Source organism: Scyliorhinus canicula, chromosome 6, assembly GCF_902713615.1.
Source record: "Scyliorhinus canicula chromosome 6, sScyCan1.1, whole genome shotgun sequence".
NCBI classification, from domain to species: Eukaryota; Metazoa; Chordata; class Chondrichthyes; order Carcharhiniformes; family Scyliorhinidae; genus Scyliorhinus; species Scyliorhinus canicula.
The window spans coordinates 218,796,458-218,867,257 of record NC_052151.1 but is presented as its reverse complement, the minus strand read 5'-3'; the positions used below and the strand labels follow the sequence as shown (position 1 = coordinate 218,867,257).

The 70,800-nt window shown below is 51.6% G+C and overlaps 2 protein-coding genes and 1 long non-coding RNA gene across 6 annotated transcripts; all 3 read left to right on the top strand.

The window, feature by feature from the left end:
- The first annotated feature begins 41,188 nt into the window (after window positions 1-41,188).
- Window positions 41,189-44,479, top strand: LOC119966875. Its single transcript, XR_005460874.1, has 2 exons — window positions 41,189-41,347; window positions 44,053-44,479. It is a non-coding gene; the product is annotated as an uncharacterized LOC119966875 (long non-coding RNA).
- A 664-nt stretch (window positions 44,480-45,143) lies between these two features.
- LOC119968027 (NACHT, LRR and PYD domains-containing protein 6-like) lies at window positions 45,144-52,337 on the top strand. Its single transcript, XM_038801131.1, has 5 exons — window positions 45,144-45,642; window positions 47,442-47,608; window positions 49,596-49,767; window positions 49,852-49,917; window positions 51,571-52,337. Exons 1-5 carry the CDS (start codon window positions 45,144-45,146, stop codon window positions 52,326-52,328), a joined length of 1,662 nt encoding a protein of 553 aa, XP_038657059.1. The 3' UTR covers window positions 52,329-52,337.
- A 73-nt stretch (window positions 52,338-52,410) lies between these two features.
- Window positions 52,411-61,649, top strand: LOC119967879 (NACHT, LRR and PYD domains-containing protein 3-like). 4 transcript variants are annotated; one of them, XM_038800961.1, is made up of 6 exons: window positions 52,411-53,337; window positions 55,370-55,456; window positions 55,551-55,721; window positions 57,456-57,626; window positions 59,546-59,713; window positions 61,301-61,649. In XM_038800961.1, the coding sequence occupies exons 1-6, from the start codon at window positions 52,427-52,429 to the stop codon at window positions 61,425-61,427; spliced, it is 1,635 nt and encodes a 544-aa protein (XP_038656889.1). In that variant the 5' UTR covers window positions 52,411-52,426; the 3' UTR covers window positions 61,428-61,649. The 4 variants fall into 4 exon arrangements, with proteins under 4 accessions (XP_038656889.1, XP_038656890.1, XP_038656891.1 ...); XM_038800962.1 differs by lacking the exon at window positions 55,370-55,456; XM_038800963.1 differs by lacking the exon at window positions 57,456-57,626.
- Window positions 61,650-70,800: the final 9,151 nt, after the last annotated feature.

Below are 70,800 nucleotides of genomic sequence, written 5' to 3'. Positions count from 1 at the left end.
GTTAATTAGCCAAACAAGGCATCCCTTTCCCAAAATCATGTTGATTCTTCCCGATTGTGTGCTATGAATTTCTAAATGCCCTATGGCCTCATCATTTTCCAATCACAGATGTTGGACTACCTGGCCCAGGTTTCCCGTTTTGTGTGTGTCTCTCTCTCTCTCCTCGTTGTGTTACAGTTGCTGTTTTCCAATTGACTGGGATCTTTCCAAATCCAGTAAATGGTGGAAGGTAACAGCCGATACATTTACTCTCTCTGCAGCCACTTATTTTCGACCACAGGGTGTAGAGTTTCACACGTAGCCGACTTGTCGGCCTTTCAGTCCGAGCATTTTAGTCATTCTTAGCTGGTTTCTAAAATGTGTCCAATTCACTGACCTACCACTATTTTCTGAAGCACTGTATACATTTTCTTTCACTTTTATATTACTGTAATTGAAAATACAGAAAAATGTGTCATTTGAAACATGGAAGTCTGGCAATATCTGGTCTGAGAGGGTACAGGGAAAGATCCCACAAAAGGTTAATAGCAGCTGGTAAGAGCAGGATTATAAAATGCAGATTCTTTCTCACAAGCAGGTTTAGCAAACACACAGGTTTTAATAAGCTAAAACAATGGCTCACACCTTCATGGAATGTAACTATCTCAGGAAGCATCTGGATAAGCATGGATGAGAGTTTCAATTGAATTAAGTGACGAATGTTTAAAGCAGGCAGGTCTTTCAAGTCATAACCAAGTTAAATTTTAGCATACAGCTAAAAGCAAAGTTTCACACCTTAATTGAAATGAACTCTCTTAGTAAACAGCTGGAAAGGATGGGCGATGCTCAGTCGAATTTGGTGTCAATTCTGAAGTGTTAAATTCTACGAACATCAAGTCAATTAAAAGAAAATTGGAGACATCCTGTCTACGAGAGACATAATTTAAAGTTAAAATCAAAGGCAAAGTTATGGGCTGGGGACAATTAGAAAATTAAACGATTCGAAATTACAGAAATAAAAGTTAACTATTGAAACCAAAGCAATTTTTATTCAGATCTGAGAGGAGACGTTATGCCCAAAATGAATAATTAGTGGTATTAAAATGTTTACATCAAAGATACTTTTTAACTATCAAAGTGAAACAAGCTCATTTACAATAAAGTCGTTAAAACTTAATAACTCTTCGAAAGAGAATATAAACCTGCAGAAAGGGGACAGCCAGCAGAGCCAGCTCTCACAGCTCGGTACATGGGAAGGATAGGACACAGCAACCGAGTTCACCAGCGAATACATCTCAAGAAGACCAGACTTTAAAGAAGATTGGTTGGCAAGGTGGGCCTGAATGTCCCTTCAACCAACCAGCAGGATCCAGAAGCAAGATCTTTTTACCTTTCTGTTAAGAAAGTGTTTGCAGCTTTTAAAAGAAAACATATAATAATAAAATAACTTAACCTGAAAAAGTGTTTTTTTCCTAAGTCTACTTTACTTACTTAGCAATGCAGGACCCAGGACATCGATGCTACTAAGTGGTAAGTAGATAAAATCTTCGGTGAAGTTATGGGTTATACCGGGGGATAACTTGAAAATATAGTTTGACTTGAATAGCACCCACCGAAGCCTGCATCGGAGTCAGGGAGTGAGAATCCCTGTTCACCATTTAGAATATTGACCCTTTTTTGGTGAGGGGGTATTCTGAGAATAGTGGTGAGTTTTAACTTCATTACCCTTAACTTCCTTCGTGATCCACAGATGGCTCATCTTCCTCAAGGTATTTCTTGCTTAATTATCTTTGTTCAGTGACATGAAATTATGACATTATGATCACTATTGCCTCGAGGCTCCTTTACCAAAAGGTCATTAACGAACAGTGAGGGATGAAGGAGTGAAGACATTGAGCGCTAAGCGATTGAGACATTCAAATTGAAGGGGTGAAGGAACAAATTGTGTCATAAGAACATAAGAACATAAGAACTAGGAGCAGGAGTAGGCCATCTGGCCCCTCGAGCCTGCTCCGCCATTCAATTAGATCATGGCTGATCTTTTGTGGACTCAGCTCCACTTTCCGGCCCGAACACCATAACCCTTAATCCCTTTATTCTTCAAAAAACTATCTAGCTTTACCTTAAAAACATGTAATGAAGGAGCCTCAACTGCTTCACTGGGCAAGGAATTCCATAGATTCACAACCCTTTGGGTGAAGAAGTTCCTCCTAAACTCAGTCCTAAATCTACTTCCCCTTATTTTGAGGCTATGCCCCCTAGTTCTGCTGTCACCCGCCAGTGGAAACAACCTGCCCGCATCTATCCTATCTATTCCCTTCATAATTTTAAATGTTTCTATAAGATCCCCCCTCATCCTTCTAAATTCCAACGAGTACAGTCCCAGTCTACTCAACCTCTCCTCATAATCCAACCCCTTCAGCTCTGGGATTAACCTAGTGAATCTCCTCTGCACACCCTCCAGTGCCAGTACGTCCTTTCTCAAGTAAGGAGACCAAAACTGAACACAATACTACAGGTGTGGCCGCACTAACACCTTATACAATTGCAACATAACCTCCGTAGTCTTAAACTCCATCCCTCTAGCAATGAAGGACAAAATTCCATTTGCCTTCTTAATCACCTGTTGCACTTGTAAACCAACTTTCTGTGACTCATGCACTAGCACACCCAAGTCTCTCTGAACAGTGGCATGCTTTAATATTTTATCGTTTAAATAATAATCCCGTTTGCTGTTATTCCTACCAAAATGGATAACCTCACATTTGTCAACATTGTATTCCATCTGCCAGACCCTAGCCCATTCACTTAACCTATCCAAATCCCTCTGCAGACTTCCAGTATCCTCTGCACTTTTCGCTTTACCACTCATCTTAGTGTGATCTGCAAACTTGGACACATTGCCCTTGGTCCCCAACTCCAAATCATCAATGTAAATTGTGAACAATTGTGGGCCCAACACGGATCCCTGAGGGACACCACTAGCTACTGATTGCCAACCAGAGAAACACCCATTTATCCCAACTCTTTGCTTTCTATTAATTAACCAATCCTCTATCCATGCTACTACTTTACCCTTAATGCCATGCATCTTTATCTTATGCAGCAACCTTTTGTGTGGCACCTTGTCAAAGGCTTTCTGGAAATCCAGATATACCACATCCATCGGCTCCCCGTTATCTACTGCACTGGTAATGTCCTCAAAAAATTCCACTAAATTAGTTAGGCATGACCTGCCTTTAACGAACCCATGCTGCGTCTGCCCAATGGGACAATTTCTATCCAGATGCCTCGCAATTTCTTCCTTGATGATAGATTCCAGCATCTTCCCTATTACCGAAGTTAAACTCACTGGCCTATAATTTCCTGCTTTCTGCCTACCTCCTTTTTTAAACAGTGGCGTCACGTTTGCTAATTTCCAATCCACCGGGACCACCCCAGAGTCTAGTGAATTTCGGTAAATTATCACTAGTGCATCTGCAATTTCCCTAGCCATCTCTTTTAGCACTCTGGGATGCATTCCATCAGGGCCAGGAGACTTGTCTACCTTTAGCCCCATTAGCTTGCCCATCACTCCCTCCTTAGTGATAACAATCCTTTCAAGGTCCTCACCTGTCATAGCCTCATTTCTATCAGTCGCTGGCATGTTATTTGTGTCTTCCACTGTGAAGACCGACCCAAAAAACCTGTTCAGTTCCTCAGCCATTTCCTCATTTCCCATTATTAAAACTCCCTTCTCATCCTCTAAAGGACCAATATTTACCTTAGCCACTCTTTTTTGTCTTATATATTTGTAAAAACTTTTACTGTCTGTTTTTATATTCTGAGCAAGTTTACTCTCATACTCTATCTTACTCTTCTTTATAGCTTTTTTAGTAGCTTTCTGTTGCCCCCTAAAGATTTCCCAGTCCTCTAATCTCCCAGCAATCTTTGCCACTTTATATGCTTTTTCCTTCAATTTGATACTCTCCCTTATTTCCTTAGATATCCACGGTCGATTTTCCCTCTTTCTTCCGTCCTTCCTTTTTGTTGGTATAAACCTTTGCTGAGCACTGTGAAAAATCGCTTGGAAGGTTCTCCACTGTTCCTCAACTGTTCCACCATAAAGTCTTAGCTCCCAGTCTACCTTAGCTAGTTCTTCTCTCATCCCCTTGTAATCTCCTTTGTTTAAACACAAAACACTAGTATGTTCTCAGGAGATTAAAGGCCATCACGTATTCGCAAATCTAAAAGAACCTGCCCTCTATTGACTATAGATTGTATTGCTGTAAGATGTCGCCCCAAATACATTAAATAAACTCATCCTCCACGCTACCTTGGCCAATTTAGTCCATCCAAACTATCTGTTGATTCAAATTGCCGACAATTATTGCTGTCCCTTTCCATTTTTTCTTTTTTTTTTCAGAATCCTACATCTCATATTTGAAAATAGTTGAGGCCTTTCAATCAGGCTCCATTTGTGGCTCCTAAATCTCTGATTCTATCAAATCTGTTCTCTCCTGCCGAACGTCATTTCGGCCAACAAATCTCATCTTGAATGTTGACCTAGTTTCAGCATCGGTCGCTAAACCCCGCCCCCCGCCCCCCCCCCCCCCGGCTGCCATGTCATTTCCATCACCTGACTACTCTAGTGAAGTGCCTCCATGCGCTTGCTCAGGAATCTTCTCACCTCAAAGCTTGCACTCTTTCATTTTTGGGCCCATGTTTTACGTTAAAAAAAACTGTTTCTCTCTCTCTCAGGTTTCCCGTCCATTCGTATTTTAAATGCTCCTCTCCCATCATTGATTCGTCAATGGTCAAACCAGGACAAGCCCCTATTTTGCCAAGTGTTTCCTCAGGACAGGCCCCACGCTGGTGAATCCGTCTGGCACGCATCCTAATAGTTCAGCATTGATCCGATAACATGCAGCAGGTTTGACTAAGGTTGAAATTATATTCATCGATCCGACATGGATTGAATCTGAGGGGGCGGGACTCTCGATTGGCCGATGGTGCTATCGGGGCGGGCAAACAGGTGGAGAACGGCTCCCGACGCCAAAACGCGGGGTGCCGCCGGTTTGACGCTGAATCGCGATGCTTCGCCGTCCGAACAACGGCTTCAAAGCGACGAGCAGCGGGCACAGTTGAAACAACGTTCGCATTCCATTCGTCGGCGCACCCACGATTCGCCGCCCCTGATGGGCCGACTTCCCAACTGCGCAGTCCACGTGTGCCCTCATCGTGAAGCTAACGTGGTGGTTGCTGAGAGAGAGGGAGGGCGCACAGACACTGTCCATCATCGGCAACAGCCATGCCGCTAGCCGGGGGGGCGGGGGGGCTTCTGCCAGGGGGTGGGCTGTGGGCCGTGGGGCGACAGGTACGCAACACCATTACTGCAGCCGGCAAGCGCATACCGCTGACAGCCTGCTTCAACCCTGGCGCCCTGGGTCGTATAGGTGACCTCCCGGGGTGCCCTTTGACCCCAGCCTTCCATCAGCAGTATGGCCACTCGAGCACAACCTGTCCCATCTCTTTGGCCCCTATCATTGTGTCTGTGTGGGGGGGGGGGGTGTATGGTTCCAGCACGGCTGCAGCCTGTCAGCCCAGTCCATCACGGAGCCGGCAATTCCCCCAGCGGTTTCCGTGGATACACGCAGCGAGATAGCGGAATCTGTGCAGGAGTGTCGCAGATTCTTCCGACGTGTAAGTTCATGGATTCCCTGTTGGCATTAATGACTCAGAAATGGAGAATCCAGCCCGATGACTTTAAAAATGGTGAAACCAGGAATATTATCAGCATTTTCTCACTCTTTTCAATTTGAGTTCTGGCCTTTAGTCTCCTGACAAAATGTCCACACAATTTGTAGCTTCACCCCCCCAATCGTCTCCCCCCCGTCACCCCCCATCATCTCCGCCCCTTCACCCCTCGCCATCTCCGCCCCTTCACCCCCCATCGTCTCCGCCCCTTCACCCCCCATCATCTCCACCCCTTCACCCCCCATCGTCTCCACCCCTTCACCCCCCATCGTCTCCACCCCTTCACCCCCCATCGTCTCCGCCCCTTCACCCCCCATCGTCTCCACCCCTTCACCCCCCATCGTCTCCGCCCCTTCACCCCCCATCGTCTCCGCCCCTTCACCCCCCATCGTCTCCGCCCCTTCACCCCCCATCGTCTCCGTCCCTTCACCCCCCATCATCTCCGCCCCTTCACCCCCATCGACTCCGCCCCATCACCCCTCGCCATCTCCGCCCCTTCACCCCCCATCGTCTCCGCCCCTTCACCCCCCATCGTCTCCACCCCTTCACCCCTCGCCATCTCCGCCCCTTCACCCCCCATCGTCTCCGCCCCTTCACCCCTCGCCATCTACGCCCCTTCACCCCCCCATCGTCTCCGCCCCTTCACCCCCCCATCGTCTCCGCCCCTTCACCCCCCATCGTCTCCGCCCCTTCACCTGTCATCGTCACCGCCCCTTCACCCCTCATCATCTCCGCCCCTTCACCCCCCCATCGTCTCCGCCCCTTCACCCCCCATCGTCTCTGCCCCTTCACCTGTCATCGTCTCCGCCCCTTCACCTGTCATCGTCTCCGCCCCTTCACCCCCCATCGTCTCCGCCCCTTCACCCCCATCGTCTCCGCCCCTTCACCCCCCATCGTCTCTGCCCCTTCACCTGTCATCGTCACCGCCCCTTCACCCCTCATCATCTCCGCCCCTTCACCCCCCCATCGTCTCCGCCCCTTCACACCCCATCGTCTCTGCCCCTTCACCTGTCATCGTCACCGCCCCTTCACCCCTCGCCATCTCCGCCCCTTCAACCCCCAATCGTCTCCGCCCCATCACCTGTCATCGTCTCCCCCCTTCACCCCCATCGTCTCCGCCCCTTCACCCCCCAATCGTCTCCGCCCCTTCACCCCTCGCCATCTCCGCCCCTTCACCCCCCATCGTCTCCCCCTTCACCCCCATTGTCTCCGCCCCTTCACCCCCCAATCGTCTTCGCCCCATCACCTGTCATCGTCTCTGCCCCTTCACCCCCCATCGTCTCCGCCCCTTCGCCTGTCATCGTCTCCGCCCCTTCACCCCCCATCATCTCCGCCCCTTCACCCCCCATCGTCTCCACCCCTTCACCCCCATCGTCTCCGCCCCTTCACCCTCACCATCTCCGCCCCTTCACCCCCCATCGTCTCCGCCCCTTCACCCCCCATAGTCTCCGCCCCTTCACCCCCATCGTCTCCGCCCCTTCACCCCCCATCGTCTCTGCCCCTTCACCTGTCATCGTCTCCGCCCCTTCACCCCCCATCGTCTCCGCCCCTTCACCCCCATCGTCTCCGCCCCTTCACAATGTAGCCACCTAAAATGGACGCTGAGCTGCAAAGTAAGCCAAGCGCTAAGACTGCAGGGAAAAAGGCAGTTTAGCCAAAACAGCAGTCTGCAAAGAGAGCATGTTGCATTCTGCAAGTAGCAGAAACCAGTTTGGGCTCAGGTGAGAAGACCTTAGTTAGGTGCAAATGGCAAAACGCTTTGCATGCTAATGAGGCAATCAGACCTGAACACCCACACAATAGAAACATTTGACTCTGAATGGACACATTCGAACCAAGGCCCAGACATCGAGGCACCAGAAACCTCCAAACAAAAGGACATAAGAAACGCCCCCCCCATCACGGAGACCCCCTCGCATTGGGGAATTAAAACAGTATCGATGAGGAATTGACCCAATAGATAACCAAAGGTTAAAGCCCGCCCCAAAAAGGCACGGACATTGGGATCCCTATAAAAGACAGGGACCTTGTGTTGTCCGGTCTGTTTTGTGCTCCGGCTACCTGTGATCCTGAACTTGACTCCTGACTCCAGCCGTTGAGCATCAGCCGCTGAACCGTGAGTAATACACGACGCTCGCTACGCGAACCAGCTACCGATAGACCCTGACGACCAGCATACCCTCTGAAGGTGCAGCCCCAAGATCAGAAGGAAGGCCTTGCTCCCTGACCTTGCCGGTTCCCACTTAGTTAAGTATACTGATCATTTAGTTTAGTCATAGCTTAGTCTCGTAGTGTGTGCATGGGTATTTATTATTTGTCATAATAAATACAATTCGTTTAGAACTCACTAATCGGTGTATCGTTTTATTACTTTGAACTTGACCTTGAGATATATGTGAGTTGTCTATATGGCAACTGGCGACTCCTGAGCTGAAAAATACATAAGACAGAGCCTAGTGGTGTTAAGCACACGGCCTTTAACACAGGCAAGTTAATACACCCCAATAAACGTGTTTTGCGCCCATAGCAAAACGTGCAACAACCCCCCCATCGTTTCCGCCCCTTCACCCCTCGTCATCTCCGCCCCTTCACCCCCCATCATCTCTGCCCCTTCACCTGTCATCGTCTCCGCCCCTTCACCCCCCATCGTCTCCGCCCCTTCACCTGTCATCGTCTCCGCCCCTTCACCCCCCATCGTCTCCGCCCCTTCACCTGTCATCGTCTCCGCCCCTTCACCCCCCATCGTCTCCGCCCCTTCACCCCCCATCGTCTCCAACCCTTCACCCCTCCATCGTCTCCGCCCCTTCACCCCTCCATCGTCTCCGCCCCTTCACCCCTCCATCGTCTCCAACCCTTCACCCCCCATCGTCTCCAACCCTTCACCCCTCCATCGTCTCCGCCCCTTCACCCCCCATCGTCTCCGCCCCTTCACCCCTCGTCACCTCCGCCCCTTCACCCCTCGTCACCTCCGCCCCTTCACCCCTCCATCGTCTCCGCCCCTTCACCCCCCATCGTCTCCGCCCCTTCACCCCCCATCGTCTCCGCCCCTTCACCCCCCATCGTCTCCGCCCCTTTACCCCCCATTGTTTCCGCCTCTTTGCCCCTCATCAGCCCTGCCCGATCACCCCTCATCAGCCCCGCCCCTTCACCCATCAGCCCCGCCCCTTCACCCCTCATCAGCCCCGCACCTTCACCCATCAGCCCCGCCCCTTCACCCCTCATCAGCCCCGCACCTTCACCCATCAGCCCCGCCCCTTCACCCCTCATCAGCCCCGCACCTTCACCCATCAGCCCCGCCCCTTCACCCCTCATCAGCCCCGCACCTTCACCCATCAGCCCCGCCCCTTCACCCCTCATCAGCCCCGCTCCTTCACCCCCCATCGTCTCCGCCCCTTCACCCCCCTTCATCTCCGCCCCTTCACCCCCATCGTCTCCGCCCCTTCACCCCCCATCGTCTCCGCCCCTTCACCGCTCATCGTCTCCGCCCCTTCACCCCCCATCGTCTCTGCCCCTTCACCCCCCATCGTCTCCGCCCCTTCACCCCCCATCGTCTCCGCCCCTTCACCGCTCATCGTCTCCGCCCCTTCACCCCCCATCGTCTCCGCCCCTTCACCCCCCATCGTCTCCGCCCCTTCACCCCTCGTCATCTCCGCCCCTTTACCCCCCATCGTCTCCGCCCCTTTACCCCCCATCATCTCCGCCCCTTCACCCCTTGTCATCTCCGCCCCTTCACCCCCATCATCTCTGCCCCTTCACCTGTCATCGTCTCCGCCCCTTCACCCCCCCATCGTCTCCGCCCCTTTACCCCCCATTGTTTCCGCCCCTTTGCCCCTCATCAGCCCCGCCCCTTCAACCCTCATCAGCCCCGCCCCTTCACCCATCAGCCCCGCCCCTTCACCCATCAGCCCCGCCCCTTCACCCCTCATCAGCCCCGCCCCTTCACCCATCAGCCCCGCCCCTTCACCCATCAGCCCCGCCCCTTCACCCCTCATCAGCCCCGCCCCTTCAACCCTCATCAGCCCCGCCCCTTCACCCATCAGCCCCGCCCCTTCACCCATCAGCCCCGCCCCTTCACCCCTCATCAGCCCCGCCCCTTCACCCATCAGCCCCGCCCCTTCACCCCTCATCAGCCCCGCCCCTTCACCCATCAGCCCCGCCCCTTCACCCCTCATCAGCCCCGCTCCTTCACCCATCAGCCCCGCCCCTTCACCCCTCATCAGCCCCGCCCCTTCACCTCCCATCGTCTCCGCCCCTTCACCCACCATCGTCTCCGCCCCTTCACCCCTCGTCATCTCCGCCCCTTCACCCCCCATCGTCTCCGCCCCTTCACCCCTCGTCATCTCCACCCCTTCACCCCCCATCGTCTCCGCCCCTTCACCCCTCGTCATCTCCGCCCCTTCACCCCTCGTCTCCGCCCCGCCCCTTCACCCCCCATCGTCTCCGCCCCTTCGCGCCTCGTCTCCGCCCCGCCCCTTCACCCCCCATCGTCTCCGCCCCGCCCCTTCACCCCCCATCGTCTCCGCCCCTTCACCCCCCATCGTCTCCGCCCCTTCACCCCCCATCGTCTCCGCCCCGCCCCTTCACCCCCCATCGTCTCCGCCCCGCCCCTTCACCGCTCATCGTCTCCGCCCCTTCACCCCCCATCGTCTCCGCCCCTTCACCCCCCATCGTCTCCGCCCCTTCACCCCTCGTCATCTCCACCCCTTCACCCCCCATTGTCTCCGCCCCTTCACCCCTCGTCATCTCCGCCCCTTCACCCCTCGTCTCCGCCCCGCCCCTTCACCCCCCATCGTCTCCGCCCCTTCGCGCCTCGTCTCCGCCCCGCCCCTTCACCCCCCATCGTCTCCGCCCCGCCCCTTCACCCCCCATCGTCTCCGCCCCTTCACCCCCCATCGTCTCCGCCCCGCCCCTTCACCCCCCATCGTCTCCGCCCCGCCCCTTCACCGCTCATCGTCTCCGCCCCTTCACCCCCCATCGTCTCCGCCCCTTCACCCCCCATCGTCTCCGCCCCTTCACCCCTCGTCATCTCCGCCCCTTCACCCCCCATCGTCTCCGCCCCTTCACCCCTCGTCATCTCCGCCCCTTCACCCCTCGTCTCCGCCCCGCCCCTTCACCCCCCATCGTCTCCGCCCCTTCGCGCCTCGTCTCCGCCCCGCCCCTTCACCCCCCATCGTCTCCGCCCCGCCCCTTCACCCCCCATCGTCTCCGCCCCTTCACCCCCCATCGTCTCCGCCCCTTCACCCCCCATCGTCTCCGCCCCGCCCCTTCACCCCCCATCGTCTCCGCCCCGCCCCTTCACCGCTCATCGTCTCCGCCCCTTCACCCCCCATCGTCTCCGCCCCTTCACCCCTCGTCAGCCCCGCCCCTTCACCCCTCGTCGTCTCCGCCCCTTCACCCCTCGTCAGCCCCGTCCCTTCGCCCCCCCGTCAGCCCCGCCCCTTCACCCCTCGTCAGCCCCGCTCCTTCACCCCTCGTCAGTCCCGCCCCTTCACCCCTCGCCATCTCCGCCCCTTCACCCCTCACCAGCCCCGCCCCTTCACCCCTCATCAGCCCCGCCCCTTCACCCCTCGTCAGCCCCGCCCCTTCACCCCTCGTCAGCCCCGCCCCTTCACCCCTCATCAGCCCCGCCCCTTCACCCCTCATCAGCCCCGCCCCTTCATTCCTCGTCAGCCCCGCCCCTTCACCCCTCATCAGCCCCGCCCCTTCATTCCTCGTCATCTCCGCCCCTTCACCCCTCATCAGCCCCGCCCCTTCACCCCTTTGCCATCTCCGCCCCTTCATCCCTCGTCATCTCTGCCCCTTCACCCCTCGTCAGCCCCGCCCCTTCACCCCTCATCATCTCTGCCCCTTCACCCCTCGTCAGCCCCGCCCCTTCACCCCTCGTCATCTCCGCCCCTTCACCCCTCGTCATCTCCGCCCCTTCACCCCTCGTCATCTCTGCCCCTTCACCCCTCGTCATCTCTGCCCCTTCACCCCTCGTCAGCCCCGCCCCTTCACCCCCCATCGTCTCCGCCCCTTCACCCCTCGTCATCTCCGCCCCTTCACCCCTCGTCTCCGCCCCGCCCCTTCACCCCCCATCGTCTCCGCCCCTTCGCGCCTCGTCTCCGCCCCGCCCCTTCACCCCCCATCGTCTCCGCCCCGCCCCTTCACCCCCCATCGTCTCCGCCCCTTCACCCCCCATCGTCTCCGCCCCTTCACCCCCCATCGTCTCCGCCCCGCCCCTTCACCCCCCATCGTCTCCGCCCCGCCCCTTCACCGCTCATCGTCTCCGCCCCTTCACCCCCCATCGTCTCCGCCCCTTCACCCCCCATCGTCTCCGCCCCTTCACCCCTCGTCATCTCCACCCCTTCACCCCCCATTGTCTCCGCCCCTTCACCCCTCGTCATCTCCGCCCCTTCACCCCTCGTCTCCGCCCCGCCCCTTCACCCCCCATCGTCTCCGCCCCTTCGCGCCTCGTCTCCGCCCCGCCCCTTCACCCCCCCTCGTCTCCGCCCCGCCCCTTCACCCCCCATCGTCTCCGCCCCTTCACCCCCCATCGTCTCCGCCCCGCCCCTTCACCCCCCATCGTCTCCGCCCCGCCCCTTCACCGCTCATCGTCTCCGCCCCTTCACCCCCCATCGTCTCCGCCCCTTCACCCCCCATCGTCTCCGCCCCTTCACCCCTCGTCATCTCCGCCCCTTCACCCCCCATCGTCTCCGCCCCTTCACCCCTCGTCATCTCCGCCCCTTCACCCCTCGTCTCCGCCCCGCCCCTTCACCCCCCATCGTCTCCGCCCCTTCGCCCCTCGTCTCCGCCCCGCCCCTTCACCCCCCATCGTCTCCGCCCCGCCCCTTCACCCCCCATCGTCTCCGCCCCTTCACCCCCCATCGTCTCCGCCCCTTCACCCCCCATCGTCTCCGCCCCGCCCCTTCACCCCCCATCGTCTCCGCCCCCGCCCCTTCACCGCTCATCGTCTCCGCCCCTTCACCCCCCATCGTCTCCGCCCCTTCACCCCTCGTCAGCCCCGCCCCTTCACCCCTCGTCGTCTCCGCCCCTTCACCCCTCGTCAGCCCCGTCCCTTCGCCCCCCCGTCAGCCCCGCCCCTTCACCCCTCGTCAGCCCCGCTCCTTCACCCCTCGTCAGTCCCGCCCCTTCACCCCTCGCCATCTCCGCCCCTTCACCCCTCACCAGCCCCGCCCCTTCACCCCTCATCAGCCCCGCCCCTTCACCCCTCGTCAGCCCCGCCCCTTCACCCCTCGTCAGCCCCGCCCCTTCACCCCTCATCAGCCCCGCCCCTTCACCCCTCATCAGCCCCGCCCCTTCATTCCTCGTCAGCCCCGCCCCTTCACCCCTCATCAGCCCCGCCCCTTCATTCCTCGTCATCTCCGCCCCTTCACCCCTCATCAGCCCCGCCCCTTCACCCCTTTGCCATCTCCGCCCCTTCATCCCTCGTCATCTCTGCCCCTTCACCCCTCGTCAGCCCCGCCCCTTCACCCCTCATCATCTCTGCCCCTTCACCCCTCGTCAGCCCCGCCCCTTCACCCCTCGTCATCTCCGCCCCTTCACCCCTCGTCATCTCCGCCCCTTCACCCCTCGTCATCTCTGCCCCTTCACCCCTCGTCATCTCTGCCCCTTCACCCCTCGTCAGCCCCGCCCCTTCACCCCCCATCGTCTCCGCCCCTTCACCGCTCATCGTCTCCGCCCCTTCACCCCCCATCGTCTCCGCCCCTTCACCCCTCGCCATCCCCGCCCCTTCACCCCTCGTCATCTCCGCCCCTTCACCCCTCGTCATCTCTGCCCCTTCACCCCTCGTCAGCCCCGTCCCTTCACCCCTCATCGTCTCCGCCCCTTCACCCCTCGTCATCTCTGCCCCTTCACCCCTCGTCAGCCCCGCCCCTTCACCCCTCGTCAGCCCCGCCCCTTCACCCCCATTGTCTCCGACCCTGATCATCCCTAATCGCGTCTCCGTCCCTCACTCCTTCGTCATCCTCACCCCTTAACCTCCCTCGGTCATGCCCCGCCCCTTCCACCCCTCGTCAGCCCCGCCCCTTCACCCCCATTGTCTCCGACCCTTCACCCCTCATCAGCCCCGCCCCTTCACCCCTCGTCAGCCCCGCCCCTTCACCCCTCATCATCTCTGCCCCTTCACCCCCATTGTCTCCGCCCCTTCACCCCTCATCAGCCCCGCCCCTTCGTCATCTCTGCCCCTTCACCCCTCGTCATCTCTGCCCTTCACCCCTCTCGTCAGCCCCACCCCTTCAACCCTCGCCATCCTCGCCCCTTCACCCCTCGTCAGCCCCGCCCCTTCACCCCTCCATCGTCTCCGCCCTTCACCACTCGTCAACCCCGCCCCTTCACCCCTCGTCAGCCCCGCCCCTTCACCCCTCGTCAGCCCCACCCCTTCACGCCTCGTCAGCCCCGCCCCTTCACCCCTCGCCATCCCCGCCCCTTCACCCCTCATCAGCCCCGCCCCTTCACCCCTCGTCAGCCCCGCCCCTTCACCCCTCGTCAGCCCCGCCCCTTCACCCCTTGTCATCTCTGCCCCTTCACCCCTTGTCAGCCCCGCCCCTTCACCCCTCGTCATCTCCGCCCCTTCACCCCTCGTCAGCCCCGCCCCTTCACCCCTCGCTATCTCCGCCCCTTCACCCCTCACCAGCCCCGCCCCTTCATTCCTCGTCATCTCTGCCCCTTCACCCCTCGTCAGCCCCGCCCCTTCACCCCTCATCATCTCTGCCCCTTCACCCCCATTGTCTCCGCCCCTTCACCCCTCATCAGCCCCGCCCCTTCACCCCTCGCAGTCCCCGCCCCTTCACCCCTCGTCATCTCCGCCCTTTCACCCCTCGCCATCTCCGCCCCTTCATCCCTCGTCATCTCCGCCCCTTCACCCCTCGTCAGCCCCGCCCCTTCACCCCTCGTCATCTCCGCCCCTTCACCCCTTTGCCATCTCCGCCCCTTCACCCCATGTCATCTCCGCCCCTTCACCCCTCGTCAGCCCCGCCCCTTCACCCATCGTCAGCCCCGCCCCTTCACCCCCATTGTCTCCGACCCTTCACCCCTAATCGTCTCCGTCCCTTCACTCCTCGTCATCCTCGCCCCTTCACCCCTCGTCAGCCCCACCCGTTCACGCCTCGTCAGCCCCGCCCCTTCACCCCTCGTCATCTCCGCCCCTTCACCCCTCATCAGCCCCGCCCCTTCACCCCTCGTCAGCCCCGCCCCTTCACCCCCCATCATCTCCGCCCCTTCACCCCTCGTCAGCCCCGCCCCTTCACCCCGCATCGTCTCCTCCCCTTCACCCCTCGCCATCTCCGCCCCTTCACCCCTCGTCAACCCCGCCCCTTCACCCCTCGTCAGCCCCGCCCCTTCACCCCTCGTCATCTCCGCCCCTTCGCCCCTCGTCAGCCCCGCCCCTTCACCCCTCGTCATCTCCGCCCCTTCACCCCTCATCAGCCCCGCCCCTTCACCCCTCGTCAGCCCCGCCCCTTCACCCCTCGTCAGCCCCGCCCCTTCACCCCCCATCATCTCCGCCCCTTCACCCCTCGTCAGCCCCGCCCCTTCACCCCGCATCATCTCCTCCCCTTCACCCCTCGCCATCTCCGCCCCTTCACCCCTCGTCAACCCCGCCCCTTCACCCCTCGTCAGCCCCGCCCCTTCACCCCTCGTCATCTCCGCCCCTTCGCCCCTCATCAGCCCCGCCCCGTCACCCCTCGTCAGCCCCGCCCCTTCACCCCTCGCCATCTCCGCCCCTTCACCCCTCGTCAGCCCCGCCCCTTCACCCCCCATCGTCTCCGCCCCTTCACCCCTCGTCAGCCCCGCCCCTTCACCCCTCGTCATCTCTGCCCCTTCGCCCCTCGTCAGCCCCGCTCCTTCACCCCTCGTCAGCCCCGCCCCTTCACCCCTTGTCAGCCCCGCCCCTTCGCCCCTCGTCAGCCCCGCCCCTTCGCCCCTCGCCATCTCCGCCCCTTCAACCCTCTGCAGCCCTGCCCCTTCACCCCTCGTCAGCCCCGCCCCTTCACCCCTCGTCAGCCCCGCCACTTCGACCCTCGTCAGCCCCGCCCCTTCACAAAGTTTAGTCTACAAATTCAGTGAACATTTTATAAACACACACAGTGAGCATTTTATCAATTACAAACATAAATACCCCACACAGCTATATTTAACCCTTAATAACATCCCTTTACTGTTTCACTCAAGCAACAACATCCATAAATCAGACAATCTCTTTTACCACAAAACAGGAAGTTTGAATTCCTTCCAGAACCAAATCATTACTTTGAAGTTATCAAGTGATCTGGAGACACCTTTTTAGCACGCAGAGAGAGAGAGGGTCTCCAAGATCCTTGGAGCCTGAATACACCTTCCAGCTCTCTAAACCGAAAGTAAAACACAGAGCCACAAACAGCTTCCAGCTGAAAACGAAAGCAAAAACCAGAGCCACAGCGCAGCTCCGCCCTCACAATGACATCACTGCAGCCACTTCAGAAGAAATGAAATGAAATGAAAACCGCTTATTGTCACGAGTAGGCTTCAATGAAGTTACTGTGAAAAGCCCCTAGTCGCCACATTCCGGCACCTGTCCGGGGAGGCTGGTACGGGAATCGAACCGTGCTGCTGGCCTGCTTTAAAAGCCAGCGATTTAGCCGAGTGAGCTAAACCAGCCCCAAACAGCTCTTAAAGCGACACTCAAATGGCACTAAAGCTGAAGGTTAGAAACCAAGAGAGCAACATTCGGACGTAAAAAGCCTTTGCGATGGTTGTTGAGAATGACAGGAAGGGAGTTTAAATTAGAACATAGAAGAACATAGAACAGTACAGCACAGAACAGGCCCTTCGGCCCTCGATGTTGTGCCGAGCAATGATCACCCTACTTAAACCCACGTAACCCGTATACCCGTAACCCAACAATCCCCCCATTAACCTTACACTACGGGCAATTTAGCATGGCCAATCCACCTAACCCGCACATCTTTGGACTGTGGGAGGAAACCGGAGCACCCGGAGGAAACCCACGCACACACGGGGAGGACGTGCAGACTCCGCACAGACAGTGACCCAGCCGGGAATCGAACCTGGGACCCTGGAGCTGTGAAGCATTGATGCTAACCACCATGCTACCGTGTGGCCCCGCTGGGGTACGATTGCAATCTGACGTTCTTTGCAATCTGAACCAGGCAAAGGACAAGCGAAATGGAAACGGGTGACGACTCGGACAGGATGCCGGCTGAATGTTGTTACTCCCTTCGCAGACTTAAATCAGAAGTTATGTATTTTGCAACAGGAAGCCTGAGAATAGGAATGAAGTTACTAGTTTCCTTACAGTTTCACAGTCCGTAGCTCATAGATTTTGAAAAGCGAAAGGTCAATTGTATGAAAAATTGACCAAATTCAATCTGAATCAGTTATCTGTCTTCAACGGTTAGCCCTGCTGCCTCACAGCGCCTCGGCTCATTTTACATAGAACACACATACAGTGCAGAAGGAGGCCATTCGGCCCATCGAGTCTGCACCGACCCACTTGAGCCCTCGCTTCCACCCTATCCCCAGAACCCAATAAACCCCTCCTAAACGTTTTTGGACACTAAGGGGCAATTTAGCACGGCCAATCCACCTCACCCTGCACGCCTTCTGGACTGTGGGAGGAAACCGGAGCACCCGGAGGAAACCCACGCACACGCGGGGGGGGGGGGAACGTGCAGACTCCGCAGAGACAGTGACCCGAGCTGGGAATCGAACCTGGGACCCCGGAGCTGTGAAGCCACAGTGCTAGCCGCTGTGCTACCGTGCTGGCCTTGGGTTACTGTGCGGAGTTTTAAAAATATATATTTTTTGGTAAAAATTTATTTCATTCACAACAAACAGAACATCAATATCAATCACAGAACCATAGTTACACAGCATACTGGAACGTCAAAAGCACACGGAGAAAACAAAACCAACATAACCTATTATATAATGTTTTCACGACGCTACTAACTACCCTCCCCCTCTCCCCTTAGCAACCGATGACCATTAAAGTAGGAATTGAATGGCCGCGACCTCAGGTAGAATCCTTCCACTAATCCCCCCCACGGTGCACTTGACCTTTTCCAGGTATAGGAAACTTCATCAGGTCACCCAACCAGGCCCAGGCTCTGGGCAGAGCAAAGGATCACCACCCCAGCAGAACCCTCCTCCGGGCTATCAGCGAAGCAAAGGACAGAACGTCCGCCTTCACCCTGTCTGCAGTTCCCGGCGGGTCCAGCACCCAGCTAATGGCCAATATCGGACACGGCCCCAGCTCCATAATTGAGAATCGCTGACACGGTGTTGAAGAAAGACAGCCAAAGAACCATCCGAGGAGGGGACCAGAATATGTAGGTGCCGTGACCAGGCCTCAGAGGCACCGCCCACGTTTATCCTCCGCTCCGTGGCTAAAAAAAATAATTTTATTAATAATAATAATGATTATTTCCGAGTATTTTTACCCAAGGGACCTCCCCATTGGACAGAAAGCAATCCTGGAGTCTACCCAATGTACATGTGAAAAGACAGAGAGCCCTGTACTCCCTGGGCCCAGGAACCTCCACGGATCTGCCCCCCCCACCCGTCTGCCCCCCCCCCCCACCCCCCCCCGCTCTATAAAGGCCCAAAGTGCCTCCGCCACTCACCACACAGTCAACGAGTTAGGGTCAGGACAGGCCCATTTTAGGGTCCAGCAAATCAAGCCTCCTCGAGAATCAGTTGATTTCAATCCAGATCCGGGATGGATCCCAACAGATTTTTTTTTTTTTTTAACGAAGGCCCACGTCGCCCCCAGTAGGAGAAATAGACATTCCCAGCCCCAATGACAAGCTGACCCCCACGTATTTCCCACAATGCTCCTCGAGGCCGATAGAGGGAGCCGTTTATCGATTGGGACTGCAGCTCAGGTCCTTCCAGCGCAGAGGATGAACACCTTGTCTCACCCAAACCACCCCCCCCCCCCTTCACAACTCTGGTCTGATCCCCAACCCAAAGGTGAGTCTCCTGCAAGACCATCAGCAGTTTAGATTCTTCAGCTGAGGGAAAACTCTCGACCTCTTCACCGGGCCCGTCAATCCCTTTCCATTCCGGGTGACCAACCGAATTGGGAAGACTCCGTCTCTCCTCTCTCCTCCTCTCCCCCCTCCTTGGCCGGTTGGTCAATTCTATTTCTACAGCAGCACCGCCAATGATTAACGCCTCCCCCCCCCCCCCCCCCCCCCGCAATCACTGGGGGGCGATCCCATGCCTCAAGGATCATGGGGTAATGAATTGTCCCCAGCCAATAGGATGCAGGCAGGTTATGACATCAGCAAACTAACCCCTCCCCCCCCCCCCATTTCCCACCAGATTCCCCTTCCTGTATACAAATCGAAACCAAGCCCCCTCCTCCCCCCAGGTTCAGACCCAGACGCTGACAGATCGAATCAGACAAAACTGGTTGGGTGGTTGGGTGGGCTACCCCCCCCTTCCCCCCCCACCCCCCCACCCCCCCTTCCCCCCCACCCCCCCCACCCCCCCACCCCCACCCTACCTCACTCCCGTTCACCTGCTTTATTTATTACCGGGGGAGCAGTCCCTCTCAGGACAAAACAACAAAACAAAAACCCGACATTATTGCCCACCTCGCGGATAAAACATATTTCAGAATGCAGAGGGGGCTGGTTTAGCTCACTGGGCTAAATCGCTGGCTATGAAAGCAGGCCAAGGCAGGCCAGCAGCACGGTTCGATTCAGGTACCAGCCTGTTCCCAGACTAAACTTCCAACGGGGGCCATTCACCCCACCCCCTCTCAATATGGAGACGTGGGGCCCGATTCTCCGCCACCACAATGGGTGGGAGAATAGCGGGAGGTCCGCTCCCGCACCCCCGGCTATTCTCCCACCCTCCCCCCCCCCAAAATGCCATGTCCGGTTTTGCGACACGCCGCTCGGAGAAACGCGGGCCGCCGTTTTTCACGGCGGCCCGCGATTCTCCGGCCCGGATGGGCCGAGCGGCCTGCCGTTCCCAACCTGTTCACGACGGCGGCAACCACTCCTGGTTGCTGCCGTTGTGAACATGGCGCGCCAGGTAAGTGTGGGGCCTGAGGGGGGGCGGATTGGGGATTGAGCACCACGACCGTGCTTGGGAGGGGACGGGCCCGCGATCGGTGCCCACCGATCGTCGGGCCGGCCTCTCAAGGGGACGCACTCTTTCCCCTCCGCCGCCCCGCAAGATCAAGCCGTCACGTCTTGCGGGGCGGCTGAGGGGAAAGGCGGCCTCCGCGCATGCGTGGGTTTGAGCTGCCCAACCCGGACATAGAACATAGAACATAGAACATTACAGCGCAGTACGGGCCCTTCGGCCCTCGATGTTGCGCCGACCTGTGAAACCATCTGAAGCCTATCTGACCTACACTATTCCATTTTCATCCATATGTCTATCCAGTCACCACTTAAATGCCGTTAAAGTTGGCGAGTCTACTACTATTGTAGGCAGGGCGTTCCACACCCCTACTACTCTCTGAGTAAAGAAACTGCCTCTGACATCTGTCCTATATCTACCACACCTCAAATTAAAGCTATGTCCCCTCGTGTTGGTCATCACCATCCGAGGATAGAGACTCTCACTGTCCACCCTATCTAACCCTCTGACTATCTTATATGTCTCTATTAAGTCACCTCTCAGCCTTCTCCTCTCTAACGAAAACAACCTCAAGTCCCTGAGCCTTTCCTCGTAAGGCCTTCCCTCCGGCTGACGTCATTAGGCACCGCAGCGGCGTCATTCTTGACGCGCCGGGCCTTGAAGCCAGGGACAAGGCCCGGCGGCCGTGTTTCCCGGTACGGCCCTCCTACCCCCCCACCCCGGGGAGGGGAGAATAGGGGGCCGGGAGAGGCTTCCGACGTCGTCGTGAACCTCTCCGGGTTTCACGACGGCCTCAGGCCTTACGGAGAATTCCGCCCCTCACGCTTGACAATGAAAATCCCCCATTATTCCCATAAACAGGAAAACAGATTTATCAGCAAATATCAAAAACTATCTGTAGGGTATCAGAAAACCCACCCCAACCCACAGAAAACAGGTCTGATCCAACACAGTTAACCGGGCTCGAGCCCATGCTTTACAATAAACGCGTTCGCCTCCTCCGGTGTCTCAAAATAAAAGTCTTTGCCCACATATGAAATGAAAATCGCTTATCGTCACGAGTAGGCTTCAAATGAAGTTACTGTGAAAAGCCCCTAGTCGCCACATTCCGGCGCCTGTTCGGGGAGGCTGGTACGGGAATTGAACCGTGCTGCTGGCCTGCTTTCAAAGCCAGCGGTTTAGCCCAGTGAGCTAAACCAGGTTTGCCGGGGAAACCACGCTGAATGGAACTCCAGCCCGGCTCGAGTTGGCGTTGTGCGTTGGCGCACGGTGAAGTCGCTGGGCACGCACGCGCACTGTAATTATCAAGTTTAAACTTCAGAGAGGCCGATTTACTCTGGATGGGAGCCAACTCCCTTCCAGTGATCTCATTGTCAAAGACTTGGCCGACATGCGTGAGAGTTAGCTGTGTGCTTATGGTGGAAACATTCTGCTGGTTACAGCCATTGAGGGGCCATGTTGCTCTGCCTTCGCCGTCAGTGAGAACAGGAAACGGGATTCCCGCCGGCGAGACCCCGGGAGCTGACATTCCTCGCCCTTCACTGGGCACCCAGAGAGGTTCCTGCATTGAAACACATTTGAATGGATTAGCATATCATGAAAGAGTCCCATTAAAGGAACAGAACTTTGTCGATGTGGTTCGTAACCACGGCAGCACGGTAGCACAAGTGGTTAGCACTGTGGCTTCACAGCGCCAGGGTCACAGGTTCGATTCCCGGCTTGGGTCACTGCCTGTGCGGAGTCTGCACGTTCTCCCCGTGCCTGCGTGGGTTTCCTCCGGGTGCTCCGGTTTCCTCCCGCAGTCCAAAGACGTGCAGGTTAGGTGGATTGGCCGTGCTAAATTGCCCCTTAGTGACCAAAAAGGGTTAGGTGGGGTTACGGAGGTGGGATTGGTTTAAGTAGGGTGCTCTTTCCAAGGGCCGGTACAGACCCGATGGGCCAAAGGGCCACCTTCTGCACTGTAAATTCTATGACAACAGCTTTCGGTCGAAGGGAAACAGCCAAGGTGTCACCATCGCCCTGCCGGAGAGGGGGGGGGGGGGCATGTCTGCAAACTGCCTCTTGACTAAGGTTCCCGTACGTGTGGTGGTGGGAGAGAGAGTGTCGAGGTGTTAAAAGGGAGGAATGTTGGCTATGATGGGGAGGGAGGGGGGCGAAAACTGAGGTGGGGAACTTACAGTGACGGTGGAGGAGCGGGCATTGTTGGGTGGTGGGGAGGGTGGCGTCAATACCGCTACGGTGGTTGTTGAGCGGGGGGCGGACGAAGAGCTCCCGATACCGTTGTTGGGGGTAGTGGGGAGGGTGGGATGAGACTTTAATGTCAATTCTGATTGGGGCGCCCTTTAAAGATGGCACCCCGATCTCTACGGAAGCAACCCTTGCCAACCTAATCAGTCCCACCCTGCCAGGGGACTGGCATGAATCACGCCCCCCCCTTGCTTGGTCAGAATGCCAGGAAATCTAGTCTGAAAACTCAGTGGTGCATCTGGAGAGAGGCTGCCCCGTTTTCTCGGAGAGCCTGGCGCGCTGACAAATCTATGGGATCGCTCCACTCACGGACTCAGTTTTACTGCCCAAAACGAGGCCCTGGGGCCAATCATGTCTGCATTGGCCATCCAGCACCAATCTAGTCTCATCCCGTGTTCCAGTACTCCCAGATGAGGCAGCGCAACTCAACTGAGCAACACAAATAGCCCACACAATCACCCCCTGGCCCAACCTGTCCAACGCCAAAACCCAATCTTCAGCGATCACCAGCCTTGCCCAGGAGAGGCTGCACAGGGACTGATGAGGATGGGGGCGGGGGGGAAAGGTGGGCCCAGGTACGGTCCTCTTTCAGATGGTCGGCGCCCACTCGATGGGCTGAATGGCCTCATTCTGCACTGTAGGGGTTCCATGCCACCTAGAAGGGTAAGGACAGCAGATACATGGGAGCACAGCCAATTGCAAATTCCTCTCTCGGTCACTCACCGTCGTCACTTGAAATGAAAATGGCCTATTGTCACGAGTAGGCTTCAATGAAGTTACTGTGAAAAGCCCCTAGTCGCCACATTCCAGCGCCTGTTCGGGGAGGCTGGTACGGGAATCGAACCGTGCTGCTGGCCTGCCTTGGTCTGCCAGCGATTTAGCTCAGTGAGCTAAACCAGCCCCGAGTGAGCTAAACCAGCCCATATCGGCCAATCCTTCATTGCCACTGGGTCAAAATCCTGGAACATCCCTCCCTAACAGCACTGCGGGTGCACCTACACCTCAGGGACTACAGCAGTTCAAGGTAGTCGGCAACCCCCTAATCACCGCGGGCAACGAGTGATGGGCAATAAATGCAGGACATCCTGTGAATGAATAAGAAAAAACGGTTGTGGTTCAATCACGGCGAATCAGAATTAATGACAGAATTTTGGTGCCTGGGCAGCAGTAAAGCTTAAAGTGCTCAGACATTTTGTGAGCAAGGTTGTGAAGTAGATCAAGAGCTGGATAATGGTGGGGTGAATGATCACGAGAGAGAGGGCAATCGCGGCTCAAAGGGCCAAATACCGAAGAGTAGGAATGTGGGTGACACGTCTTGCAGAAGGGTCCAGTAAATGGAGGGATGTTGTGAGATGTGCAGTAGGAGCTACTGACGGGTTGGGGTTCAGGATGATAGTCAAGGAGAAAAGGCCACGTTCTGAGAGGGTGGGGTGAAGGATCGGGGAGTAGGAACATGCAGCGTAAGTGACTGACTTGTGAAGTGACTGTTCACGAGCTGATGGAACAGGAGGCAGGCCTGATGGTAGTAGGCCCGAAAGCCAGGGAGTGGGAATCGGGGCCAGATCGAATAGATTGCACAATGAAGCCAAGGTTACAGAGCAGAACTGGAAGCCGATACCCTCACCATAGTGACGCTTTGGTGACTGGCTACAGACCCGATGGTGAAAAAGTAAAAGAAGCAAAGCCAAAAAGTTAGAAAGTTGGAGGGAGTTCAGAGTTTATTCTGTGCTTGAATCTCAGCTTTCTAAGGAGATAGACCTGCCCAGGTGGGGGGTTTTGAAGAGCTTCTGGATGGTACAGATGTTCAAGTCGATTCTGTCCTCCGCAGAGAGCCACGTATTCATGAAAGTGGAAACCATGAACTATAGAATCCCTACAGTGCAGAAGGAGGCCATTAGGCCCATCGGGTCAGCACCAACCCTCTAAATGGGTTGGTGTAATGCCCCCCTTGTGGTAGTGTCACCTCTGTGTGTATCGTGAATGCCCATTGGTCGTGTCCTATCTAACTGACCTATTGGTTAAGTGCCTGTGTGTCATGTCTCTGGTGCTCCCTCTAGTGTCTAACTAGTCTACGTGTATTTACATTAACCCCTTGTGTATCTACAGTGATGCACATCACCACATCGTGCAGACTCAAACCTGAGCTGTAGGGAGTTGGGAGGTTTGCACTTGCAATGCAGAAGAGCAAAGAACAAGTAAAGAGAGAGAGGATGGAGCAGGGGAGCTGAGGCAGAAGCAGGAGGTGGAGCGAGAGTGACCCACTGCAGGGAGGAAGGAAGCAGGAGAGAGAGAGAGACTGAGAGAGAGAGATAAGGCGAGAGAGAGAGATAAGGCGAGAGAGAGAGAGAGACTGAGAGAGAGAGAGAGAGACTGAGAGAGAGACTGAGAGAGAGAGATAAGGCGAGAGAGAGAGAGATGAGGCGAGAGGGAGAGATAGAGAGAGAGAGAGATAAGGCGAGAGAGAGAGAGAGAGATGAGGCGAGAGGAGAGAGAGAGAGACTGAGAGAGAGAGATAAGGCGAGAGAGAGAGATGAGGCGAGAGGGAGGCTGGAGCGAGCGGTAGTGAGGAGAAGGTCCAGAGAGTGAGAGGGATTGAGGAATAAAGAGGCAGAAGGGAAGGCAGGCAGAAGGACAGGAGGAGAACGATTATGTGAGAGAAGATGGACAGGTTGAGATTTAGGCAGAGTGGGGGAGTGTGAGAACGGAAGGCGGAGGCAGCAAGGAAGTGAGGAAGGAGGCATCTTTCTGTGTGTGTGTGCGTGTGAGAGAGGGAGAGCGCGGACGGGGGGAGGGGGAACGAGAACCAAGACAGAGGGAGGCAAAAAGAGAGAGAGGGAGAGAGTGAGACAAAGGAGACAGAGAGAGCAAGCTAGAAATATTGTCAGATATTTCTTTTGTCTTCCTGAATTGCTGTTGGTGATCTGTTCATCACGGGACAAGAATGTGGCCAATTCTCCTCACTTTGTGTCCGGCCTGTTCACACTCTGCTCTTTGCGCAATCAGCTGAGAACTTCAGCGTTGAGAGCCATGACCTTTTCACTCTGGTTATTGGCTGTGTGCTTGGGGAAAACACAAAACTGTTCAACCGTGTTATGGTCAATGTTCCTGGAAAGCATCTCTTCGCCCTTTCACACATGGAGCTCCATGGAACTGGCGATGAACCTTTAGGGATTGATGTACCCCAACATCCAGATCTCTCTCACTCACTACTGCTTTCCATTCCGTTCCCCTGTCATGTGTCTGCTGGTCGCATCAAACCTGCCTTCCCAGATATCATTGCACTCTCTGACATTCAGTGACCAAGTATGGAGCCACTCCGCCCACACAGCAACATCTGTTAATAGTCCAGCAGATTGTCCACATCGTCCTAAATCTTACACATAGCTCAGTATCACCTGCAAACTTGATGCGTGCTGCGCTCTGCGTGAGGGTATTGGAGCAGGGGCTGACCGCTCAGCCCCTCAAACCAGCTCAGCCTGTTAATAAGATCATGGCCAAGCTGCTCGCTCAACTCTGCTATCCCCATAATCCCTCGACCCCCGTTGACTCCGAATGTCTATCAGTCTCAGTCTTTGATATGCTCAGAGCCTCAGTATTCGCAGCTCCCTGGTGTAGAGGATGCCAAAGACTCACCATCCGTGAGTGAAGAGATGTCTCCTGGTCTAAGTCCAAAATGGCCGACCCCTTGTAGCCATCTGGGATGGCCACTTACAAAGGAAACATGGACACCTGCAAAGACTCATGGGAAATATGGCCAATACAGGATTCAGGCAAACCCAGAGCCTGAATGTATATTTGCTAACAGAGAACCAGACAATATCGGAACCCCCCTAGCCGATTTACATTCTAATGACCCATTTCCCCAGGACAAAGGACTCAGGTATCAGATACAATCGGTGCCACTCCCTCCACCCAGGAAGCCCAAACAGCCAAGGTCAATGCCTGATCAGGACACGCCCAGCCATCAAGGCACCCGCCCCTTTATTGGCTCAAATCGAAGGCCGTAATCGAAGCCTGCCGAATTATTGGGTCCAAAGCTAAGGACGGCCCAAAAGAGCGAGAAACCCCAAAGGATAAAGAGAGACACTGCCATGTGTCCGATCCCTTTTGGCCCTGGCACACCGGCACTCTCCGGCCCGGCCGAAACCTGAAGCCAACAGCAGCATCACGGCCAGAAGCAAGTTCAAGACCAACGATCGCTACCAGACGGATGAGCCCAGCTGAACCGAAGTTACTTCTCCAAACCCAGCCACTCCAGATCCGGACAAAGGCCTTGTTCCTCTGCCAAAGCCAGGTGCCTGAAGTTAAGTACAGGTTGTTGTAATGTTAGGTATAATTTAGCTTGTAGTGTTTTTATGTTGCATGTGTGAGTTAATCTTGTGTGTAAAGAAACCATTGTTGAACTTGAACTAACTGACTGTTGGGTCTTTGATCGATATCCGGTTGAACCTTGTGGTGGTATCATCTGATACCTGGCGACTCTGAAACGCAATACCACTCAATATTAGGGCAACATCATTGGCGTCTCCGGTACAGAATTGGCGACCGTTATTAGTGACGCGGGTGGGATAGCATTGCGCTCATTAAAATTGGCAACACCCTCCCCCGTGACCCTCAGCCAGAGAGAAACAGCCTCTTAGTGTCTATCCTGTCAGGAGGAGTTTTTGTCTAAATTTCAATGTTAACACCTGCCTCCTGGTCATCAGTTGAAATAACGGTCACAATAAGCGTTGTGTCAGACAGCTATTTCCAAAGATCTTCATACTCTTTGCACGGTAATAAGGATGGAAAATACTTCTAACTGACCGAAAGGCCTCCCAGTGTCTAACCGTCTTTCCAGTTGAATCCACGGACTGAAGATTGGGGAGGGAGAGAAATGCTCCTTTACCCAGCTGTCCGAGGGCCTCACCTACCAGCTTCCCTCCGAGCTTCAGCCGGAACAAGCTTTATTCCCTGAAAGGGTTTATTTAAAAAAAAATCAGCAATGTTGTAAGAATTTCTGTGACGCAGCCGTGACTGCGGAGACAGCAGAATAATGGGCGAAGGGAAGCTTCGGCAACCAAAAGGGAATCACAGGCCGCAGCTCCAGATAACAGTTTGCGGACAGTCAAGAACTCCCAATACTGTTGAAAAGCAAATTACTGCGGATGCCGGAATGTGAAATCAAAGAGAAAATGCTGGAAAATCTCAGCAGGTCTGGCAGCATCTGTAGGCAGAGAAAAGAGCTGACGTTTCGAGTCTCGGTGACCCTTTGTCAAAGCTAACAGACAGAGAACGTGGGAAATATTCATACTGTGGAGTGAGAACGAAAGATGAGTCACAGCCAGAGAAACCCAGGGAAACCGGGGTGTTAATAGCCACAGAAACCAAGGGAACAGAGTGCGAATGGCAGTCCCCAGAGAGAACAAAAGATGTGAAAGGCCACACAGCAGAGAAACTAACATCAGCGGGTATCGTTTTCTCTGCTGTTTGGCCATTCACACCTTTTCATCTTCCACCATTTTCTCTTTTGTCACAATTGTGTTTCACTAATTGTTGGGTAGTATAATTATGCAAACGTTCCTTGCTTGTGATTGGATATTGTAATGAGGCAAGTGCATTGACGATACAATTGAAATAATAATCGCGTGTTGTCACGAGCAGGCTTCAAATGAAGTGACTGTGAAAAGCCCCTAGTCGCCACATTCCGGCGCCTGTTCGGGGAGGCCGGTACTGGGAACTGAACCGTGCTGCTGGCCTGCTTGGTCTGCTTTCAAAGCCAGCGATTTAGTCCAGTGTGCTAAACCAGTCCCCAATTGGTTAACTGACATCGGGTATATAGAGTGTTAAAAGTAGGGATATTGATCAAGAGATTGATCATAATAAGCTACAGATAATAATATAGAATTGCATACTTTTTATTGGTGTATGTTAATCATTTAGATGACCATTTAGAGGTATGGAACTGGATGTAATATGTTATTTGGGGAGCCTGTGAGCCACCTGCTGGTTGACAGGCTTCCCTGCATGCTTGAGTAAAGATCTTAAACGACAACCCCGTATCGTCTGGCCACTCGAGGGGGCCACAAAATACATAGCAGCTGAATAGCTGTGAGAGTTCTCTAACAATGGCGGAGAGGATGGGGAGCCAGGCCAGTTGTGAACACGGGGCTGCAGTTGGGGGTGCTTCACGAGCGGAGATCATAAGGGAGCTGTAGCTTATTACTCTAACAGGCAATATAAATATGCTCAGGCCTGGAATCAAATCTAAATGTTTGATTTCTGATTTAAAGATATGAGAATATTTTATTGGACTGCACGATATCCCCACGGCTCATGATTGGGATAGAATAGTAACTGGTGGGGTGCATCAAATTGGACAGGGTTAAGTAATTAACGGTGGAATATAAAGGCAGAAAATCAAAAGAGCAAATGGGATTGGCATATTGGGTGCAATGAAATGCAATGAAATATTTCAATCTGACATTGATGTATATCCCAGTGAAAGGAAAGAGCAGATACGGCTGGTAAATTAATACCTTTCTCTTAGTGACTTGTGTGTCCTTGTCTGTGTCTATGTTTGTTCAAGAGAACAATCATTTGATACTCTGCCAGAGGCGGAGTGATCAGCAACAACTTCGGGATCTTTTACAACATAGAACATACGGTGCAGAAGGAGGCCATTCGGCCCATCGAGTCTGCACCGACCCACTTAAGCCCTCACTTCCACCCTATCCCCCGAACCCCATAACCCCTCCTCACCTTTTTTGGACACTATGGGGCAATTTAGCAGGGCCAATCCACCTAACCCGCACGTCTTTGGGCTGTGGGAGGAAACCGGAGCACCCGGAGGAAACCCACGCAGACACGGGGGGAACGTGCCGACTCCGCACAGACCCGAGCCGGGAATCGAACCTGGGGACCCTGGCGCTGTGAAGCCACAGTGCTAACCAGTGTGCTGCCGTGCCGCCCCCGACGAGGTGACAAAGAGTCATTTTGATAAGGTGACAAAGAATCCAGAAACGTGTGGCGTGTCATTTGGAGCACAGCCGAAGTGCGAACACCAGTTGCGTGTGAAGTAACGGACATGCAGGACTCCAGTTCGAAATGGGCCTGCTCAAGGGCCACAATGATGCATTAAAGGACAGGTCTCAAGCATGCACGCTACTCGACAAACAACTTGGCATGAATGGTTAATGGGGCCAGGAGAGTGAAATACAATGATCAAGGGACGAACACATACTCCAAAGAGAAACCAATTTTAAAACAATTGGGATAGAATGAAATATACCAATACCTAACAAAAATGGGCATCCTTAAACTGAAAGGGTAACTCGTTTGGACTGAAACAATAAGGGCCTGGTAGCAAGTAAACCTGGCAAAGATTACCCACAAGCTGGAGACAAATGAGCGGAGAGCTCGGGGATATTTTGCATCCATACATTATATTATGTTGAATGTTATTGAGTGAGGTGCGCTACAGGTCAGAGAGAAAGGACCATCAATCTAATTATTCAGAGATTACATTCAAATTACGCTAAATTATGAAATATAATGGAGTTTAACACAAACTACGTGAAGAGGAATCTTAAAAAAAAGCGAATATTCTTTGTGGTGGTATGATTTGCATAGCTGCCTGCCATTGGTGCAGATCACTGGCTTACCATTGGCCCTGGTCGGTCATGTGCCTCTCGACCGGTTTGTTGAGACCGGTCATGTGACGGCTCCCCGGTTGGACGAGAGGCTGAGTTAACCCCGCCTCCAGAGCGGGGTATAAATACCCAGAACGCCCGGCGGTCGGCCATTTACCGTAGTCGACCGCAGGGCTAACTTCTAGCTTATTAAAGCCTAACTTTTGTACAGCAACTCGTCTCGCGTTCGATTGATGGTTCATCATTCTTATTGCGCGGATCATCCTATTCAAGGGCGCGAGAATCTGAAGAAAGTGAGCAGGAATAATCAGGAAATGGGGGCGAAGGAGTAAGATCTCGCCTCGGGAAAACTGGAACTTTTTTTATGCATGCCTCACCAGTTGAAATTACACTTAATCCACTTGTAATCGATGAATGAAATCGATAACATAGCGTCTGGTCCGATTTAACCTTTTGTAAATGACAGCAGGATTAGTACACGGTTTGTGAGTTACAATGGTATTGGTGAAGCCAGAAAATATAGGCCATCTTACTTAGTGCTGGGGTCAGATACAGCCACACTTACAGGGGTAAACACATTGAGAGATGTTGGACACACAGGCAGTAGAGTTATGATGTGGGGACTCAAATGCCCTAGGTAAACTCTAGGTAAAATGATGAATTTTAGTTTAGTTAACACGCAAGCCATGTACGTCAACTCAATGTGATTTTGTACAGGATTCTGACCCAAGCTGATCACATGACTTGGTCTTGGCATCATACTACAAATTAAAAAGGGAGAAGGAACATGTTCTTACGGCAGTGATGGGAGGCATCAAAGTTGAACAATTACTGGCACAAACTACCCACCTCCCTCGCAAATAAAATGGTCAGCTCTGTTCTCTAAATTCAAAGCTTAGCACGGTTGTTTCACAGCTCCAGGGTCCCAGGTTCGATTCCCGGCTGGGTCACTGTCTGTGCGGGGTCTGCACGCCCTCCCCGTGTCCGCGTGGGTTTCCTTCGGGTGCTCCGGTTTCCTCCCACAGTCCAAAGATGCGCAGGTCAGGTGGATTGGCCATGTTAAATTGCCCGTAGTGTCCTAAAAATAGTAAGGTTAATGGGGGGGGGGGGGGGGGGTTGTTGGGTTACGGGTATAGGGTGGATACGTGGGTTTGAGTAGGGTGATCGTGGCTCGGCACAACATCGAGGGCCGAAGGGCCTGTCCTGTGCTGTACTGTTCTATGTTCTATGTTCTAAAACGTTAGGTGGGGTTGCTGGGTTTACGGGGATAAGGTGGAGGTGTGGGCTTGGGTGGAGTGCTCTTTCAGGGGCTGGTGTCGCCTCGATGGGCCGAATGGCCTCCTTCTGCACCGTAATTCTTACGAAATCTGTGAAGGTCCTTTGTGCCGAGAAAAACAAGTGTTAAAACATGCAGCCTGGTGCATTAAATTGGCGCAGGTTGACTTGTGATGTTTAAGATAAGTCATTTTATTTCTCACTGTGGAACCACCTTTGATTTTGTAAGTTTAGAATTAAGTTATGTCGTTAGTTTTTGTAAGTCTTTGGTTCTTTTAAATATAAATATCTGTTAGTTGAATGCGCTGTTTCATTTTAACAGATATTGATAAGTAAAGTAATTCATTCGCATAAGGTGTGCCAAACATAAGGTCTGATTTATGAACAATTAATTGATATTTTGAGACAATGGGTTATCATTGTCTCAATTATGGATGCATGGCAGCTTATTAACTTGCAATTCGTTAATAAGTAACAGCTTTCACAGACCGAGTTGCACGTAGAGTGTGGAGCTGAAGTCCATTTGTCGTGCCTGCTGTTCAGAGAGGCGGAGGTTATGGGGAGAGGAACTTTCAACTGCTAATTCAGCTCATGTGGGTAAAAGCAATGGCCAAAGGGGGGGACTGAAAGGGTCAAATGAATCAAATATGTTGTAAGAGTTCCTGTGAAGTAGCCGTGACTGCAAAGACAGTCAAACAATAGACAAAGGGGAACTTTGGGAAGGGCAAGGGAATCACAGGCAGTTGCTTCACGTAACAACTGCAGATAGTCAGCAGCAGCCAATACCTGCTTCACGAGTGATATGGACATACTTGTGATTGGATATTGTAATTAGGCAAGGTAATTGATCATACACTTAGTTAACTAAAATCAGGGGGTCTCCTCCCCACCCCCCCTCTCCGCCGCGTCTTTTACGCACACCGGGTCTCCGAGACCCTGCCCCCCCCGTAAATCGTGCCACGCCCCTGCTAGCCCCACGGAGGGGGGGTAGAAGAAGGGTCTGGGAACGGGAGCCGACGCTGGAGTGAAACACTCCGGTTTTTACTCCGGCTTCGGCACTTAGACTCCGGTGATGGGAATCCCGCCCCAGGTATATAGAGTATCAGGAGTAATGATATTAATGACAATAGGCTATAGATAATAGTACACTTCATTGTATACTTTTAATGGTGTATGTTTGGGCAGCACGGTAGCATGGTGGTTAGCATAAATGCTTCACAGCTCCAGGGTCCCAGGTTCGATTCCCGGCTGGGTCACTGTCTGTGTGGAGTCTGCACGTCCTCCCCGTGTGTGCGTGGGTTTCCTCCGGGTGCTCCGGTTTCCTCCCACAGTCCAAAGATGTGCGGGTTTGGTGGATTGGCCATGCTAAATTGCCCGTAGTGTAAAAAGTAAGGTTAAGGGGGGGGGTTGTTGGGTTACGGGTATAGGGTATGCGGGTATAGGGTGGATACGTGGGTTTGAGTAGGGTGATCATTGCTCGGCACAACATTGAGGGCCGAAGGGCCTGTTCTGTGCTGTACTGTTCTAAATCTAAATCTAAATGTTAATCATTTAGATGATAATTTAGAGGTATAAAACTGGGTGTTTGTGAGCCACCTGCTGTTGACAATCTTCCCAGCATGCTTGAGTCAAGATCTTGTCCGGGATTCTCCGCAGGTGGGATTCTCCGTTTTGCCGGCGCTCGGAGGTTTCCTGACGGCGTGGGACTGCCCTACAATGGGAAACCCCATTGACCGGCCGGGGTAACGGAGAATCCCGCCGGCCGGTCGGGGCTGAAATGTGGCGGGGCGGAGAATCCAGCTCCTTAAATAGGGACTCCGTGTCGTCTATTCACTTGGGGGGGAACACAATACATCGCAGCACGATGGGTTTGAAAGCTCCCTAACATCCTCAAACGTGGGCTCGCAATCCAGGACAGACACACTTCTTACCGTAGACACACTTTCTGACCAAGTGGAAAGCAGGTCTGCGGAGAAAGAGAGAGAGAGAGAGAATGACAGAGAGGCTGGTTAGGGACAGATTGCCAAGCAGACCGAGAGAGAGGGGGAAAGAAAGAGAGAGCAGAGAATGAGAGAGAGAAAACCGAGAGGGAGAGATAGACACAAGGATGGGACTGAGAGGGGGGGAGAGATGCAAAGGGAGACAGAGGAGCAAAGAGTGCAACAGAGATCGATGAAGGAAGTGAGAACCATAGAGTAATAAGTAGGGGGATGATGGAAGAAGGGTGGAACCAAACATTTCACCGTATGGAAGGATGCGCGCACGGAGAGAGACGGGGAGGAGCAGATAGAGGGGACAGAGAGGGGGAGAGGGGAGAGGCAGGAACAGAGTAAAATGGAGAGGGGAGAAAGAAGGGGGAAGGAAGTGAGGCAGGAAAAGCAGACGGAGAGAAAGTGAGACGGATGGAAGGAGAGAGAGAATTAAGTAGCAAGTGAGTGGTGAGCAAAGAGGTGAATCTGACAGGGCAACTCGAATGGCTCCTTCCAGGAGCTGCTAGCTGGTTCCCATATTCGTTTCGACAGAGTTAGTCTGGTTCCTGTGAGCGGGCGTCACTCTCTTCATTGGCTTTAGCACTGTTGCTTCACAGGGCCAGGGACACCGGAGGGAACCGGAGCACCCGGAGGAAACCGGCGCAGGCACGGGGGAGGACGGGCAGACTCCGCACAGACAGTGGACCCAAGGCCGGGAGTCGAACCTGGGACCCCTGGAGCTGTGAAGCCACAGTGCTAGCCACTGCGCTACCCTGCCACCCGAAAAATTAAATCAATCAGACCAGTTTAGGGGTGAGGCCCACGCAGGCACTGGCAGAGTGGGGTAAACTTCAACACGGATAGTGACCCGGGGCCAGGATCGAACCGGGGTGCTCGGTGCCGTCAGGCAGTAGTGCTAACTACTGCTCCACCGTGCCTAGATTGTGCCAGCTCGCTGCAAACAACTTGCCGAACTCTTCTACTGTGGGCGGCATGGTAGCTTGTGTCACTGTCTGTGCGGAGTCTGCACGTCCTCCCCGTGTCTGCGTGGGTTTCCTCCGGGTGCTCCGGTTTCCTCCCACAGTCTAAAGATGTGCGGGTTAGGTGGATTGGCCATGCTAAAGTACCCTTAGTGTCCAAAAAGGTTAGGAGGGTTTATTGGGTTATGGGGATAGGGAGGGAGTGAGGGCTTAAGTGGGTCGGTGCAGACTCGATGGGCCGAATGGCCTCCTTCTGCACTGTATGATCTATGTGGTGACTGGGGGCTTTTCACAGTAACTTCTTTGCCGTGTTAATGTGAAATGAAATGAAAATGGCTTATTGTCACGAGCAGGCTTCAATGAAGTTACTGTGAAAAGCCCCTAGTCGCCACATTCCGGCGCCTGTTCGAGGAGGCTGGTACGGGAATTGAACCGTGCTGCTGGCCTGCTTGGTCTGCTTTAAAAGCCAGCGATTTAGCCGAGTGAGCTAAACCAGCCCCTAATGTAAGCCTACTTGTGACAATCAAGATTATTATTATTATTGTTACATTCAGCCGATAGTCCTGGCTCAGGTCGCTGTCTCCTGGCTTTGAGGTGTAAACATTCCAGATGGCCAGGGCTGGTTATGTCCAAGATGGTATGAGGTGAGACATGGCTTGCTCTTGGACATATCGAATATCGTTGTGCTGAAGGGCTCGCAGCCCCCTGGTGAGGTAAGGTGGACAAGCAACAAACAACAACCCAGAGGCCATAATCCCATGGGGTTCTGAGAGTTTATTGGCTCATTGGAACCTCATTCCTATTTGTGCCCCCGGCCAGGTTTCCCCCATGTGCCCCACTCTCCGAATCCTTCCTCAGCCTGAACACATGCCACCGGGCAGCAAGCAGAACCTCGGAGCCTCCCTCTTGCCTTGAGGTGTGTGCAGCTCACACCCGAGCTCAACATTTGCTGCAGTCATGGCTGCTCACAAAGCCTTGGGCTCGTGCCATCCACACCTTTATTTATTTCATTCCTAACGTGAATCAACTTTACACTTGGCACTATTCCATGCCAGCGCGTCTGATCAACCCCATTTTACCGCCCGTTCCCCAACATCCCTGAAGGACTGAGCTAGTCTGAACCAACAACAATGATGCGCACGTGAAGAAGGTAAAACTCCGTGTCACGTGGTGGGGGACACCATTTAGGACTGAAATCAGGAGAAATTCCTTCAGCCGGAGAGCGATCGGCCTGTGGAATCCATTATCACAAGAAGCATCTGACTCCGGGGGGGGGGGGGGGATGCTCTATGGTGGCCTGGCCTGCGACCGGGGCCTACCAATCGGCGGGCGGGCTATTTCCGTGGGATGGGGGCCTATGTTCCTCCATGCGGGGCCCCCGTAGGGCTCCGACATATTGCCCGGGGCCGGCGCGGAGACGGGAACCCACGAGCATGCGCGAACCCACGCTGGCCGTGGTGCGCCGGCTGGAGCGGTGGACGCCACTCCGCCGCCATACTAGCCCCCTGGGAAGGGGTGACTACCTGGGCCTGGAGGCTTTTGATGCCCAGAACCTGGCCGTGGGATCGGAGACCCCCCGGCCTGTATGCTTCCAAAGAAGCAGTTGGATATCGCACTGAAGGGGGTCAGAGGTGAAAATATTCACAGGAAGGCCGGAGGATGAGTGTAAAGAAGCAGTTTATTATTTCAGATCTGGGAGAGAGATTTGGAGACGACGCAGCCTCGCAATCCTCTTTCTCACTCGAGCTAAGGTTCACAATGGGTTAATATACAGATTCAAGGGGCGGAATTAGTTGTATTCACATTTACATAAAATCAATCACGTCACATTTATTACACGCAGTCAATCAACTTTCTTATCACATATATGGTGAAAGTGGGTATTGTCTTACCCGCCCCTAACTTCGTACAAAGATCATTCAGAACTAACACAAGGATGTGTCCTGTCTCCAGCTGTGGACCTTAAACTTTATCAAGGGTACATTTCACTCCTTGTGTGAAACTGTTATCAGCGGCTGTTAAAATACACCCTGTACATACCCACGCCTGGCTCTCGCGAGGTCGCTTCAGTTCAGCCATTTTGTGGCTTTAATAGCTGACGGCCATTTTGTGGCTTTAATAGCTGACGGCCATTTTGTGGCTTTAATAGCTGACGGCCATTTTGTGGCTTTAATAGCTGACGGCCATTTTGTGTCTGATATTCACAAGCATTGTGTATACACTATCTATTTCTTCAAATTACCCCTTCTAAACAGACATCTAAGCCAATGAGTACCTTTTGTCTCATCAGACCTATTCAAAAGTAATATAGGAGCACAAATGTAGTTACAGAGCCACCTATAATTTATATCATAGTCCAGTATCACAAAATGCCCTCCAACAAAGGAAATGGGGGTGGGGCGGGGAGGGGGGGGTAGTGGAAACAGACCATTGAGTTCGATGATCAGGCATGGTCAGAATGAATGGCGGAGCAGACTCGAAGGGCCAAATGGCCTCTTCCTGTTCCTATTTTCTATGCTTCTATCTTTCTATGTTGTTTTAAAACTGTCCTTCCTCCTGCCAATTGACTTTTTTGTTTGTTTATAATCTCCTTTTACTCTTTATTCTATGTCAGCTCTGACTTTGAGGCAACTTGCAAGTCCTAGATTCAGTTAATAAAATCTCCCAGGGTCTGCTCAGTCGTTGCCCTCTGCAGCCAAAGGCAATGGACCACACGGGAAGCATGAATTGAAGTGAGATAGCAGGCCTGTGACAGACTGCGAGAGGCACAAGGCATCAGATTGCTGGCACAGTGCACGCCCGGGAATTCATCAGAGGGATTTTTATGGAGCCCGAGAGTGCGAAACGTGGCCGGCGGGTGACATAATGATGCAGTTTGTGAAACTCCGATTTCCCTCGGGCAGCTTGAGGTGCAACGATAACGACAGCATCAGGAAATCCAGCAGCTTGCACCTGTAAAACATCGAGATGAAATGAACACTGAAAATGGCTTATTGTCACGAGTAGGCTTCAAATGAAGTTACTGTGAAAGGCCCCTAGTCGCCACATTCCGGCGCCTGTTCGGGGAGGCTGATTGGAAGCAGTTTCCAATGAAGTGATAAAGTCACTGACACACGGCTAGAGAGCAAGACAGGGTTGATTAACAGCAACATCACACCCGAGCACGTGGTCTAGAGCAAGTCTGTATAGTTAGCAGACTAGACTGAGTTATTAGACTCAGATTAGCAGAGTGTCGAACACATTTAGGAGCTTTGTTAATCGCTCAATAAATACGTTGAACTTATCTCAGAGTCTGCAGCATCCTTCAGCAAAGCCTGCATCAAGTAGAAGCTTATGTTACTCGAAGTAACAATCTGTCAAGGTAAGACGACAAGGGGCCTCAAGGGTGGTGCCTGTACTGTCCAAATGTGGGCCCATCTCATTGTGTTGTCTGGCCCTTGAGGGCTTGATTTCACCCAACAACCTTTCAATAACCCGACTCAGACCATTCTCGAACAATATCCAGTGAATAAACAGAAGGGAGGGCCAGCGGAGCCTGCACGTTTAACCGCCTTGCTAAAATGTAGCAGCAGGTGCCAACATGAACATTGAATAAAGAGCGAATATTAAAACTCTTCTAGAATAAACAGTGTTTCTACCCTCCCTGTCACCAGCGATGCAAGCCAATCATGACTGTGCTGGTACATTTAAATGAAGTAGGATCAGGAACTGACCACATTGCCACTCGAGTCTGCTCTGCCGTTCAATATAATCATTGCTGACCTCGAGCTTCAACTCTATTTTCCTGCCCTCTCCCCATATCCCTGAATTACCTGACAATGTCATGTAAAATATTTATCAGTGAATATTTATTCAGCCGTGGGGTTATGCTGCAACTGTACATGACCCTGGTGAGACCCCATTTGGAGTATTGTGTGCAGTTCTGGTCACCTCACTATAGGAAGGATGTGGAAGCATTGGAAAGGGTGCAAAGGAGATTTACCAGGATGCTGCCTGGTTTGCAGGATAGGACTTATGAGGAAAGGTTGAGGGAGCGAGGGCTTTTCTCTTTGGAGCGGAGGAGGATGAGAGGCGACTTAATAGAGGTTTATAAGATGATGAGGGGGATAGATAGAGTGGACGTTCAGAGGCTATTTCCTCGGGTGGATGTAGCTGTTACAAGGGGGCATAACTATAAGATTCAGGGTGGGAGATATAGGAGGGATGTCCGAGGTAGGTTCTTTACTCAGAGAGTGGTTAGGGTGTGGAATGGACTGCCTGCTGTGACAGTGGAGTCGGACACTTTAGGAACTTTCAAGCGGTTATTGGATAGGCACATGGAGCCCACCAGAATGACAGGGAGTGGGATAGCTTGATCTTGGTTTCAGACAATGCTCGGCACAGCATCGAGGGCCGAAGGGCCTGTTCTGTGCTGTACTGTTCTATGAAATGCAAGTTTGAAAAAACACCCAAGTTTTATTGTATTTAAACGGAAATGATTCAGAAACCCGGGCAGCATTCTCCGCCCCCTCCCCAGCCACGTGTTGCTCAGCGCCGGAATTCGGTGCGCCTGTTTGCTGGCAGCGGGAGACTCGTGACCCTACGCCACCGGGAAATCCGTGGGTGGAGGTGCGCGGCCGGCAGGACCAGAGAATCCCAGCTCCAGCGAGTGGCCGGAGATTACCGGACCCCATGTTTGACCAGAAGGTCACGTAGTTACCGTATTTTCAGCTGATGGCAGGCTTCACCAATGGCAAACTTCTCCAAACGTTCAATCGAATGCCAAAGTGCAAAATAATCACAGAATCCCGACAGTTCAGGAGGCCATTCGGCCCTTCAAATCTGCACCCACCCTTGGAAAGAGCACCCTACCTCACCCTCCACACCTCCACCAACCCAGTAATCCCACCTCACCTTTGGACACGAAGGGGCATTTTAGCATGGAACCTGCATGATAGATTATTGATTGATAGATTTATTTGGTGCATAACCATATAATGGTATTATTCACAAGGCCATGGATGTGCAAAGGTAGTCACTGTTTCAGGTAATGAATAATATATAGCCATATCTGCAGGAATCCAACATTGTTTCATGAAATGTTGCATAAAGGTTTCGTGTGATGAATAAACCATTGTTCTTCAGCACAGTTAGTGATGAAAATGCATCAAATGCTTACCAAGAGCAGGGTCAATACAACATTTATCTTTGTAACACTGGCTGCTCATCCTTCTGAGCTCCAACGAGTACAGACCCAGAGTCCTCAACCGTTCCTCATAAGACAAGTTCTTCATTCCAGGGATCATTCTTGTGAACCTCCTCTGGACCCTTTCCAAGGCCCAGCACATCCTTCCTTAGATACGGGACCCAAAACTGCCCCAAACAATACTCCAAATGGGGTCTGACCAGAGCCTTATACAGCCTCAGAAGTACATGCCTGGCCTTGTATTAGAACATAGAACAGTACAGCACAGAACAGGCCCTTCGGCCCTCAATGTTGTGCCGAGCCATGATCACCCTACTCAACCCACGTATCCACCCTATACCCGTAACCCAACAACCCCCCCTTAACCTTACTTTTATTAGGACACTACGGGCAATTTAGCATGGCCAATCCACCTAACCCGCACATCTTTGGACTGTGGGAGAAAACCGGAGCACCCGGAGGAAACCCATGCACACAGGGGGAGGACGTGCAGACTCCGCACAGACAGTGACCCAGCCGGGAATCGAACCTGGGACCCTGGAGCTGTGAAGCATTTATGCTAACCACCATGCTACCGTGCTGCCCAAAGTCCCTTTGTGCTTCTGATTTCCAAAACCTTTCCCCGTTTAGAAAATAGTCCATGCCTCCATTCCTCCATTGAAAGTGCAGAACCTCACACTCTTCCACATTGTATTCCATCTGCCACTTCTTTGCCCGCTCTCCTCGCCTGGCCAAGTCTTTCTGTAATCCCCTGTTTCCTCAAAACTAACCGTCCCTCTACAGATCTTGCAAACTTAGCAACAGTGTCTTCAGTTCCTTCTTCCAGATCGTTAATGTATATTGTGAAAAGCTGTGGTCCTAGAAAGAGACCCCTGAGATTATATATCCCTTTATACAGATAGCAAAGTACCGTTGGAAAAAAAACAGGTTTTACTGAGTGAATCTTTTTAAACATTGTCCAATGCACTTTTCCATTCATTTTAAAGCTTACAGAATTTTTCAAAGGCTGGTCAAATTATGGCAGCTTCCATAAAATTCTTTAATATGTTTTAGAAGAATTTAAAAGGTTTATGAAGTGTAAAATCAAAAGTATCGACAGCTTTTATGGAAGTGTTTATAAATATTTCAGAGGGTTTAACAGTACTGGTAAGAATCTAAACGTTCATAAAATAACCCTGTCATGGGAACCTCTGCAAGACGTGGCAGATCATCGACATGGATACCACGATTACACGTGAGAACACCACCCACCAGGTACGCGGTACAGACCCGTGCGACTCGGCCAACGTTGTCTACCTCACACGCTGCAGGAAAGGATGTCCCGAAGCGTGGTACATTGGCGAGACCATGCAGACACTGCCACAACGAATGAACGGACATCGCTCGACAATCGCCAGGCAGGAATGTTCCCTTCCAGTCGGGAAACACTTCAGCAGTCAAGGGCATTCATCCTCTGATCTCCGGGTAAGCGTTCTCCCAGGCGGCCTTCAGGACACGCGACAACGCAGAATCGCCGAGCAGAAACTTATAGCCAAGTTCCGCACGCATGTGTACGGTCTCAACCAGGATCTTGGATTCATCTCGCATTACATTCATCCCCCACCATCTGGCCTGGACTTGCAAAATCCTAGCAACTGTCCTGGTTTGAGACAATTCACACCTCATTAACTTGTGATCACCCCTATCTCTGGATCTGTAAAGATTCAATTACCTGCAAATGCTCGCATTCCAAGCATTGTCTGCCATCTCTGACTTTGTCTGTATAAATGTTTCTGGAACCTACCTCACCATTCACCTGAGGAAGGAGCAGCGCTCCGAAAGCTAGTGATTGAAACAAACCTGTTGGACTTTAACCTGGTGTTGTAAAACTTCTCCCTGTTTTTAAAGTAAGAAACTGCAAAAAAAAAGAACCGAGGTGAAGTGGTGTGCTTGCCATTTGCTGTCTTGCTGCAAGGTTTCAGGTTTGCTGGTGGGTGGTAGGGGTGGGGAAGAGAGAGAGAGAGAGAGAGAGAGTACTCGCTGCAGTGAACAAACACAAAAGGCTATTTTCAGGCGGCAGTCAGAAGGGACTCTGAACAGTTCAAAGTGAAACTTGCAGACGTTCGAAGTGAAACTGCAGGCTATTTCCGGGTCTGCTGGAACAAACGCTGGAGGACATTTCAGAATAATGTAGCCGCAGGTAAATATCACTAACTGACAACCAGGTTATTTCTGCAGTGCCAGCTTTTGGAGCAGAGACTGAAGGTAGATATAAATAAAGGGATGGGGAAGAGCATTGATTTGTTTGAAGCAGGGGGACAAAGTGGCAAAGTGGGGTGGTGGAGTCGAGTTGATAGCCTGGGAGTGAGGAGACCAGCGAATGGCTCTGTGACGGTCCAGACAAAGCAGCACCAACAGTTCAGGCGGATTCCCAATGGGCTGCTTCACCCCCAGCCCAGGGTTACTGGAGCTCAGAGAGTGGGCCACCCCCCCCCCCCCCCTGACTAAACAGGGAGGGGATCTGGCCCAATTCCTACCCCCTCAAGTCCACTCCTCCCATGTGAGGGGGGGGGGGGGGGGGGGGCTGCATCTTAACATGTCGACACCCCCCGGACAGGCAGCACGGTGGGGCAGTGGGTTAGCCCTGCAGCCTCACGGCGCCGGGATCCCAGGTTCGATCCCGGGCTCCGGGTCACTGTCCGTGTGGAGTTTGCACATTCCCCCCCCGTGTCTGCGTGGGTTTCGCCCCAACGGCTGCGACCAGCTTTTAACAACGCTGGCCGTGATGGGCTCTCGGGAGCGTCAGCCGTCCCGCTTGCGTGCGCCCTCAGCCGTGTCTAGCAGTCCGCCGACCCGGAGCCCAGTGGGACAGTCCGCCTCCTCGGACGGTCTGATTTTTAAAAAACGTAATGGAGTCTTCCCACCAGAGGCGGCAGCAGTGAGCAGATCGTCCACCCCGTACACTGACATCATATAGGCGCAAAATCAAGGAGCAGACATTCCTCCATTTGTAGCTGCCAGCAAGCAACATTCTCATGGTTTTCCCTACTCCGAAGTATCTGTTCAGAGAAAGCAACCTTCCGCACTACCTCTTCCAATATTCGTTTCCTTTTCCTCTCCCATGGTTGACTGTGCTTGACCATGTCCATCCCATTCCCTGCATTTCTGCTCCCATCTTTTTTTCTCCCTCTCCAAATCACACTCGGGATATCCTTGCCTCCAATCTCACCACCCTCTGTATTTAACAGATCGCCCCTCCATCACTCCCACCATCTCCAGTGTGATGGGACCACTAAACATCGCCCCCTTGCCCCCCCCCCCCCTCTTTCAGCATCCGGCTTCTCAATGACCTGGTCCACTCCTCAGTTACTCCCAACACCCCCTCCTGTCCCTGCGGCATCTCCCAATGAAAATTCAGGAGCTGTAACACCTGCCCTTGTATCTCCTCCCTACTTACTGAGCTCGGGCCCAACCATTCCTGCCAAGTGATGCATTTCCGTTCAGTTTAGTGTCATCTGTAACATCAGGGAGACCCAAACACAGATTGGGTGAACACTTCTGTGGAACACCTCAGTTCAGGTCACATGCACGACCCTGCAACCCTGATCCTTTGGTCATTCGACCTCTTCGTTGCCCATCTTGTTCCTACTCTAATCCCTCTGTCCTCGGCCAGGGGCCGGGTCCCAATATAGTTCTTGAAACCTCAATTAGATACTTTATTGTATTTTAGATCAGTATTCTTCAAACTTTTTTTCCAGCGATCCATTTTTACCAACCGGCCAACCATCGCGACCCACACCAGCGGACTTTTGTGATTCACGCCCCCCCCCCCCCCCCGAACTTCATGACCCACCATTTTTGCTGACCTTTAATGTGACGGTGCAGCGAGCCTGCTTTGTCCTCACGGTCTCACTGTCTTTGTCATTCAATGTTACATTTCTGTACGGGTTGTTCATCAGAGGTCCTGGAGCTTTCACCCGCACTGCTTTGTCCTGTTGTGGATTCTCCTGAACAGCTGACACCAGCACTGCTTTGTCCTGTTGTGGGCTCTCCTGAACAGCTCACACCAGCGCTGCTTTGCCCCGTGATGCGACCATCAATTCACACGACACAGAGAGTTGAAGTGAACAGTGGCTTTAATCGACTAGAACAGTGCCTGCCTGCGACTGGCCTGCACTGAGAGCCGCCTACAGGGCAGCTGCTCTTTATACCTCCCCTCAAGGGGGCGGAGCCCAAAAGGGCACCAACATGATACAATCAGTGTAGTACAGTAGAATGGCCCATAGGTGGAGCCCACATGGGCAACAGCGTGATACAATGTGGTACAGTGGTGAATGGTTACCATAATACGTTCCCCGCACCCTGCTGTGGACTCTCCTGAGCCGCTCTCTCCAGCAGCTTCCGTTGTGAGGTCCTGGCCTGTTTGTGTTTCTGGCTGGGCTGCACACTGATGAGCTGGCATGGGCAACGCACACACCTTCTGACTGTCACTTTTAAAGTCGGTCGCAGGCGACATTTTTAAAATCGGTCGTGGGCGACATTTTTAAAAGCCGGTTGCTGCGGCCATTGCGCATTAATTCCCGTAATCGGGAACTCTGCGAAGGATGGCTCCGAGACCCTCCCGACTCCCGCCCATGATCCGGGTCGCGACCCCGTCTTTGAAAACGACTGTTCTAGATTCAACATTGAGATCAATCATTTTGGATCTCAACCTCTGCCCAGATTTAATCTGGGCTTTATTTATTTTGAATTTTAATTTCAATGACGTCTGTTGCTATCCTGCCATTCACAGCTTCACCTTTTGTGTCTTTTTCTGTTCCATGTGCAATCCTTTTGCCTTGTAGTTCTTTTTCATTTAACCTTCCCTGTCTCTCTTTGTTTTTCGCTCACTGAAAATCTATTACATTGGAACGATGATGAAACGCCAACAACCTGAAACGCTAACTCTTCTTTTTCTTTTCCCTTAACAGACGCTGAATATTTCCAGCATTGTCTGTACAAGGAATACATTCTCTCTGCCGCTGATGGTGACTTTGACAAGGGAGCGAGAAGATGACCCATGGAATCATCGCACGTGTCTAAATTTCTGCGCTATATTTTTCACACACTCCATCTGCATACAGCGTCGTCCATATGGTGAGAAGTTTGCGAGCTCCAGTTTCTGTGTGAGGAGGAACGAACTAAAGGCAACAATCCTGGGACAGAGTCTTGTCATAAAAGCGGGTCCGTGATCTCTGAGGAGGGGGAATTAACTTCCATCGGGAGCTTTGAATCACATTGAATTATCAGTGACTGAGAATAGCAGAATAGTCGTCTGTCACAAGAGTAAACGGCTCTTTTATTGGGCATTTCCCAACAAACATGAACAATGAATTTAGCTCCAGACGTAAAGGATCCGAAAAAGAGGGGCAGACCCCCCCTTGCTGTACTTGATAACCAAACGGTCAGCAGCACAGGTGTTTTGATTCACCAGACTGTCACAGGTGTGAGGCAGACGCCTAACCCAATAACATATGCAGCCCCTTCCTCTTCCCTCACTGCCCCCCAGATCAGCAGCAACTCAGCACGGCCAGGCTCCAGATGTGTAATACCGAGCAATGAAGAGGTGAACCAGAATCCACTGGCCTGGGCCCCCCAGATCAGCAGCAACTCAGCACGGCCAGGCTCCAGATATGTGATACCGAGCAATGAAGGGCTGAACCTGAATCCACTGGTCAGAGGTACGTTGTCCAGTTCAGCTTACCAGACAGGCAGCAACCCAGGGAGACTCGGCCTTCGTTCCAGCCGTGCCGCACCAGGGACATTAGACCAGACTCCAGGCCCCATATCGACGATCCGCAGCCTCCCTTTCAGAGGTCTCAGGCAGGCTTGGAGTCATTTAAGTCAGAATAATGGCCAGGGAACCAGCCAAGCATTCCCCAGCGAGGTGGAACAGAGGACGAAGGGGAACGTCGGAGCTTCTAACTTACCGTTACGCTTGGGAAAACGGAAAGCAAAAGGCTGTGACATACTGGGTGTCACTGAGCGAACGCAAAGCCATCCCACACCAGCTGCTGAAGCCATGGGCAAAGCAGCTACGGGAGACCCGGGGATCTTGGGTCATGTTGGAAGTTGGCATGGTACAGCTCCCGGGGGCGTGGAACAAGTCTCAGATCCGGCATTTTCTAAAGCCTTCGGTCAGCAGAGTGCGGATGGGATGGACTGCAACACGAGTGGGAATGCTGGCATCAGGCCTGGATCACAGGGCCCTGGGACCATTGAGACCAGCCGAATTGGTGATGATCGTGGGCCCATCAGAGCGCCCACAAACACGACTATTGCTGATACAAATGTGAATCTGATGGGTAACAGGGGAGAGTTACCTGAGAATATGGAGCTCGGGCCTGCCAGCTTGGGAGGGAATGCGATGCTTCCTGTACTGGGGCAGGGGGACACCGACACACACACCAAAGGTGATGATCCGAATATAACAGTGGGAGATGGAGTAACGCCTGTGAAAAAAACAAAGATGTCGACCTTCTCTTTCGATATGCTGGATGTGTTGGGGCAAATCCTCGAAGGTATGTGTACAGCTTGTCCCTTCACACATCATATCCCTGGTCTAAGGGTCGGCTGTGAACAGAGTCCCAGTGACTACAGCAGCCTCCCCCGACACAGACTAAGATATTCTGATCAAACCCAGTTTGTCCTTGCATTCGCCACCAGTGCCTGATGTAGCAACCGGACCCAATCTACAAATCCCTGTCCGAACCCAAACCTTCCCAGGGCATCCCACACATACTTCCACTCCACCCGATCAAAGGCCTTCTCTGCATCCATGGCCACCACCCACCTCGACCTCGCGCCCCCTCCGCAGGCATCATTATTACATTCAGGAGCCGCCTAATGTTGGACGTCAGGTGCCGTCCCTGAACAAATCCCATCTGATCCCCTCCCCTTCTGATCCCCCCCCCCCCCCCCCCCCAGTACCCCCGGACGACAGTCCTCGATACGTGGGGCCAAGATCTTTGCCAACAATTTCTACATTTAGAAGGGAGATTGGCCGATACGACCCACAGCTCTCCGGGTCCTTATCCCGCTTTAAAATAAGGGAAATCGATGCCGACGATATCGTTGGGGGGAGCACTTCCAGCTCCTTTGACTCATTAAAAGCCTTTACCTGAAGCAACCCCAACAGCCAGAAAACGTTTTGTAAAACTCAATCGGGTATCCGTCTGGTCCCGGGGGCTTTACCCAATTGCATCGCCCCCAACCCATCTATAACCTCCCCAGGCCCAATTGGGACTCCCAACCCTCCACCAACTCCTCATCTATCCTCGGGAACTCCAGCCCCCCCCCCCCCCCCCCTAGTCTTCCTTAGATGTATAGCTGTTTAAGCTCGGCTGCTTGTCTTGTCTTTCCCATGACCGAGCTGTGAAAGCTGAATATGCTTCTCTCCTCTCTCTGAGTTCTCCTCCCCCTTCCCTTCCGGTTCTGCTCTCTGGGTTTATATTCTCTTTCTAACAATTATTAAGTTTTTATGACCTTATCGTAAATTAACTTATTTCACTTTGATTGTTAAAAAGTATCTTTGATCTAAACATTTTAATACAACTAAGTATTCATTTTGGGCATAACGTCACCTCTCAGATCTGATTACAAAATGCTTTGAGATGTCCAAAAAATGCTTTGGTTTCAAGAGGTTTTACTTTTAATTCCTGTCATTTCAATAGTTTAATTTTCCAATTGTCCCCAGCCCATAACTTTGCCTTTGATTTTGACTTTAAATTATGTTTCTTGTAGACAGGTTGTCTCCAATTTTCTTTAATTGACTTGATGTTAGTAGAATTTCACACTTAGAATTGACACCAAATTCGACTGAGCATCTTCCATCCTTTCCAGCTGTTTACTAAGAGAGTTTATTTCAATGACGGTGTGAAACTTTTGCTTTTAACTGTACGCTAAAATTTACCTTGGTTATGACTTGAAAGACCTGCCTGCTTTAAACATTCATCACTTAATTCAATTAAAACTCTCATCCATGCTTTTCCAGATGCTTCCTAAGATAGGTACTTTCAATGAAGGTGTGAGCCATTGTTTTAGCTTATTACATGAAACCTGTGTGTTTGATAAGCCTGTTTGTGAGCAAGAATCGGCATTTTATAATCCTGCTCTTTGCAGCTGCTATTAACCCTTTGTGGGATCTTTCCCTGTATCCTCTCAGACCAGATATTGCCAGACTTCCATGTTTCAAATGACACATTTTTCTGTATTTTCAACAACAGACTTTACAACAACCAACTTAATTAATGGCAGTGTGCATGCGGTGAGTGATGTGCCATTGGTGTTAAAGCAGAGTTTATTTTGACCCTGTTTCCAGACAGCAACGCTGCTATCAGACAGACCCTCCGAGATTTCTCTGATATTCACCTCCGCAAAGTTACTGAATTCTACCGACCGAGAATACAAGAAGCCATTGAGGAATGTGTGGAAGGTGTCAGCCTGGAGATACTAAAGGAAGCCAAGTGGAATGAGGATTGCTACAGGGTATGGAGAACACAAATCCTCAGTGTAATAGCCTGCTGATTGTTGTTTTAAACAGCACTGATGTTTCAACACAATAGATTTATTCAATGCAGATTTGTCCTTCTTACAATTTAGTGCGCGTCTTTCCAGAAGGCGTTGACTTCTCCACATTGTAAATAGATACCTGGGCTTCTCACAGGAGACTATAGTGACAGTGAAGGAGGCAGTTATAGTTGTGGCTAGGCGCAGGCTGAGGGGAGTGTCCCTTTAAGAAATGTTTTTGTCTTATCACATGGCTTCAGTGATGTCATTGTGTGGGTGGAGCTGGGCTGTGGCTCTGTGAGTTGGTTTTCCTATCGTTTTTGAGTTTGAACTGGTTTTGTTCTGCACAGGTTGAAAGAAGTGTTTCTTTATCTTTTAAAATGTCTCCAAACTGCTTGATAACTTAAAAAAGATAATTGCTTTCTGGAAGGAATTGAAACCTGTTTTTAGGAAAGGAAACAAGAGTATCAATATCCAGTCTTACACCAGTAAGAGTGCCGTGTGCTCGGCCACACCTTTGAAAAGGGGGTTCTGGTTTTACTTGGATCTTGTTATTGAATTGGAACAGTTAAGGGGGATTCATTAAGGGGTTATACATAGATTACTGTAGCTGGGTTGGGTCTTCATGTTTGTAGTTGATAAAAATGTTAACTAAATTTGTAGAAAAAGCTAGATTTTGATTACCGCCTCTGTTGAATGACACCTGAAGGGCAGACCAAAATAAAGAAACAGTTGTAGGTCAGGTGAACTCCATAATATACTTTGGTGTTCTCTAAACCCTGGCCCATAAGAGAGGGTACAGGACGGAAGTGGGTATAACCCTCTGAGCTCCCACCTTTGGGGTTTACATGGGGAGAACAGCGGTTGGGCAGAATTACCGCATCCTGGAAACCGATTGGCATTTTAAATATGTGAATGAAGCTGGAAGCCTTGGATCGAACAGGTTTAACTGCGGCTGGATAGTTATCCCGGGCTTTGGGGGAAGTCTCCAACGGCAGCAAGATGAGAAATCGAGGGGCTTTTCAGCACTGCTGGTGGGTCAGGGGGAATCTGGTTATGCTGCCTGTGGAGATGGTTAAAGTTTGATAGAGCCGCCAAACAACCTCAACAGAAAGAATCAGTGGATAAGGTTTCAATTTTGTTTGGAACTTCTCCTGCAGGAAACCAAATTAGCGTAATTTAAACATTAATTAACAGGAAACAAATACTTCAATCAAAAATGAGACCTTTAACTTCAAACCACTGAGGATGAAATTGCAGCCCTCAGCCTTAAAAATAAATGGCATTGATTTTAGCCACAGAGGCTGCCAGTCCTTTGTATAACCGTTCAGAGACTATTTCCTCGGGTGGATGTAGCTGTTACAAGGGGGCATAACTATAAGATTCAGGGTGGGAGATATAGGAGGGATGTCCGAGGTAGGTTCTTTACTCAGTGAGTGGTTAGGGTGTGGAATGGACTGCCTGCTGTGATAGTGGAGTCGGACACTTTAGGAACTTTCAAGCGGTTATTGGATAGGCACATGGAGCCCACCAGAATGACAGGGAGTGGGATAGCTTGATCTTGGTTTCGGACAATGCTCGGCACAACGTCGAGGGCCTAAAGGCCTGTTCTGTGCTGTACTGTTCTATGTTCTAACCCAGGTCCTTTACTCATATAGGACGTGGGCCTGAAGTTCCTACAGACAGATGTCTCACAACAGTCACTCTCCACAGTGTCAGAATACTGTTGTAGAACCTTTGTCTGCTCTGTTTCGCCTTTTAATTCCTGTCCTGACTGCCTTTAATCTATAACCTTCTTGCCCCTGGTCGAATGGACTTGCCCAGGACTTCCCTCAAACAGCAATTAGCTCATAATTTCATGTTTCACTTTTGAAAGAATTTCTCTCAATTGTGGCTCCGAACAATCAGCAGAGGTTAAATAATTCCAGGCGGTTCATGGTGATGCGACAGACCTGTTGTTTTCCAGGACATCCAACAGTTGGTGAGGGACAGGCGCCAACAGGAAGCAGCCAAACGTCTCCTGGACACCGTGATGGAGAGCGGAGCTCAGACAGCGAGAGAAATGTGGGAAAACTTTGTAAAGAGGAAGGACACAAATCCGAAACTGAGAAAGATATTGCAAGAGATCGAAAGCAAAGGTATTGGGTCACACTGCAAGTACTCGGGTTGAAAATCAGAACCAGAATATTGCGGATTATAAACAATTGAATTTATTTTAATAGGAGCCAGTCTACCAATGGAAGTGAGCAGGAGTCTAATGCAACCCACAGTGTCCAACTATCTGAAAGGTAAAACTGCTCTCTGTGAATGATCCCTAACTAACAAACTGCGAGATTGTTGTGGTTGGTACATTTTGGGAGTAGGAACGTACGAATAAGCAGCAGGAAAAGGCCATTCAGCCCCTCAAGCCTGCTCCGCCGTCGAATAAAATCATGGCCGTCTGATGGTAACCTCAAATCTACATCCCAATAATCTATCACAACCCCCCCTCCCCCCCCCCCCCCTTCACAATAACCTACACAACTGTGCCTCAGAGGAATGCAAAGATTCTGCTTCCACAAACTATTGAGGAAGGGTTTCAGAGGCTGATGATCCTTTGGGACCAAATAATTGGCCTCATCTCGGTTTCAAATGAGCCACCTCTTTATTAAACAGTGAACAATCTGGTCGGTTGCCTTGCTGATTATCCAGCGGGGTGCGTACATTCCAAGTTCCAGAATTCAATTTCACTTTGATTTTCTGAATGCCGGTAGATGAGCTTCTGAATGCCGGTTTTCCGCACAGGTTGGGGATGGAATAGACTATTTATAGGGCACCGTTCCTCACCCTTTCCCCGTGCAGGGTGAGAAGAGTGGTTCCTGAAGAGGGCTGTTCTGTTCAGTTGTGACGAAAGCTGGGAACATAAGAACATAAGAACTAGGAGCAGGAGTCGGCCATCTGGCCCCTCGAGCCTGCTCTGCCATTCAATTAGATCATGGCTGATCTTTTGTGGACTCAGCTCCACTTTCTGGCCCGAACACCATAACCCTTAATCCCTTTATTCTTCAATAAACTATCTATCTTTACCTTAAAAACATGTAATGAAGGAGCCTAAACTGCTTCACTGGGCAAGGAATTCCATAGATTCACAACCCTTTGGGTGAAGAAGTTCCTCCTAAACTCAGTCCTAAATCTACTTCCCCTTATTTTGAGGCTATGTCCCCTAGTTCTGCTGTCACCCGCCAGTGGAAACAACCTGCCCGCATCTATCCTATCTATTCCCTTCATAATTTTAAATGTTTCTATAAGATTCCCCCTCATCCTTCTAAATTCCAACGAGTACAGTCCAAACTACTCAACCAAGAAAGGCTCCCCTGTTCCTATTCCAAGGGTGAGACGTCGGAATCAAACTCCACTGCCTCTTTGCCGGTCTGCTGCTCGGGACCTCCAGATCTCACGGTGCTGATCCCCGTCACCTCTCGCCGATCGCCACAGGGGCTTGTCTGTGTGGGGAATGTGATGGTTTGTCTCTCGGTAGACGCCAAGTGCAGGACCTATTTCAATTGGGAATGCCGTTGCATATCAACAGACACACAGCTCTCGGCATCAATGGTTGTGAGGACAAGGTGGCTTCCCAAGGACGGACAATAAACACCATGTTGTATTAGCGTGCCTAATGATTTGCTGTACGTGCATGCATGGGGCTGATGGCTTCTTCCTCCCCAATCGGATTTCCTTAATATTTTAAACTCTGATAAATCAAACCCTTAAGTCCCTAAATTGCAGGTGTGGTCTAACTCGGGTTTCCTATACCTGAGACGTGGCTTCTCCCACCTTGTATTCTGATCATCTGAATATGAAGGGCCTGCATTTCATTAGCTTTTTTGCTGATTTTGTGATAGCTGTTCCATTTTTATTGCCCATGTTCTACTTTGTATAACTCTTTCAATTTTCACTTCAAGAAATCCAGGTCCAACACAAAACATTCCTTCACGACAAGAATGTGAATCAATTGGTCAAAGTTACCGGTGGGAAAAAGGTTGAATCCACCCTGGACCAACTATATACAGAGCAGATTATCGTTCTTTCAGACCGTGGTCAAAGTGTTGCCAGACTTGGCCTAACAGTCAGAGGGAGGAGGCGTGAGGAAGGTCGGAGGATGGTGATCAAATCCCACAGGGAAAGTATCCGAATCGGTCAGCTGTTCAGGAGCAGTTTTGGGAAAAGCAGCCTGTGCGGGACTGCGGTGGTCAGCGGTCCGGCTGGGATTGGGAAGACCACCATGATCCAGAAGATTGTCCATGACTGGGCGGACGGCAAAATATATCAGCAGTTCCAATTTGTGTTGCCCTTCAGATTTCGAGACCTCAACGACATTAAAGGCAGAACGAGTGTCAGGAAACTGGTCCTGAATTCATACCCTCACTTTGGGAATAGGATTGAGCAACTCTGGAATGAACCACTGGGGTTGCTATTTATATTGGACAGTTTAGAGGAGTTTAAGGAGAAGGTTGATTTCACAAACTCGCAGACAAAAGCACTGACTGAGAGCCAGTGTTTGCACCCAGATTGTGAATGTGAAGTGGCCGACATTGTGCGTTGTCTGATCCAGCAGAAGGTATTGAAAGGCTGTTCGGTGCTGGTCACTGCCCGTTCAACTGAACTGGAGTCACTGGCAGAGGCTGACATCAACCTGTGGGCAGAGATTGTGGGCTTCTGAAGGAACAGATCAAGGAGTACTTTCAGAAATACTTTGCAGATCAGAGACTGTCTGAAACGGCTTTTGCCTACGTGGAACAGAATGACATCCTGTACTCAATGTGTGATAACCCCTCCTACTGCAGAATCATCTGTTACTCGCTGGGCCCAGGATTAAGACAAATGCAGGGGGCACAGACAACACTCCCTACAACAGTCACTCAGTTATTTGCAGCTTACCTATATAACATTTTCAAAAACCATGAGTTCAACATTTCTAAACACCATGATCTCCGTGCTGAGCAAATCCGTGACGTGATCATTCGAACTGGCCAAATGGGCTACATGGGAATAGATCACAACATCACTCAGTTTAACGAGAAGCAGTTAAATGATTTCAAATTGGAGCAATCACATACCTTGCCAGGGTTTCTGGTAGAACATCCTGACCCATCTCAATCCATCTTCACCTTCATTCACATGACTCTCCAGGAGTTTATAGCGGCTGTGGCTAAATACCTGACTGTAGACCCACAGAGTCTGGCACAGTTACTGGCTTCTGCTGAGAGTAATGTCCGATTCAGGACATTTCTCCGATTTATGGTTGGTCTCGCCTCGTCTGGTTCAGATCGGATACTCGGAGAGATTGTGGGACAACTTCCGAACCAGACCAGAAACACGATGATCGACTGGGTGAAGAAACAAACTGAAAACAACCTCAGTAACACCCAGAATAACTTCACCGCACAGAGTAAGGCCAGCAAGAGCAAGCTGTTGGAATCACTGTACTATCTGTTTGAGCTACAGAACACAGGGTTAATGCAGCAAACTGTGGGATTGGGAGCGGCTCTCACACTGGGCCATGACTTTCCCTATAATGCAATCCGACTGATGCCCATGGATTGTATTGTGATGGCTTCTGTCCTTGATCATTGTTATGACGTACAGGAGCTCAACCTCAATAACTGCTGTGTAGGAGCTGAAGAGATTCAGAGACTGGTGCCTGTTCTACACAAATTCAAAGTACTCAGGTAATTCCATCGGATCATTAAGTCACCTCTCATCCTCCTCCGCTCCAATGAGAAAAGCCCTAGCTCCCTCAACCTTTCCTCATAAGACCTATCCTGCAAACCAGGCAGCATCCTGGTAAATCTCCTTTGCACCCTTTCCAGGGGCTGGTTTAGCTCACTGGGCTAAATCGCTGGCTTTGAAAGCAGACCAAGGTAGGCCAGCAGCACGGTTCGATTCCCGTACCAGCCTCCCCGGACAGGCACCGGAATGTGGCGACTAGGGGCTTTTCACAGTAACTTCATTGAAGCCTACTCGTGACAATAAGCGATTTTCATGTCATTTCATTTCCTCTATTTCAGTCATTTAATTTCCTGGGTTTCTCCCCTTTCTTTGTTTCTTCCCAATCTGAACAATCCCCTTCCTTCTCCGGAATCCTGACAGTGCAGAAAGAGGCCATTCGGTCCATCGACTGCACACCGACCCCTCTGAAAGAGAACTCTACGTGGACCCACTCCCTGCCCGATTCCTGTAACCCTTGAACCAAACCTGCATTTCTTTAGACACGATCATGGCCAATCCACCTAACCTGCACGTCTTTGGACTGTGGGAGGAAACCGGAGCACCCGGAGGAAACCCATGTATACATGTGGAGGAAGTACAAACTCCACACACCGACAGTATACCCAAGGCCAAAATCAAATCCGGGTCCCTGGAGCTGTGAGGCAGCAGTGCTAACTGCTTTTACACCCATCTTCTTTTTCAGGAATTCCATCTTCTTTCTTCAATGGCGGGTCAGTGATGTTTTCAATATGGCACACGGACCCACGCCTTCACGGAAAAAGGCTTTAAACTCCCTGCTGTATATTTAATGAGCTCAGTAAGAAGTCTGTCATCAGCAGGTTAAAGTCCAACAGGTTTGTCCATTTAAGCTGGTGTTGTCAGACTTCTTACTGTGCTCACCCCAGTCCAACGCCGGCGTCTCCACATTATAATGAATGAGGCTGGGGCTGATGATATGAAGCGGTTCCCTGTCAGCCTCCGCAGTGGGAAACATGCCACGCTCCCATCTCCACCTCGGAATTTACTCCCAGTTGGGAGAGTTCTGCCTGTTGTCTTCTTTACCAAAGAAGAGGATCCAACCTTTATGGTTTAGACTGAAACGTTTCGACTAGACAGGGTAGACGCAGGGGAGGCTGTTCCCGATGGTGGATGTGTCTAGAAGCAGGGGTCACAGTCTGAGGATTCAGGGTGAACCATTTCGGACAGAGATGAGGAGACATTTCTTCACACAAAGAGTGGTGAGCCTGTGGAATTCATTACCACAGGAAGTAGTTGATGCTAAAACATTGAATATATTCAAGAGGCGGCTAGATATAGCACTTGGGGAGAATGGGATCAAAGGCTATGGGGAGAAAGCAGGATTAGGCTATTGAGTTGGATGATCAGCCATGATTGTGATAAATGGCGGAGCAGGCTCGAAGGGCCAAAAGGCCTCCTCCTGCTCCTATCATCTACGTATGTATCTATGTACAATTACCCTGGATCATTGCTTCCTCCTTGATCCTCTGCAATCTTCCTCGTGTCCCTGACTTTTAGAACAAGAACAAAGAACAAAGAATTGTACAGCACAGGAACAGGCCCTTCGGCCCTCCAAGCCCGTGCAGACCATGCTGCCCGTCTAAACTAAAATCTTCTGCACTTCCTGGGTCCGTATCCCTCTATTCCCATCCTATTCATGTATTTGTCAAGATGTCCCTTAAATGTCACTATCGTCCCTGCTTCCTCCACCTCCTCCGGCAGCGACTTCCAGGCAACCCTAAAATGAATGGAGGAGGAAATGTCTCGGAGTTTCACTCTCTTCACCCACACGAATGTGCGTTCATCAAGAAGATAGTGTCAGCTGTACATATCACTCGGATATCTTTTGTATTTGAACAACAAATATTAAAATACAACAGAAATGAATGATTCAGTTTCAGGAGATAAAGCTGAAGGAAGCTATGGTTCAGTGATAGTGCTGGTCTCTGAGTTTCTGTGTGTGTTTATGTTTAGATTGAGGGGCAATAATCTGACCGATGAAGGGGTGAAACTACTGTCAGCTGCCCTGGGGAGGCCGGATTGTCAAATACAGACACTGGAGTAAGTGACACACTGTATATTCTCTGTGTGGGTTTTGTATGTATGATTTTACTGTTTCAATTTGAACATACTGTTCACTTTGTTCCCCCCACAGCTTGGGTTCCAACCGTATCTCCCACACAGATTTCCAGCAACTCACAATGGCTCTCACCAACAACTCATCACTGATACAGCTTTACCTGAATAAGAATCAAGTGGGAGATACTGGAGTCAGATACCTGTGTGAGGCTCTGAACAGCTTTGGCTGTCGAATACAGACTCTGGAGTAAGTTCACAGAATTCCAGCTGTCAGACCTGCTGCGATTGTCCAGGGTCTTCTCTTTTTGTCACAGTGTCACAGAATTGTGATGGAGCAAAGGGGGCTAATCGGCCCATCGTGTCTGCACCAACTCTCACTGTGCCATTCTCCTGTCTCCTCCGTGGAACCCTGCGCAATGTTTCCTTCCAAATAATCACCTAATTCCCTCTGGAATTGCTGCTACAGATGGGGAAGGCAGGCAGGTTTGGGTCTCCCGAACCTGTGATGTGTTACTACTGGGCGGCGAATGTGGAGAAGGTGCGGAGCTGGGTCAGAGGGCTTGATTCCCAGTGGGTCAGAATGGAGGAGAGTTCGTGCAGGGGGGTCGGGGCTGAAGGCACTAGCAACAGCCCCGCTCCCGACAGCTCCGGGGAAATACTCGGAGTCCGGTAGTAATAGCTGCATTGAGAATCTGGAGGCAGTTTCGCCAACACTTCGGGTTGGGGGCAGGGTCAAGGGAAATGCCGATTCGGGGGAACCACAGATTTGAGGCAGGGAGGTGGGACGGAAGCTTTCGGAAATGGGAAGAGAAGGGGATTAAGACTCTAAAAGATTTGTTTCCTCGGGGTCGATTTGCGGGATTGAGGGAGCTGGAAGAGAAGTATGGGCTGGAGCAGGGAGAAGTGTTTAGATACATACAGGTTCGGGACTTTGCCAAGAAGGAGATACAGAGCTTCCCAGAGGAACTGGCCACGTTGTTGGAGGAGGTGCTGGCGGCAAGGGTACTGGAGAAGGGGACAGTATCAGCGGTTTACAGAGCCATGTTGGAAAAGGATAAGGCACCACTGGAAGGGATCAAAGCGAAGTGGGAGGAAGAGTTGGGAGAGGATATGGAGGAGGGGGTCTGGTGTGAGGTGCTCCGGAGAGTGAATGCCTCCACCTCGTGCGCGAGGTTGGGGCTGATACAGCTGAAGGTGGTGTACAGAGCGCACCTCACGAGGGCGAGGATGAGCCGATTCTTTGAAGAAGATGTGTGTGTGCGTTGCGGGGGTGGGGGGGGGGGGGGGGCAATCACATTCATATGTTTTGGTCCTGTCCAAAGCTTGGGGATTACTGGAAGGAGATGTTTAGGGTAATTTCCAAGGTGATGCATGTGAAGCTGGACCCGGGTCCCCGAGAGGCCATATTCGGGGTGGATGGGCTCTACAATTCATGGGCATTATTCATTACGCACTTTCAAGAACTGGATAACATTGAACATTAGTTGGGGGGGGTGGTTGGGAGGGTTGGGGGAGGCGGGCAGAGTGGGTTAACGGTGACTATGGGTAATCCCTGATTCCTTTTTGCCATTTGTTTGTGTGAACATGCGGGCTGATGTTTGGGGTTTGGTGGGAGGATGGGATCGTTGTTATTGATATGGGGATTGACATGTTTGTGACTGATTATTGTTCATTGTCGGTGGGTGTACATTTGGAAGAAAATGTGAAAATAGAGAATATAAAGTATTTTAAAAATAAAATAAAATAAAAAAGTTCCCTCTGGAATCCCTCAATTAAATTTGCTTCCACCACAGTCTGAGGCAGCATCTCCAGACCCGATCCATTCACTCTGTGAAAAGGTTTATTCTCCTATTGCTCTGCTTCTCGATCTGCTTTTCCATTGGCTTAAATTAATTTAAAATCAGCAATAATCTGCCTTTGTCCTGTGTGTGGGAAATATTTTGATGCAGTAACTGTTAACACTGTTCCTTTCCCTCGTCAGGCTCTGCGAGAATTTAATTCGGAGTTATAGCGTTGAAAAACTCTGTTCCGTTCTCAGTAAGAACCGATCTTTGACCAACTTAAACCTGAATTATAACAAACTTGGAGAACTGGGACTTAAACTATTGACGGCTGCACTGAATCAGCAGATCTGTTTGATTCAGACACTACAGTAAGTAACTGCGTGTGAGCAAGTGGCTGTGTGTGAGTGTGCACACTGCTGTGTGAGCCTGTCACTGTGTGGGGGGGGGGGGCTGTGTGAGCATGTCACTGTGTGGGGGGGGGGTGGGGGGCTGTGTGAGCCTGTCACTGTGTGTGAGCAAGTGGCTGTGTGTGAGTGTGCACACTGCTGTGTGAGCCTGTCACTGTGTGTGTGGGGGGGGGGGGGGGCTGTGTGAGCCTGTCACTGTGTGGGGGGGGGGGGGGGGCACACTGCTGTGTGAGCCTGTCACTGTGTGTGGGGGGGGGGGGGCTGTGTGAGCCTGTCACTGTGTGTGGGGGGGGGGGGGCACACTGCTGTGTGAGCCTGTCACTCTGTGTGGGGGGGGGGGGGCACACTGCTGTGTGAGCCTGTCACTTTGTGGGGGGGGGGGCACACTGCTGTGTGAGCCTGTCACTGTGTGTGGGGGGGGGGGGGGCACACTGCTGTGTGAGCCTGTCACTGTGTGGGGGGGGGGGCTGTGTGAGCCTGTCACTGTGTGGGGGGGGGGGGCTGTGTGAGCCTGTCACTGTGTGTGGGGGGGGGCTGTGTGAGCCTGTCATTGTGTGTGTGGGGGGGGGGGGGGGCTGTGTGAGCCTGTCACTGTGTGTGGGGGGGGGGCTGTGTGAGCCTGTCACTGTGTGGGGAGGGGGGAAGAGTGTGCACACTGCTGTGTGAGCCTGTCACTGTGTGGGGGGGGGGGGGGGGGGGGGGAGAGAGTGCACACTGCTGTGTGAGCCTGTCACTGTGTGGGGGGGGGGGGGGGGGGGAGAGTGCACACTGCTGTGTGAGCCTGTCACTGTGTGGGGGGGGGGGGGGGGAGAGTGCACACTGCTGTGTGAGCCTGTCACTGTGTGGGGGGGGGGGGGGGGGAGAGTGCACACTGCTGTGTGAGCCTGTCACTGTGTGGGGGGGGGGGGGGGGGGAGAGTGCACACTGCTGTGTGAGCATGTCACTGTGTGTGGGGGGGGGGGTCTTTCTTGGAGCTGGGGCGAGGTGGTTGGGGCAGGAGGGTGGGGGGCGGGGGAGGAGGGTGGGTGGCGGGGGGGAGTGTTGGTGGCGGGGGAGGAGGGTGGGGGGCGGGGAGGGGGGTGGGTGGCGGGGGAGGAGGGTGGGTGGCGGGGGGGAGGGTGGGGGGCGGGGGAGGAGGGTGGGGGGGGGGGGGAGGAGGGTGGGGGGCGGGGGAGGAGGATGGGTGGCGGGGAGGAGGGTGGGTGGCGGGGGAGGAGGGTGGGGGTCAGGGAGGAGGGTGGGTGGCGGGGGAGGAGGGTGGGGGGCGGGGAGGGTAGGGGGCGGGGGAGGAGGGTGGGGGGGCGGGGGAGGAGGGTGGGGGGCGGGGGAGGAGGATGGGTGGCGGGGAGGAGGGTGGGTGGCGGGGGAGGAGGGTGGGGGTCAGGGAGGAGGGTGGGTGGCGGGGGAGGAGGGTGGGGGGCGGGGGAGGTGGGATGACGCTGCTGAACGCGATGAACTACGATTGGGCGGGGGACATTGTTCAGGAAATGCACCGTGGGGAAGGGGGGTCAGTGTGGGGGGCAGCATTGTGCGTGGGTATGTGTTTGAGGGCTTTGTTTTTGCCGTCCGGGTACTCCGCGAGCCCAGTGATGGGTTTGGCTTTGAGGGTGTTGAGCAGTTTGGAAGCCGTTTATTGATTCCTTTCAGGAGGTTTGAGGGGTCGGCGGGGGAGGGGATGGGGGGGGGGGGGGGGTAAAAGGGGTTAAAATGGGGAAGGCTGGATTGGTATCAGGGGAGCGGGGGGGGAGGGGGGAGGGGTGCTTGTTGGTTGTTGATTGAATTGTTTGGTTGTACTTCTGATTCTGTTTGGATAGATGAAAATGATTAAAAGTATTTTCAAAGAGCAAACAAAACAAATCAGTTATTTCTGCTGCCTGCAGGCTGGAGGGAAACGGGATCACAGATACCTACACAGAGGAACTCGCCGTGATTCCCCTCAGGAACACATCAATGACGAGGGTGAACCTGGCCAACAATCTGCTCACAGACCGGTCTGTTTGTTCCCTGCAGACCCTGATCCAGAGACACACTTACCTTCAGGAGATCGGGTAAATATCTCCGTGTTCCAGACGGTTTATTATTCCCTCCACCATTTTCCCTGAACAGCCGAGAGAAACCCAAGTTTATTACCCTCCAGTGAATCACCTCAGGGCACAGGAAGATCCCACCACAGCAACGGGATGAATTCCGTGTCATCCCTTTTTCAGTGATGGTGGTTGCGAGGAGTTTTGACCGGGACAAAGTGGGAAAGTGACTCCCTGTTGCTCTTCCTAGTCCAATTTCAGGACCTTAAACATCACCGTAAAACACGGCAACCAGCTATTTATCTGGAATGGCCCCTCTGACAGTTCAGCATTCCCTCAGACCTGCAGGCTGTCAGCCACCACTGTGCGTTCAGCTCCTGCTGTCAGGGTTCCAGCCAAGACCTTGGATAAGAACCGTCAGTCATAAAATAAATATTCAGGATCAACATGTTCACATCTTTGTGAGAAATGTTTCCCAATTCTGCCCTCCCGATTCAGCACACCTCCCAACCCTTCCCCTTTTTCTCTTAGAAACTCACTTTGATCCCAATTATAATCTCTTCAATGATCCCTCTATCACTGCAAAGAACAAAGAACAAAGAAAAGTACAGCACAGGAACAGGCCCTTCGGCCCTCCAAGCCTGGGCCCACCATGCTGCCCGTCTAAACTAAAATCTTCTCCACTCCCGGGGTCCGTATCCCTCTATTCCCATCCTATTCATGTATTTGTCAAGATGCCCCTTAACGTCACTATCGTCCCTGCTCCCACCACCTCCTCCGGCAGCGAGTTCCAGGCACCCACTACCCTCTGTGTAAAAAACATGCCTCGTACATCTCCTCTAAACCTTGCCCCTCGCACCTTAAACCTATGCCCCTTAGTAATTGACCCCTCTACCCTGGGGAAAAAGTCTCTGACTATCCACTCTGTCTATGCCCCTCATAATTTTGTAGACCTCTATCAGCTCGCCCCTCAACCTCCGTCGTTCCAGTGAGAACAAACCGAGTTTATTCAACCGCTCCTCATAGCTAATGCCCTCCATACCAGGCAACATCCTGGTAAATACCTTCTGCACCCTCTCTAAAGCCTCCACATCCTTCTGGTAGTGTGGCGACCAGAATTGAACACTGTACTCCAAGTGTGGCCTAACTAAGGTTCTATACAGCTGCAACATGACTTGCCAATTCTTATACTCAATGCCCCGGCCAATGAAGGCAAGCATGCCGGATGCCTTCTTGACTACCTTCTCCACCCGTGTTGCCCCTTTCAGTGACCCGTGCACTCCTAGATCTCTCTGGCTGTCAATACTCTTGCAGTACTTCCCATCAAGCTGAATAAAAGTTTGTACTCCATGTTTGACTGATTCAAATACAATGCATAGGTCGCTGCACCTATTCCTGTTGGGCCTGGTGCTCACGTCTTCAGGGAAATCCTTGAATCTGCAGCCTGAGCACAGGCCAGGAGGCCAGACTGGGACATCGTGTAGTCGTCACGCCCCGATTTGCTGCTTTGTAATAATCCAGAGATCTCTGCGACTATATACCTCTTGTGGTTATGAATATCTCCTGTTGGGATGATTGACGTGCGTTGGATATTAATCTGTTGTGTTTCAGGCTGCAGAGGAACAAGTTCAGACCAGATGGAGGCCTACATCTTCAGTCACTGAGCGATCTCCGACCCGGACTCCGTGTGGACGTGTACTCAACGATAATGAGCAAAGGATTGGGGACCTCAGCCTGAACACGCTCAAATCATGAATCCAGGTCACATCCAGGCACTGATAATAGACTGTATAACAGTTAATTTTGTGGTGCGAACATCACTGTAAATATACAAGGGGTTAATGTAAATACACTACGCCTAAGTAAACACTAGAGGGAGCACCGGAGACGTCCATGACACACAGACATACAGCTACTGAACACATAGAATAGGACACGACCAATGGGCAGTCAAGACACCCAGAGGTGACACTACCACAAGGGGGCATTACACAACCCATATATAAGGACAGGGCACACATGCTCTGCCTCTTTCTACAGACGACACTTAGAGAGTAGGACAGGGGCAGATCGGAAGCATCACACCCACCACGTGGCTTAGAGCAGACTGGTTAGTTAGACTGAGTCACTACAGCAAGATTAGCAGGAGAGTCGAACTCATAGAGAACTGTGCTAATGGTTCAATAAATCACGTTGAACTTACTTCAAAGTCTGGAGTATCTTTTTGGTCAAAGCTGCATCGAGTTGCAGCCTGTGTTATCCCAGAGTACATAACGCAACATTTTTGATCCATTTGGTTAAGGCACTTGGCGGTGTCTCGTTCGTCACACAATGAGATACACGCGGAAGCACAACAGAGTCAGCGAGAGGAACAGAACGCTGCTGAGTTCCCTCCCAGAAAATACAAGTTTCCCATCAGTGCTGCACTGGCTCAGCCGCTGGAGCCTGGGATGGGAGGGAGGGAAGGAAGGCTGGAGTTGGCAGTGTCGGACAACAGGGCGTTGGTGGAGAAAACAAACTGAAGAAAGGAAAGGGGAAAGGTGGGGGGGGGGGGTGGGGAAGAGAGGGATGGTGGAGAGACGACATGGTAAGGAATGGGAATACGGCCAAGAGAACAGCAGGGAAGCTGAGTGAGGGTGTTGAAGTGGCTTTCCCAGGGCAGAGGCACCTACAATAAATATTATATACTCTACATGTATTTTTTAAAAGCACAATATCATGTATCTCGCTAGCAATGAATGATTGCGAGGCATCATGGGACGTAGCTAACTACCTTGACCACATCCCCAGTCGGGACTGTCTCTCTCAGACACACACACAAACGGTACATTAAGCAGGAGTGCTCCTCATCAGCAGATGCTCTAGTGGGATGCAGACAACAGTACCAGCATGTCACAAAATAAGACAAGGGGAGATATAAATTCATGACACCCAAGGACAGTCGATAATAGTGTCTGGAGACCATGAGTAACCTCCTAGTCCATGAGATGATCGCACCATTTCCAGCTGAGCAGTAACCAATTTCATTGTTTCTAAAAATCAATGTACAAATCACGTCCAGCTGACTATTTATTATTGTATAAACGATGATAATTTTCTTTGTTCAGTGGACAGGTATCTAGATTTCCCAGTAACCTGCTCCCCACCGGTTTCATACAATAAACTGTTTGATGTTTGGAGCAGACCCAAGTGATTTTTGTTAGATTCATTCCTGCAAACAAGGGGGGGATGGGAGGGAGGGAGGGGGGTGGCATGGAAACGGAGAGTGCTACACTGGTTCGGGGTTGGTACGAGAAGGATGAAAGGAATCGTATGGTGTCCATCATTTCAAGGGCAAACACCGTCTATCGTTTTCCCTTCAAACATTGAAACACTGACTGGCAGAAACCCTGGGCGCGATTCTCCGAAACGGAGAGAAACAGCCGGCTCCAGAGTGAAACCCGGAGTGTTTCACTCCAGCGTCGGAGGCCGCTCCTCACCCCCTATTCTCCCCCCCCCCCCACCCCCAGGGGGCTAGGAGTGGCGGTGCACGAATCTCTGGTGCGAGAATGACGCGGCCGGCGGCGCCTAAGTGATGTCAGCCGCGCATGCGTGATTGCCGTCTTCCCCTCCGCTGCCCCGCAAGACATGGCGGCTTGATCTTGCGGGGCGGCGGAGGGGAAAGAGTGCGTCTCTTAGAGACGCCAGCCCGACGATCGGTGGGCACCGATCGCGGGCCAGACCCCTCACGAGCACGGCCGTGGTGCTCGATCCTCTCTCCGCCCCCCACAGGCCCCACACTTACCTGTCTCGCGCTGTTCACGCCGGCAGCGACCAGGTGTAGCGTGAACCCGTCGGGGTCGTCAGGCCGCTCGGCCCATCCGGACCAGAGAATCGCCTTCGCGATTCTCCCACCCAGCGTGGGGAGCGGAAAACCGCGCCCTCTATTTTTTTATTTTGCGCCAGTGTTTGTGATTGTGTCTGTATGTGTGTGTGTGCGTCTGCGTGTGTGTGGCAGTCTTTGTGCATCTGTCTGTATGTGTATGTGTGTGTGTGCGTCTGCGTGTGTGTGTCAGTTATTGTGCATCTGTCTGTGTTTGTGTGTGTGGCTGTATCTGTGTGTGCGTTTGAGTGTGTGTGTCAGTGTTTGTGAGTGTGTCTGTGTGTGTGTGCGTCTGCGTGTGTGTGACAGTATTTGTGTGTGTGTCTGTATGTGTGTGTGTGCGTCTGCATGTGTGTGACAGTGTTTGTGTGTGTGTCTGTATGTGTGTGTGCATCTGTGTGTGTGTGTCAGTATTTGTGCATGTGTCCGTATATGTGTGTGTCTGCGTGTGTGTGTCAGTGTTTGTGAGTGTGTCTGTACGTGTGTGTGTGCATCTGTGTGTGTGTGCCAGTGTTTGTGCGTGTGTCTCTATGTGTGTGTGTCTGCGTGTGTGTGCCAGTGTTTGTGCGTGTGTCTGTACATGTGTGTGCGTCTGTGTGTGTGTGTGTCAATCTTTGTGCGTGTGTCTGTATGTGTGTGTGTGCGTCTGTGTGTGTGTGCCAGTGTTTGTGTGTGTGTCTGTATGTGTGTGTGTGCGTCTGTGTGTGTGTCAGTGTTTGTGTGTGTGTCTGTATGTGTGTGTGCATCTGTGTGTGTGCATCTGCGTGTGTGTGTCAGTATTTGTGCATGTGTCCATATATGTGTGTGTGTCTGCGTGTGTGTGTCAGTGTTTGTGAGTGTGTCTGTACGTGTGTGTGCCAGTGTTTGTGCATGTGTGTGTGCGTCTGCGTGTGTGTGCCAGTGTTTGTGCGTGTGTCTGTATGTGTGTGTGTGCGTCTGTGTGTGTGTGTCAGTGTTTGCGCGTGTGTCTGTATGTGTGCGTGCGTCTACATGTCTGGGAGAAAATGCCGTCCCCGTTTAAGAATTTCTTCGAGCCAGCAGCTCTTTCAATCAAAGTGTCAGATAATTGGTAACTGCCATTAACCCACTTTGATCTTGTCAATCTCCCTATTCTCAAGCACCTGTTTTAGGCTTGCTGTGCCAATCCGTCGTCTCTTTTCATTGACGGGTTTCTGAGAATGGACATTCTCCCAAAGGATTGTCGATGTGACACTCTGTAGGTACTGTCCCCGGATGCAAAGTTTCACTGACAATTTAAGTTAGGATGCTGGAGAGAAACCGATGTCATACCTACAGCAGCTAAAGGGTCTCCGCTGCCAGTGTACTTTTCACAGATATTCTGGGGAATATTTGGCCTGAGGAAATGTTTCACTTACTCGAACAATTTCTCCAACTTTGCAATGGTTCATGTTAGTGCTTAGTTCTACAACATCAAAATTGTCAGCCAGTCGTGATTGTTTTTTCAAATTCGCTATTCCAACCCCACCCGAAAATCATCTGCATTCCTCACGAATGTGCCCAAACGTGGTGCTAATAAAACTTTGCAGGGTCTGCTTTCGGCAGCCCAACTTTAACAAAGCTGACCTCACCGAGAAAAACCAAACTCTTGAGGCGTCATTCAATCTGTATACACATTGATTTAACTTCCACAGTATCCCTTCTGGGTATTGCACCTCCCTTGGAGGACATGGAAAGAATTCTCTTTGAAGCCGATGTCCCAGCAAGAAAGCGGCTTTAATATCGATACACTTACATTCCCACGCTTAATTTCAAGATGATTCTGAAAATGACTTTTGCTGTTGTAGGTGAATCTACCCTTACACCTTGGTCACCTAAGTTTTCTTCAAAGCCGAACAGCCTGGCTTTGACCTTACAAGTTCCATCAGGAAGCACTTTTTCCATGCGTATCCATCTAGCACACGTTCCCTATCTGGAATCTCAGTGCGCACCCCAAATTCTTTCCCACTTTGCAGTTCTTGCTATTTTGCATCTTTGATTAATTTATCATCTAATTTGTTGGAAGTCTCGTGGGACCAATTGTCCATTTCCAATTGTGTGGCTAAGGAAAGTGACTTGGCCTTTTCCAAATTCACTTTTGGCTAGGTTTATCAACAAACCCACCTCCTGAAGTCGATCGACTAACTCCATCAGATTCATCAAATGTTCTTTCCATGTCTGGCTGAAAATTACTAGATCGTTGATGTATACCGCACAATTGGGTAATCCTGAAACTACTTTGTTAGTTAACCGTTGAAATGTGGCCGGGGCGTTTTTCATGCCAAATGGCATAACTTTGAATTGGTATATACCATCTGGAGTTACAAAAGCTGAAATCTCCTTCGCCCTTTCGGATAAAGGTCCCTGCCAGTAACCTTTAAGTAAATCCAGATTGGAGATAAAAGCTGATTGTCCCACTTTCTCAATGCAATTCTCCAAACGTGGGATAGGATAAGAGTCCATTCTTGTAACTGCATTAAACTTTCGAGAGTCCACACAAATCGTTGCGTACCGTCTGGTTTAGGTACCATCACTATGGGTGAGCTCCATTGGCTGCAACCCCCTTCAATTATGCCATTTTTAAGCATACTCTCAATCTCTTTGTTAACCTGTGCCAATTTTAAAGGGTTAAGTCTATATGGATGTTGTTTAATTGGAACAGCATCTCCCACATCTACATCATGTATAGCCATTTTAGTACTTCCCCACTTATTTCCACAAACTTGCCCATGTGATATTAATAACTCTTTGAGGTCAGTCATTTTCCTCTGGAAGGTATCTCAACAATTTATCCCAATTTTTAAGAACATCCTCGTTGTCCAATTTAATTTGAGGAGTGTCAAATTCAGAGTCATCTGGATTTGCTTCTTCACTTTGAGTAAACTGGCACGGTAGCGCGATTGTTAGCACTGTTGCTTCACAGCTCCTGGGTCCCTGGTTCGATTCCCGGCTTGGGTCACCGTCTGTGCGGAGTCTGCATTTACTCCCAGTGTCTGCGTGGGTTTCCTCTGGGTGCTCCGGTTTCCTCCCACGAGTCCCAAAAGATGTGCTTGTTAGGTAATTTGGACATTCTGAATTCTCCCTCTGTGTACCCGAACAGGCGCCGGGAATGTGACGACTAGGAGCTTTTCACAGTCACTTCATTGCAGTGTTAATGTCAGCCTACTTGTGACAATGAAGATTATTATTATGATTATAATCACTAAAACCTCCTCCTTTTTCGCTCCTTCCCTTTCAAAGTACCTTTTAAGCATATTCACGTGACACACTCGGTGCGTATTCCATCTATCTGGTGTTTGTTACCACATAATTCACCTCACTTAACCTTTCAATCTGATATGGTCCACAAAACCTAGCGTTTAAAGGTTAACCTACCACTGGTAACAATACTTTTATCTCCACTGACAAAACTATGAACTTTTGCTTTCTTGTCCACTACCCATTTCATCGCATAGAGCATACAGTGCAGAAGGAGGCCATTTGGCCCATCGAGTCAGCACCGACCCACTTAAGCCCTCACTTCCACCCTATCCCCATAACCCAATAACCCCTCCTGACCTTTTTTGGACACTAAGGGCAATTTAGCATGGCCAGTCCACCTAACCTGCACGTCTTTGGACCGTGGGAGGAAACCGGAGCACCCGGAGGAAACCCACGCAGACACGGGGAGAACGTACAGACTCCACACAGACAGTGACCCAGCGGGGTATCGAACCTGGGACCCTGGATCTGTGAAGCCACAGTGCTATCCACTTGTGCTACCGTGCTGCCCTAACATGCTGTGCAACTTTTAAATGTTGTCTAGCCAATTCCCCTGCTCTATTTAATCATTCTCTAAAATTTGACACTTAATCCAATAATGTAATTTCCGATGTCTCACTCACCAATTTTTCCTTAATCAATTTAAGTGGTCCTCTTACCTCATGACCAAAAATTAGTTCAAAAGGAGTGAATTTGGTTGAATCATTAGGTGCATCCCTAATTGCAAACAGTACGAATGGAATTCCTTTATCCCAATCCTCTGGATAATCTTGACAATAAGCCTTCAACATTGTCTTTAATGTCTGATGCCACCTTTCTAACGCTCCCTGCGATTCTGGATGGCACGCAGTTGATTTAAATTGTTTTACGCCTAAGCTATCCATAACCTCCTTGAACAACTTCAAGGTAATATTTGACCTTTGATCCAATTGTATTTCTGTGGGTAGTCCATATCTAGTAAAAAATTGACGTAACTCCTCCACAATCTTTTTAGCTGTAATATTGCATAATGGAATGGCCTCTGGAAACCCAGTAGACACATCCATTATAGTCCGTGTATGCTTTCTGATACATCCATTTTATTCAGTTGTAATTCTGCCAACTTTCCTGAACAAAAAATATCCACCTCATCCTCCACCTGTTCTTGTTCCTTTGTCTTTTTTATATAAATTTAGAGTACCCAATTCCTTTTTTCCAATTAAGGGGCAATTTAGCATGGCCAACCCACCTATCTTGCATATCTTTGGGTTGTGGAGGCGAAACCCACACAAACACGGGGAGGATGTGCAAATTCCACACGGACAGTGACGCAGAGCCGGGATCGAACGAGCGACCTCAGCGAAGTGAAGTAGCAGTGCTAAACACTGCGCCACCATGCTGCCATTTCTTGTTCTTTTCTAAGTACCTGATCAAAAACACTTGCTCTCCCCTCTTGCCTCAACCTGCGACTTTGCAACCTTGGAAAAATCCCAGGATATTCGTCCTTGAACAAATCAGTTGTTTGATTATCCACTGGCTTATCAATCACAGTAGGCATCACTCCCACCTGCGATCCAGCTGTATCATTGCCCAAGATAAACTATTCTTGGACAAGATAGTTTCTCTATTACACCAATTACCACTTCACCACTCTTCACTACAACCGCACCTTATATTTTTTTTTTTTAGAAAATATTTTATTGAGACATTTATAATTTTAACAAGTTTTAAACATCAGGTTTCAACAAGAACAAAAACAATATAACGAACACCCTCCCCCCCCCCCCAGTAACAAACCCCACGGCTCACACAAACAGGACCACCTTCCCCAGCCCCCTTTCTACTGGTTCTCCTGCCCATCCTCGTACCTCCCCCCACACCCCATGCCTCCCTTCCCACCCCTCCCCCCACCCCCTGCTGGCAGCCTAATTTTTCTCGAAGAAGTCGATGAACGGCTGCCACCTCCAGGCAAACCCCTGCAGGCATCCCCTCGAGTCGATTTTCTCGAGTTTGAGAAACCCCGTCGTGTCATAGCCCATACCCCCGACTTTGGGAGTTCCAAGTCCTTCCAACCCCGTAAGATCCGTCTCTGGGCCACTGGGGAGGCAAAGGCCCTGTTGGAGGGCATTTTGTGATACTGGACTATGATATAAATTATAGTTGGCTCTGTAACTACATTTGTGCTCCTATATTACTTTTGAATAGGTCTGATGAGACAAAAGGTACTCATTGGCTTAGATGTCTGTTTAGAAGGGGCAATTTGTAGAAATAGATAGTGTATACACAATGCTTGTGAATATCAGACACAAAATGGCCGTCAGCTATTAAAGCCACAAAATGGCCGTCAGCTATTAAAGCCACAAAATGGCCGTCAGCTATTAAAGCCACAAAATGGCCGTCAGCTATTAAAGCCACAAAATGGCTGAACTGAAGCGACCTCGCGAGAGCCAGGCGTGGGTATGTACAGGGTGTATTTTAACAGCCGCTGATAACAGTTTCACACAAGGAGTGAAATGTACCTTGATAAAGTTTAAGTCCACAGCTGGAGACAGGACACATCCTTGTGTTAGTTCTGAATGATCTTTGTACGAAGTTAGGGGCGGGTAAGACAACGCCCACTTTCACCATATATGTGATAAGAAAGTTGATTGACTGCGTGTAATAAATGTGACGTGATTGATTTTATGTAAATGTGAATACAACTAATTCCGCCCCTTGAATCTGTATATTAACCCATTGTGAACCTTAGCTCGAGTGAGAAAGAGGATTGCGAAGCTGCGTCGTCTCCAAATCTCTCTCCCAGATCTGAAATAATAAACTGCTTCTTTATACTCATCCTCCGGCCTTCCTGTGAATATTTTCACCTCTAATCTTTTTACATAATCTTTATTGTCACAAGTCGGCTCCCATTGACACTGCAATGAAGTTACTGTGAAAAGCCCCTAGTCGTCACATTCCGCCGCCTGTTCGGGGTACACAGAAAATTACCTAGCTGTACGTCTTGCGGGACTTGTGGGAGGAAACCGGAGCACCCGGGGGGGAAACCCACGCAGACACGGGGGAGAACGTGCAGACTCCGCACAGGCAGCGACCCGAGCCGGGAATCGAACCTGGGACCCTGACGCCTGAAGCCTTAGTGCTACCGTTGCTGCATATAGACCAGCAACTAGCGGAAGGGAAGGAGAGAAATAAATTGGCAAAGAGATTACCGAGTAATTAGAGAGTAATTGTCACCGGGGGACTTCAATGATCCAAATAGGACGGGGATGGAATAGTGCAGAGGGGGACAAGAGGGGTCAGATTTCCCGGAATGCGTTCAAGATGATTTACTGGCAGCGGCCTGTTTCCAGCCCAATCAGAGGGCAGGTCGCGCTGGGCCTGGTTCTGGGGAATGAGTTAGCCCAAGTGGGTTAAATAACAGTGGGATCTAGAAGACAGTGGCCACTTTATCACAAGGTTGGCCATGGGAAAAGGGGATGGTGACATCTGGAGCAGGGATAACTAATCGGGGGGGGAACGCCAATGTCAATGGACGAGAATGCACCTGAGTCGAGCTGGAGTGATATGGTGGCAGAAAGGAGGGTTGTCTGAACAAAGTGTTGCGGGCCATGTCACGGCATAGTCCCGGGAAGGGGGGGACAAATAAGGCTGGATCACCCTGGATGACAGAGAGCGACAGAGGTGAAGATGAAAGCTGCGCGTAGGACAGGTGTTAGGTGGAAAATACACAGCAGAATCAGGCTAAAGGACGAGAGGGGAAAGTGAAAAGACTGATAAGGAAAGGAGGGAGGAGGAAGAGACGATCAGATGACCTAAAGGGCCCAACACCCAAGTAATAAAAGGGCGGTAAAAAAATAGGGCCGTTGGGGATTTTAAAAAAAGGAGACTTGTGTGTGGAGGCTGGAGTAACGGCAGAAATATTAAACAAGTACCTGGCAGTGGTCTTTCCAAAGGAAGAGGCCCAGGTGAGAGGAGCGAACTGATACACTCGAAGAATTTACAATCGAGGAGG

What these genes read in the sequence shown, in the direction of transcription:
- LOC119968027 (XM_038801131.1), top strand. Translation starts at nt 45,144, where the DNA reads ATGGGCAAAGCAGCTACGGGAGACCCGGGGATCTTGGGTCATGTTGGA. An exon ending in GCAAGAGATCGAAAGCAAAG is followed by an intron (nt 49,768 to 49,851) that starts GTATTGGGTCAC and finishes TTATTTTAATAG; the next exon opens with GAGCCAGTCTACCAATGGAA. An exon ending in AGTGTCCAACTATCTGAAAG is followed by an intron (nt 49,918 to 51,570) that starts GTAAAACTGCTC and finishes TTTCACTTCAAG; the next exon opens with AAATCCAGGTCCAACACAAA.
- LOC119967879 (XM_038800961.1), top strand. Translation starts at nt 52,427, where the DNA reads ATGTGTGATAACCCCTCCTACTGCAGAATCATCTGTTACTCGCTGGGC. An exon ending in TGTCAAATACAGACACTGGA is followed by an intron (nt 55,457 to 55,550) that starts GTAAGTGACACA and finishes TTCCCCCCACAG; the next exon opens with CTTGGGTTCCAACCGTATCT. An exon ending in TGTCGAATACAGACTCTGGA is followed by an intron (nt 55,722 to 57,455) that starts GTAAGTTCACAG and finishes TTCCCTCGTCAG; the next exon opens with GCTCTGCGAGAATTTAATTC.